Below are 65,853 nucleotides of genomic sequence, written 5' to 3' on the forward strand. Positions count from 1 at the left end.
TTCGCACTTCAGGCACTATAATTATGCATGCCTTATCGGCCTTTTTAATATGAGCTACCATGTTCACAAACAATATTGACAGTTATTTGAACTCATCTGTCTTTGCTGTGTGTGTGTATCTACAATCAAATCCTGACTTGCAGTGAAAGGTACAACTGGCAAAGCAGGTCTGAACTGTTTTCTCCAGTGCAAACATGACAGCAGCTCAGTAGCATTAGTATAACCTCAATATGGGTTTGATTGAAGAGGTCATGACCTCTGTGTTCTATCCAAAGGCAGGAAGTGAACGAGAGCCCAGAGGAAGTATTGCACACTTACTCACTACACGTCCCATAACATCCCCAGGAAGCATCCATGAAATGTAGCAGTGCCGACAGTACAATAGATAGCAAGCCAGTGGAAGAAAGTGCATAGATTATACTTCATATCACTAGTTTCCACCCCTGTGTGTTTTTACACTCTTCCACTATTATCATTCATGCTGGACAGCAACTGCATCTGTCTTTGTAGAGCATAAGAAAGTTAAACTTTTTGGAAGAGAGCTTATGACTGCTATGAACAGCACTGTCAACCAGAAGAGCATGTATGGCATATGCTGACTGAGGCAGAAAGACTGGTCGTCATTATTAGTGTGGTAGTTGTGTAATGGGTTTCTGGTCATTTGAGAGTTGTTGAAGTGCAGAAGTAACTTCTGCAACTGAGGGAATAAAGTGGGTGTCATCGTCTTTTTGACATGGTCGGGCAGCATAATAAAGGTACTGCTGGCTGCAAATAAAAGGTATAAATGTGATTTCATTTTTTACCATATGAATTAAATGCTAAATACCAATTATTAAATTAAAGCAATTATTAAAGAGTTTTACAGTTACTGGTAAATAGATTGGTTACCTCTGGACAACCAATGTTTTTTTTTTTTTTTTTTTGGTTTGTTTGTTTGTTGTTATGCTACGCTATGTTGTTATGCTATGTAAGCTGAACTAACAAATTGCTGACTGAAGAAACTATATAGAATAATAGCAGAGAAAGCCCTGTTGGTTGCAGAATAGTATGGAGGCCTGCAGTATCACACTGCAGCTAATCTATTTTGGAAGTGGGCCCTTGTCAGAGCCCTTCCCATGTCCTGTGAATTTTATGGTCATGTTGTCCTGGGATGGTAGCAGGACCTCCCAGATAACTAGTTTTACAGATTCTAATACATAATCAGTGGAAGTGTGAAAATGATTTCTGCTACATGCACTTCGGTGGTGCAGTGACGTATTCCCCTTTTTACCTTTCTCTAGGGTCCTAGCAGTACAACATAAACTCTGTCCTAATTCAGTACCTCCCAGAAAGTTGGTGCGAAGAGGAAGTATGACACATGCTGAGTATGAATCATAAATGATCCACCTAGAGAACTTGGTTGTGTTTCTTTTTTTATAACAAGACCCAATCCTCCACCGAATGAACTCACTATTCAAACTTTGGTAGATGGATTATTTGTTCAGATTTTTGCCACTCAACTTTACAGTGACAGCCAAAAAAAAAAAAAAAAAAGAAAAGAAAAGACCCCAGATGGCCAGCCCTAGAGAACAGAGCTGTATTGAGAATCTCAAAGTGTGTTGGTTATTTCTCTTCAGGCCAATGTCTCAGTTTGTGATTTTATTTAATTACAGGGTATTTACCTTTCGCATAATGTCAACACTGATGTAGAGCAGTGGCAGGTAGAAATGAACTCACCTGTTCCTGAGCACAAACATTATATTGTGTCCTACATGCACACAGAATTTAAGCAACACAGGAATACATAAGCCCACACACACATGCACACCCCGTGGCATGGGTTTGTTTATCCAGCTAGGTCAAGACCGAGCGTACGGTCCTCGTTGCCTTCCCCGTTTTGATGTGTGAAAAGTGGAAGGAAATCAAAGCCATTTCCTTCATTCTGGTCACTGTGGGTTTTGGTTCCCTGGGGCAGGAGGGGTGAGACTGGCAGTAAAGTGCCCGCAAAGTCTGGGAAGCGTATAGAGTGCGGCCATGCTGCCAAAAACAACAGAGGAAACTTTTGGTCAAAGGCACCAACCACAGGTAGGGGAAAGGGAACGTGGTCCAAGCACTGAACTGTAATCTCTGCTCTGAGGAGTCACATACTTAAATTCAGTGTAATCACAAAGCCTGAAATCCCCTTTTCCCTCCTTTCCCACCTAATTTGTTCATTTGCTTGTATAACTGACTAACTCACTCACACTCACGTCAGAAGATGAGAAAAGTTGGTTTTAAACACGTGAATTGTTGAACAAGTTTTCCCAGGATCTAGATATCATGCTTTTATTTTGTCATTTAAATGCAAATGACTTTGAGGACTTCATCGACAGGAAGCGCTGGAAGCTTTTCTCCTATCTGGTCGCAGCACAAGGTGAGTACCTGGCTGTTGAATTGGAAATAGTACTAAATCTGGTTGTAGGGGCAGCAGTGGAGATTTAGCTTTGTTTGAATGCTTGGTGCATGTGTACGTGCACACAGATAGAGTATTTCAGTGTGTTCGTGTGTGGGAAAGTGTGTGTGTTAGCTGCAGACGTACTGTAATAGAGGGATCGGTATTATGTTCAATTGCCTGGCAATGAGGTAATCATAGCCGATGCTAAACAAAGAGCCCATTGTGATTAAATTCCCTTTTTTTAGTGTAGGCCAAAGTCTGCCCTAGAAACAGAACTCAGGTGGTGATCAGATAAGTACTACTTAGTAACAAGTTAAAATGGGATTACTTTGTTTCAGCAGCAAATAGGGATTACAATTAAAAATTAAGTATCACAATACATTTAGTAATTCCAGCACTGAGACAAAAAGATTTGATCTCCTGTTTCTTGAAGACGCTCGCACAACTTGGATTGGATTGATGAGCACCTCTTACGTACCATACAGTCAAGTTACTCTGACAACATCACTTTTGTCTTGTTGGATGAAACTGGTTCGAGCCCACAATTGCCGATGCTCCAGATACTAAACAGTACAACCATTTTCAGCTGTGCTGACATAATTTAAAACGTGTTTTTTAATAATCACTTAGACGTTTAACTTGATAAACTTGCATTAGCAAACACAACGTGCCACCAGATTACAGCTACACTAGTCACTTACAACATTTACAATGCCTAAGCTCTATTTTTGGTCAACTTATTGTAATTTGAAAGGACAAAATATCTGCTTATTATTCAAAAAGAAGGGGATTTTTAAATGACCCGAAACTTTCTTAAGTAGTAATACGTATAAGTATGAAGAAGCCACCACCAGTTTCACCAGACAGTCATATTTATGTGAACAAACCTAGAAATAATGTACCCAGAATAAAAAGGTGACAGATTACTTCTTATAATCTTTTCACTTGAGAAATATTTTGGAGATTTTTGGAGTTACAGTCAAGCAGGGATTCTGATATGTTTAATCAAATAGAGCAATTTCTTTTAGAAATTGGCAATAATTAGTTTTGTTTAGATTACTTATTGGTGCAGTTTAGGCTTATATTGAGTACTTTTTATACCTTGAGAGCCCTAAGGGTTTACACAAGAACATGTGCAAACTGATCCACAAAGGTTGCACACTGAAAACTGCATCTTTCAAATGAGCCCTAGTGTGCAAAGTGAGGCCTTTTTTGGCTAAGTGCACAAAAATCAGGCAGGAGAAAGTGGGAAATACGTAAACTCAGCACATGCGCCGTGATTTATCAACCTGTCGCTGTGATTGCATCTGTATTTAATACATTTGAAAGGCAGCTGCAATCTGCTTGTGCACAGATGACTGCTGTTATTGGAGTGAGGAGAAGGCAAAGAATCTGTAAAGATGTTTACTACTCGTGTTAACATATTTGGAGTGACGAAAGAAAGAATTATAAAACCATTGTCTGTCCAGCTAACCCAAGTTTGAAGCTGTTGGGTGAGCTTCAGGCTCATATGGGGCCAGCCACTGAAAGGAGCCTCTAAGGTCTAAAAGGTCTCCCAGAGAAGGTTTTTGTGGGTGTTGTCCCAAGTCCTGAAATCCTTGATATAGAAAATGAGCCATTACATAATGTTTCTGTGCACTCAGGATGCACGGAATGAGGCCGAAAGTGGCTTTTATATGGTTACTGATTCCCCCGAGAGTTATAGGAGCAACTGCCTGTACACATATACAACTTATCCCCCCTACCAACACAAAGCATGTGTAGAGGAATCATAAATGCACACCCATGATAATTTTAACTTTCTATGTAACTTGCGAAATAGACACAGCAGCACAACAGCAACAGAGAAAATGTCAACACTATATTTCATATCTAGAAGAGACACAACCTGCGATCTTTCACTGTGCCACATCTCTCCACGTACGATGATCCCCTGAACATTTGTGTAAAAATCCTGATTTAACACCTGGCATCTGTTGGTGCCCTGCAGGCAGAGCCCCACAGAAAGCACCTCTCTCTCTCTCTCTGTCTCACTTCAGCTGGAATGCAGTTTCCTCAGCAGAACTTTAAAACAATGTCATATTCTGCTTAGACTGATGTCAATAGCAGCTTGGGATGATGTGCTGCCAAATATTACAGTTAATGCCCACTGAGGAGCAACAAGTTCGTTCGGGTAATGTACACAAGTGGACTATTAAACACACACATTGACTGAACGCAATCAGAGCGCACTGAAAAGCTGGCTGCTTTTCAGAAGTTTGGACAGGGTGAGGAATGTGTAGCTTTGGAGAACTGCTTCTCAGAAAATCTGCCATGACTTCAATGAATAGATAGCATGTCTACTTGGTCTACTCGGACACATGAGACTGATCCTCTTCTATTTCACCTCTGCCAAGTCACTTTAAAAAAGAACCTTTATGCTGGGTCAGACTGCAGAGTGAAGGCTGCAGAGCCATCATCGCGGCTTCATACGGAAGAAAAGTTGAGCAGGACAGCTTCTTTTGACCTCTTTGAGCAGACAGCTGAACACCTTACAAACTTTCTCTCGAACTCCCCAATGGGCTTAATGGCGAATCCACTGCTTGCAATTTAAAGCTTTGAATGAGGGGGGCAGATAATGCAGGTGTGAAAGGACACTGAATGGAATATGATTAAAAATGGGAAAAATGTTTAATTTTCTCAATGAGCTTTAGAAAATCTTCACAGGCAGCAACTCGGTGACTTTGAAGCGTCCAATCAGTGTTTGAATAGAGGAGCAAATTAAGCATTTTAATCGTCATTTTCCATGTACCATCAAATGAATTACATTTCTCCTTCTTTTTCAAATCAATGGCTACATAACCAAGATAAGACTCTTCATTTCTGATAAGTTGGAGCCAACAATCCTTCAACTGTGTGTGCTCTAAGTCACTAAAATTGACTTTGCAGGTCAAATATTCAATGGAGTGAAGTCAGTGTGACGCTGTAATAAACTTGTTTGGGTGAAACTTTTGCCAAGTGAATGGTAATTTAACATAAGTTATTTTATCTTGATTGTAGACTGCTCACCTGTTGACTAAGAGAAAAAAAAACTCACGTAGGTACAATTTAAGGCAAATCCTCGTTGAACGTGTCCCCTTCCACACCTCATGTGTGGGTGGCAAATGGTAGTTTGCTGGTTGTCCCAACGATGGAAGATGAATACGCAAAGGTAAAACAGACACAAATCAAGCAAACACCTCCCTCGTGAAAAAAGAAAATCAATCAACACCTTCTAATAATACTTATTAATTCACAATGTCAATAAATTTTAAGTGCTTATTTAACAGTTTCTTACTTTTAGATTTGCATTACTTGATGATACAAAGAAGGATAAGCAGAGTGAGAAATATTAACACAACACCAGCTTTATTTTAATAACAATATTTTGATTACTGTGTTGAACTTTATAAATCAGTAAAGGTTGATCCATCATCTGTGCATCAAAGCTCTGTGTGTGACAAATGAAGAACATCAGTGAGCACACAGCCTCAGTGTTAGATTCGGATGACTTGTGTCCATTCTGCGCTCCTGCCGGCTCCTCTGACAGCACACTGTGGTACAGCACGCTAGTAAATCATGTCTGCCCCCCCCCTCCCTCTACCCCCACCCACCCCAGCCAGGCTGATGGGCGGCTCGGCTCCGGCGCTGCCCGCCCTGTGGGTGTGTTTAAGGCAAATGGGCCCCTGCATCCACCTGCTAGCGCCCTGCCTCCCTCCAGTCAGGAGCGCCTAACTTTGGTGAGGAGCACACGCTGCGTGCTTGGACCTCGCAGCGCCACAGGGACTTTGTTTCCAATTGCTTTTTTTTTTTTTTTTTTCCCCCCCTCCAACGAGATGTTGATTGTGGTCGTGCGGCGACAGCATCTCCTCTCCCGAGAATTAAACTAGAGAAATATTTCCTCCTATTCAACTGTTACTGTGTTGTCGTGCGCTGACAACTCCGGGGCCAACAGCCGCGCAGTGCGCACAGGTACGGACCGCTCTCCTGAACAGGGACCGTCCAGAGGCAGCACCGGAATCTTTTTCATTGCTATTACTCATTTCCACCTTGGAGGCGAAAGTGACCGATCTGTTGGAATTGCATTTGTTCAATGACTTGCAAGGTTGGACCTGAAGTTTTCTTCTGGAAGCTGTAACAGTAAGGTAAGCCCTGACTGTAAGGTTTTATCTACCCAGCCTTCTTCTCCCTCCGGTGGCATGAAAGATTACCTGCCTCCGCCTTTTAAACTCTTTAATGTGGCGTCTAATAATAATAAAAAAACAAAACAAATGCTGATTTTAATTTCCCCTTGGATCGCAATCTTAATTCTTTCACGAATCATTATTACTATTTATTTAATTGTTGTTCATTTTACCGTGCGCTCTAATACCACACCAGACTGTTTACAGTTCTGTCGTCCATGTGTAGCCAAGGCTGCCAGTCTGTTACACACACATCAGATTGAATTCATTTTGCAGTCTTCATTGACTAAGCTACATAGTCATATATTTATAAAGTTTAATGCTGTATTTATTGTCATATTTTTAATCAGTCAGGCTTAGAAGTGGGTTTTTTAATTGTCTCTAATGTTATGAAATGCAAAAACAACAAATTAGTTTTTTTTATAATACATTAAATAAGATCCTTTATTGTTCAGTGAGTAAACCAACAGGATCCAGGAGGGATATGTTGCAACTTTAAGGCCTGACTAACTTGTGGTTATTGGCTGTGACTGTATGTATATGCTTTAATGGTTGCATTACATTTATCAAGCATGGACATTTAAAAATGTGCAGAGACAAACAATGCAGAAGGTATGAACATAAGTGGACATGCTGTGTCTTTACCTCAGTCTGACTGGACCAGTGTGATCCAACAGCTTTCACAAATGCCCCTTTGAACACGTGCATTCATTTTTATGACAAGTCACTCGGACTGGATGTATTTAGCTTTATGGTACGATGAGACTGTGTGTCTTTTACAATCCTCAGTGTCATTTGAGAGGAGTGCCTTGTTTGATTTCATCTGCTTGTGTGAAGGACTTGGCCTCTGTCTCAGAATAAACAGCTGGATGGGTTACAAATTGTCAGTAAACAGCCGAGGTTTAAACAGCTGCTTATGCTCATAAATCCGCTCCGGCCGCGCAGGGTCTGAGGACTCTCCGGCTCCTCTGACGTCTCCGAAGGTGCGTTTGAGGCGGTGACCCTGTCCAAAAGTCCACTCAAGTGGAAACATGGGGAGATGAGCTTTGGTGGAGTGATCCCACTATAAATGTCTAGTGAGTCAGGCGTGGATTCTGTTGTGGTGGGGAAAAAAGTTTGATTGGATGTTGCAGAGAGGGCACCAATGAAATGGTGCAAGGGTGGATTTCATGGAGGATGGTCAAGGGCAAGAGGTGTGCGGACCATTGTGGTCGTTCACTGGTGTCTGTCATTCATTAACTGGAGACTCGAAGTGACGGCTGCTGCTGCATTGTTTGGGAGACTTGTTAAACTGCTCCAGTTAGAGTTAGTCATCATTTACAAGCCCTTCAGCATGAAGTGCATATTTTATTTTAGATTGCACAAATCACATTTCTTCTTCTCTCTAGTAAGTGTAAGGATATGGTCTAACCTGGTATTAGGTGAAGCCTTAATTACAGAGCAGCTCACACATGCGGTGTCATGGATTAGGAATGTGTTTTGGGTGCCTGGAGAGCAGAAGAAGAAAAGCTCCTCTCACTGGAGTCAGCGTGATCTTTCCATCAGTTTGTCACACTCTGAAAAAAACAAACGTAATTTTTACCAAATGGAAGTGCGCACACATCTTTTAAAACTTGGCCCCCCTCCATCAGGACACATCAGTTTTGTGAAGCACCCAGAGATCTAGGCGTAATCTCCACACCTCGGTGCTGCGTCGCCAAAACTCGCAGCGGATGGGGCCCTCGGGAGCCATTTATTTGACGTGTCACATAAATTAACAAACAAAAACAGACTTGTTGTGGCTGAGTGTTTTTTTTTTTTTTTGGCAGTATAGAGTTGAGAAAGCATCTTCTCATGTGTTTCTTTTTGTCCCTGCAGAGATTTAAAAAAAAAAAAGAAATCACTGTGTGCTGCTGGAGGTTGGTCGACCATGCTGCTGGACGGTCTGTGGACGGTCCACGCCCTCCTGGCACTGTCCAGCTTCGCTCTCGGGAATCCAGTGAGCAACGACCCGCTGGCCGCGCCCCGCGTCTTTATCTCCTTCAAAGGTAGGAACTATCTTTTCGCCGCTCGCCTACTAATCTTGCTTTACCTTACTCTCCTTATTCCCTGGGGGTTACGTCACCTCTGCCGTGTGTGTGCTCGTTTCAATGGCTGATGACATGACAGTTTTGCAATTGGTGCAATTGTGGCTTTGATAAGTGCTGAAGGTTTTTGCAGAGGAGGAACTTACGGCATCACCAGATTCTCGTGTTACACCGCAGAGCAGACCACAAACAAATCATGCAGTGCTCATTTGCTGCCCCCTCCTCAGGCATTGCAACAATCACAAGATGCTTCCAGATGCTTATACTGAACAAACAATTAAAAACACAAACAAAGAGTGAGCAGGCCTACATGTCCACCATGTATTGTTCTTTTCCCATGTAATTTGAAACAATATACATGATTATTGTTTTAGTTGATCAAATGCAACATCTTCATTTTCACTCATCTTTATTATGGAATCCCTAAATTGAAGGCGCAAAGAGAAATGGGATCATAAGCAGCGTGTAATAACTCCATGGTCATTATGTGATTATTCCCTGGTGAGCCAGACGTGTACTTTAGGAGGCTGTGTTTGTGTGTTTCCATGGCCGTACAGATTAGGGGAGATGGGTTGCTGGGTTCTGAGGGGTGCACAGAGTGTGAGCGAGAGGGATGTGTGGGGGGGGGGGTATTATCAAGAGCAAATTGCCAGGGTCAGCCAAGCAGAGCGACGTCCGCGAGGCCTGTCCTGCTCGGAGATCAAGCCTTTGATTAGCATCCAGAGAAAAGCCGAAGGAGCGAGCGGCAGCAGCAGCAGCAGCAGCGCCCCATGTTTGCTTTGCTTTCCATTTCCCAGCGCTGCCTACTACAAGTTGACTTAATTAAGTGGACTGGCACAGTCCATTGTTGAAGGCGTTTTCCTGCTTTAATCAAGTAGGATTTAACACACCAGTGAGCGCACATCCAGAGCTCAGCAATTCCTTCATTTTCCAAATATCATTTCAGTTAGTCCTTTACACAGAGGCTGTTGTTTTTAGAGAACTTGTTTCTTTCTCGACTCTATCGGTTTTCTGTGAGCAGACAAGTTTTTGTATAGGTGCATCTTTGGATGGCTGAACCCCCCCCCCCCCCGAAATATATTTGAAGGCAGCAGACTACAGGCACTGTTCTTTGGCTGACAAGCAGGGTGGAAAAAGCTCAGCTCTCCTGCTTACCTGTGTGTGTTTGCCACTCCAGTCAATATGAATTTCACAGTCTACTGCTGCTGCCTCTCTCGGAGGAATGCACCCCCCTCTCTATTCAATATTATGACTCTCTCTCCCTTAATTGCTTTTTGAGAGGCCCATGTAGTCCTTACCTTGGCAGGCAGGCAGGCTGCACTTCCCCTGATGCATCGTGATGTTTTAAGTTTTTGCTTGAGCTGTTTGGGAAGGCAGTTTGCCTCCGAGCTGCAACTTTAATGGAGCACAGCACCACGACAAGTGTGGGGAATATGCAGGTTTTTAGTGCGAGTCTGAAGGAAAGAGGGTTTTAATTGTCAGTTCTGCGTTTATAATTATTGATCATTACGGCTGCGTGTCACACTGTGAAGGAAACTCAAATTGCAACTATAAAGCTGGGCGTCTCACTCGCTGCTGAACTGAACACATGTACCACACTGATTAACTCGGTAGCTGAGGAGCGAGGTTAAGAACCATGACCTCCATCTGGGAGGCCCTCACTTCTCTAATAAAGAAGGCAGAATAAATCATGGGACCTAATTGCTTTGGCCTCATGTAACGTGCACAGCTTTTATGGCAGAGGTAAAATGTAAAAAAAGCCAGCACCGTGTCAGGATGCTCAGAGGGTATGAGTTACATTGACTTACACACATTTTAGTAAGACTATAGTTTGTAAAGTCTGAGTGATAAACCTAGTGGGGAGGCTTTTAGTTATTCAGGCTCATCACGTCTTCTGCTCTGGTAAGCCGAGGAGAAAGGGCAGAGTTAGCAAGTGAGTTTAAACCACAAATAGTTGTAATCAAAGTCAGAGGAGCAACCTGAGTGTTTCGCAGATGCACAAGAAGGTGCGAAACAAATCTGCCATAGGTAATCAATTGACATTTTGAAGCTAGTAGAGACGAGAGCACTGTCGCCAGGAACCCCCCAGAGAGGAATCATATTCACCTGGAAGTGCTGGGAACCTGCTGGTTTGAGTTAACACACACTGAAATGCAAGAGCACTGTGGACTAGTAGTGAAGTCAAGACATTAGAGCGCTCACTGTTCGAGGACAGAATCATCTGTGCTTTTCTTGCGGCTATTTTGACATACATGAAGCTTGTGAGTTAAATGTCCAAAACAGTGGCGCACACACACACACACACACACACACACAAAAGAGGCTGTAACCTTCTTCAGATGCATGCATAAAGAAACAGTTTTTTTAGGTTTCTCTACTTTGTTTCGCATCACTTGACGTTCGACTGGGGCTCTTCACAGTGCGCCGTCTTCTTCTGTAGTTGTTTAAGAGCACTCAACTAGAGATTTAGCAGCACTCAATGCGGATGGGAGCTCACATTCACTATCTGACTTTTAGGAAGCTAAAAAGTAGTAGTGTAGTGAAGCAATCACCGTAAATTTATGTTGTATGTGTTTTTGGAGTCTATCGCTATTAAAGCTGCCAGGTTTCTAAAGCGGTCCGTCAGTGCGGTGAATTGCTGAATTACCATGTGAAAGGACTGCGTCAGAACATGTGAGACTCCGTAGTCATGCAAGTGCCTTTGTACTTTTATAGAGAGAGATTTATATGTGCTGTTTTTCAGACTGTGAGGTGCAGAAGACATCACAACACTTTCTGAATGGACAAATGACTTTTGAGGCGTTTAGTCCTCTGCCATGTTTTGTGAATGTTTCCCTTTTGACATATTTGAGTTCATGCATTAAGCAGATCCAAAATCCTAAATAAAGCTTTATGTAAAGCTTATGGCACTGCTTTTTCACGCTTTATGCCTCACATAAACCTCTGTCTTACGTGGGCTTTCATGACTTCGTGAACCAAACACAGCACATCATTTTACAACAGACACCATTGAATCAAGGCATTGTGTATGTTTTATATGCGGTTGTTTACATCGGAGGTGCCGACTAAAAGCCTTCAGCGATATTATAGAGATCTTTTAAGCGAGACAAGTTTAGATGGACAGAGAGAGGGTAAACAGAGGAACGGGGTCAGGAATCTCTGTGATTGTAAGTTTTCACTGAAAATACACGTGCATGTAATCTGCAGCTGAGGGTGGAGCCGCGTCTTGCGCCACAAAGTGCATATAAAAATGAATGCAGCGCACCTCTCACCTTTTCCCTGCTGGTGTTAATGAAATTTGAAACGACTAGTCCGACAACGACAGCAGTGGAATTACGTACAAAGGGACGCTCTTTTAAATGTCGTAACATCATAAGGATTACAGCACGCTGCCCCCCCCCCCCCTCCTCCTCCCTCTGAGTACACACAAGGCCACCAGAATGTGGGTCAACTTTGCCACAGTGCACACTGTCACCGCTGGCAGCGCAGGTGGCAGTAAAACGAGACAGCTGTGGCCCGACATTATTCCAAATATTTCTCATCTGCATTCCCCCGGTGTGAACGGCTAACAGCAGGCTCCTATTTATACTCCTCAGCAAAGTCTTTAGTCTATATTGGGTGTGAGTGAATGTGTGGGCGAGTGTGTTAATGTGAGTGGGTGGCAGTGCACCGGGTTAGAAACTCTCCTTTGGGGTTAAATGCCAGGCATTCTGGTATGTGTCGGCTGTTGTTGTGCAGTAGTTTGCAAGCTGTGCTTTTTTTTTTTAATGCCTAGGAATAACAGCAGATGAGGATTAAATCTGAAAACGTGAGCTAGAAAGCAGCTTAAGAGTGTATCTTTACAGTGAGGTAGTTGTTTTGATAAGTCAACGGTTCGCTATCAGTTCATCTCTGGGCTTGCCCTTTTACTGCCGCCTTGTCACTTGTGCTGGTAAATGTTCAAACTGTTGTTCACAAAATCCATTCCAGTGGTCACTTTCTTCTTTCGCGCTCCAGGTATATGCATTAGCGGTCAGAATTATCTTATGCTCTTATCACTGATCTGATTTCTGAGGCTGGAGCCAAGCGTTTACTCAATATTTGAGGGAGCGACTTTATTGCGGTTTCTCTGTTTTTCTTTTTTTTTTTTTGCGTCCGAGCTCCTTTTCCTGCACAGTGAATGAAAATGCAACATGACTTGAGTATTTGCTCAAGGTGATCGTCACTGATAACTTTCTGCTCGAGTGCCTGTTTTCTGTTTCTTGCAGGTCCAATTTGTAGGATACCCCAAGCATACTGGCACACATTCGCCCTAACTGTAACGTTGCAGCATTGTTAGACCGCATGTAGAACCCATGAAACCACTGACCCAGTAGTCTGGCACCGCTGTTGATGTTTGGCTGTGATCTTTAATTACTGTTTGTAAGGGCTCAGTCCATTGAAAACTAAACCACTGAAAACCACTATTACTTTGGCCATTCCCCAGACCTCAGCTTGTCGCCACAGCAGCTAAGCCAGGTTATATTTAGTGTAAAACTCTCCTCTGCCTCAGTAAGCACACAGCAGTCATTTGTAGCACCGTGGTTAACCATTGAACACGGTCACAGGGTGGTGACAGTGGTTGTCGCTGCTTGGCCTGGAATGACGTACACACTGCTGTGATGCAGCTGTCAAGAGCAATTGTTTGGTCCCAACTGTGGAAATAAAATACTTACATTTGCATTTGAAATTAAAATAAATAGGTATATAGATGACAGTACACATTATTTCTTGTGTGTGTGTGTATATATATATATATATATATATATATATATATATATATATATATATATATATATATATATATATATATAGTGCCTCAAATTAATCAATCAAGCTTGGATTGATTAGCTGCCTGTCTGTGAGCTGCAGTAACCTAAACTGTGCCCCCTATTTGGAGGATGACTGATAGGACAATGATTGCATTTTATTTCTGGACCAGTTGCTGTGTTGTTTTTATTGGAATACGGCGAAGATGATCGTGACAGCTGCAGCTGCAACGAAGGAACAGCACACTTTACGTCAGGGGTTGCTCATATTTTAAATACAAGTGGAATATAATAAGTCAGCGTGCATGGTATTTTGATGTGATTTTCATACAGACCCTATGTTTATTGATTTGAATGCAAGCCTGCTCTCATTGTGCATTAGTGCACAGGTCAGTCGACATAATAGAAGGAGTGCTTTGTGTGTTATTTTAGTGTGTTTTACCCCAGGGCTGCAACTTCTGTCAACTAACCAACTAATCTTTGAAGCCTTATTTTTTTTGTTTGTTTCTGTAATCTGTAAAATGTATATTGTGTAATTGCATTAAAATGTGGGACAAGCTACTTTGTTGGTCAGTTGACTGTGTGCGTTAGAAGACATTGCAGCTTCTCTGCTTGTCAGGTGTGTGTCTGTGAGGGACAGACGTGTGATAGTCCTCAGAAAAGACGAGTATGTTGGCACTTTTGATCATGCCAGTTTTCCTCTGCAAATAAAAACGCAGCCACGTTGTCACCTCTTAGCTGTGTCGGCCAACCGCCAGAGGTGTCTGCACCTCCCACCCAACACTAATGCTGCATCTCCTGGACTATCTGTTTTATTCTTTTCTTCCCATGGTTGTTAAACACACACAGGCCTGCCTTTGTGATGGCCCATGAATCGAGCCATTGTATTGTGAGTGTTATAGAATATGACCACTTGGCACCTTGCTATACTTGATTCTTACGCCATATGGCCGCAAGGTTGTAAAGTGTATCACAGGCTGCTTGGGTGGTCCAAATGTTTGATAAAAAGAGGAAATGGTATCAGTGCTTGGATTCTCTTTCTCCAACATCTGGCTGATGGTTGCTGGAGATGCTATATATAGATATAGTGTATGTGTGTGTGTGCAGGCGAAAAGGCTCTTCTGCATCTCCAGGGGATTATTGTGGGCAGGGGAAACTGAAGGTGACAGAGTGGTATCTAAATATAGTCTAACTCATCTATGAATGCTTGGTTTCCCGATGCAGTTCTTCTCTCTGTTCTCCATCTCCTACTCATTTCTCTTCTCCTGACATAGTAATGGTAGTAAATTCACAGGGACCAGGGTGTTTGGGATTCTTGCCATGGCAGCACTGTTCTCTTTTAGCATCTGCAGAAAGAGGGAGCGTAGTGTTCCCTCTGCGGTCAGGGTTTCACCTGTGGAACAGCCTCCTGAGTCAGGTTACGGTCTGTGTCAGTGCCTGGTCTCCAGGGATACCAAGATCATCTCTCAGAAAGACTGAGGACCCAGTGTTGTCTGTCCATCTTGTCTTACACGAGCATGTTGTTGCATCTGTTACCTCTACCCCTGAACCCCTTCTCACCAGACTGGAGCCCCCCACTACACACACACACTTTAAATGAAATAGCAGTAAAGAAGTAGAGCAACAATTACAGAGCAGAGCTAATGCAACTTTGTATTTTATGTCTATGCAGTATATAGCCAGAGTTGTTGGAAATGTAAATGGTTCCATATGTTAAAGCCAAGTCATAAGACAGTACTTGGTTATTTCCTGTAATCACTAAAGTAGCCCGGGAAAGGTTTTTCTCTCGTTATGGTAGCTGGAGACGATGGCAGTCACATTGTGCGAGCCCTGCCTTGTGTCATTAGCTTGTATGTAAATTTTCAGTGATGTGGAGAAAACTGTCAGTCAGCATCTTTTGTTATTGCACTACTCCTTTGTTCAGGAACCTGCTAACAGATAATGATGTAGTGTTCTCAGACTTGACATATTGGTCGAACCACACAGGCTGCCGGGTTCATCTGAGATCAAGCTTCAAGGTCATTCCTCTTTCTAGGTGGTATAATTAAGGCTTCCTGTGGGATTTGGTGTCTTTTCTCACCTGTGAAAACAGGGCATTAGTGGATACTGGATAAACAGGTTGAGGACTCAGACTGGCTTTGTCTTTGTGACACTGTGAGGGTTGAACACTGTATATTCTTAGCGCTAGTGTTTCTCTTGTTGCAGATTAAGGTGTCAGGTAGAATAATGGTCCAGATGGATTAGATGCATTCATAGGTCTAACTCGAAGCTGTGCCTAAGTTTTATGTAGTATAAGTAAGTATTTGTACTTCAGAGTGCGATAAAATGAAATCTTCTGCCTTAGGGGCAAAAAGGTACTAGTAAGTACAGATGGGGTAAGATTGTATCAGGAAAAATTAATTCAGTGCCCTATTTGTCATCGGTGTTTTTTGACATCCATCAACACTCAAAGACAATTTGTGTTATCTTAGATCCTTCCTGTAGTCAGACACGGCATTGTTCTTCATATCTAGTGCATAAAAATGTGGATGATATTCAAGTTTTTGTCATCTACTGTCTGGGTTTCAGCCAGCCTGTCAAAGTACTCCCTTCAGCCTCTGTACAACTGGTCCAGAAAACTGCAAACCTCCCATATTCTCCCCTTTTGCCTGTCTCCCATATTGCCTCCCATATCGTCCTGTCTGGATGTCTATAGTGGCTTCTATATAACTCACTGCCCAGTGCTGACATAGCCTTTGGGATCTGCACCCATGGTACCTCCAGTACAGTGAGTCCAGCCCTGCATGCCACGCTGCCACCTCATTGCTCTGCGTTACAGTGCAAGTTCTTTATTACTAAAAGCCATCACCACTTGTTCAATCTTGTTCCTTCCTTATGGCTTGGATATGGTTACCTCGTTGAGTCACTCCCTGTTTGTGGTTGGTGGTTTTAAAGAAATGTTCACCAACAAAACTCTGAATCACATCCACTCTAAACTCTTTTGCTCACATGACAACCTTGTGGTAAAAGGCGAAGAGGGAACATCAGAGGTTCATAGTCATTTGTGTCATTTTGTTGATTTTGGAGTAAAAGTTATTACACTGTTGCACAGACTGTATGTCCCTCTGGTTAAGAATGTTGGCTTTAAATGCCAATACAGATAATCTGATATAATAACTGCTGAATTACATTTTGTGCAAGATCAGTGACCACAAGTACTTGCGTTTGATGCTGTGTCATTGAAGGGATGTTGCTAATGGGTGGTGTAGTTCCTGGCCAATAAAAATGCCAGTGAAGGTTTGCTTGAAGCTTGCATGTGTAGATTCCTGATGACGTTAAGTATCTGGGAGTTTCTTATTAAGGGCAAGTGGGAGGGTGTAACATTGACTGGGGAGGGAGTAGTCTGTAGTCTTCTCCCACCTCTGACTGATTGAAGAACGTGTTGTTGAGGATTCTCTGGGTGAATCTTATCTGAAACTTGAGTCATGGCAACTCCATCCACTTACATCCTTCTTGTAAGCAAGGAGAATGAAGTCCAGTTGCCATTTTGAGGGAACCAAAGGTGTGTGCTGGAAAATAAAGCTTGTAAATAAACTTCTTATAGTTCACTGGCATTTAATCTTTGTTTCATCATAATCTTGCACCACTGCTGATTGCTAAATTATATAAACATTATGTCATGCCAGTGATGATGAAGTAATTTGCTGACATGTGGATTTACCATGTTCAAAACACAGAGCTATGAATGCCTAGTTTGCAAGAATAGAAGCCATACATCAGCTAAATGAACAACTGCAGCTTGTTCGTATAAGATGTGTCTGGTTGCTGTTAGTCTGTAAAGCTGGCTGCATTGATTAGGTTGAGTTAGGTATCAGATCAAAATGTGAAACAGAGGTTGATTGGAGCCAGACATGTTGCAATTTGGCTGCATGTTACAGTTTCAGCTACATGATAAAATACAGACTCCGGACACAGGATTAGACCGTTTCCACTCAATAAAGCTCTGAAGCTACTGTGTTTTATAACAGCTTGCAATATCAAGCCACACTCATTAGGTTTTGTTAGCAGGTCAGAGTAAGTAGTAGAAAGTAGTTTGCAGAATCTTGATTATTTATTGATTGCCGTGTCGAGTTCACTCGAGCGTGTTAAGACTTAATTGTAGTCAGCATTTCATCCAAATTTCCCATCTAATCTTCCCACCTCCTCATCAGATCAGTGATGAGGTCCGACGCTGTTTCACTTTGGTGAAGGGGAAATGTGGCTGTTTGGGAGACACGCTGAAGTGTTTAGCCTTTGAGAGCACTCAGGGACAATACAATGCTTGCACTTTGATGCTTTTGTAGTGGGTTGGTTTTGAAATGCTGATTTGGAGATTTCCCTATTGCTGTGTCCTGAATTTTGGTGGAGTAGGTGTTAATTGCAATGTGTGGGGATGGACCCTCGTTCACATCCATTGAGGCTGGGGCCAGTGGTGACCTCCCCCCCTCTCGATGGGCCGTTTTTGTCAACGACCCATCCTTTCAGGCCCCCTCCTGTGGCGGTGCCTCCTCTTGATTGGTGAAGGAGTATAAAAAAAGGAACCCTGGCATGCAGTTCCCCGCAATTCCCCTTGTTGTTGTTGTTTGGTGTCGCCCACACACTCTTCCCTCTGTGAACGTCCTGTGGCAGCAGGGGTGTTTGTGTAGGTGTGCCTCTTTATTCACAGAAGTTCATTCACATTCTGGGAGACCTGGGGGTGGGTGTCAAACTGGCATCAAGCCTTTTTTATCAATGAATGCGGCGCACAGCATCCCGCAGGCCTTTCTCTGTGCTGCCTATAGATTCCTCAGTCCAGGTCTGAGGAGCACCACTGTGTAGCTGCAAAGGGAGGACAGCAGTTTAGAATGGAGGTGAAAAATGAGGTCCTCGTACTGGAGGGAAAATTAAAGTCAAGAAGAGTAAAGGGGATTGTTTACATCTTCCTCTCCAACCTGGCACTTTGCCAAACCCATAGTGGGCGATGTGTGGCAATATAAAGCATAGGGGATTATGGGTATCAGATGAAATGCTTGCGAAACTATATGAAAACCGAAATGCTAACCTTTTTCAGTCACTTGCTTGATTCCCTGATCTCCCTGCTTGTTTGAGCGACTTGTACATGCTCTTGAGCTCTGTTAGTCCTGTCATTGTTTTGTAAATCTTCAGATGAGAGGGGGTGGTGTTACTGTGTGCAAGTCCCTGTTTGACTTCTTAACTCAGCTGCTTGTTTTCCTTCTTAGCCCCTCAATGGAGGGTTAATGAATACTTTATTGCCACTTTACTGTGTGGATCTTAGTGGCCGTATTTAATTTCCCCCCTAGGGAAGTCCTGTGGCGTTTCCCAGAGTTTCGGTGCAGCCTACTTTGCATTTCCTTTCTGTGAGAAGACAAACGGGCCTGGAGTCCACGACGAAACGTTTGGATGGAGGGAGGGTGAGGTCGAGAAAGGAGGACGGAGAGGAGAAAGGAAGGCAGAGCGAAGTCTAGGATTTCACTCCTACTTCTTTCCCTCCAAGCTCTGAATCAGTCCAAAGTATCTCTCATGGGCTACAGTGTGGATCGGGTTTTACTCCCACTTGCCTTCTCCCACCATCCCAGTTTTGACATGTTTTTGTTTTATCTTCCAGGGTGGAAATAAAAGACAGACAGCCAGAGTGCTCAGTCAGGAACAGAATTGCAGAAAGTGTAGAAGGAGCTTGTTGGATGAGCTTTCCAGATCTAGAAAGTTGCACACACACAGAAAACCATTAACTGTAGACAGTTGGACACATCCATATTCTGAACTCCAATTCAGTGACATTGTCTTATTTTTCTGCTGCCTTCGCAGCTAGAACAAACTTTCCTAACTCCACTTCAGGTGGGTAATGACTGATGTCATTACCCACGTTCACTGCGTTTCTCCTTTCCTGTTCATAACTCTGTCAGACAGAGCTCAGTAATGCAACTCAACTGTGACGAGTGTTTGCTTTTTTAAAGCCTGTAATTAAGTCAGTTAACTTACTCTTTTTCCATCACAGTGCACAAGATGGGTTCCAGGGGGTGTCGTGCCCACCTCTGTCACACTAGACCCCACGGTGAGCGATAGTTTTTTAATAGAGACTTCCTAGCAGAAAAAAAATTGAGTAGAACCAACCTAAGGGAATATTTGAAAGACCGGGAAAAAGAGCAGTGGTGAATAAGAAGCCCTTCCTGTTTTCAGAGGGGAGGTAATTGATCTCAACTAATTAGCGGTGGAGAGATATGCTGAGGTGAGATGTGGCGCGTTTAATGACACACTGAGGGGTTGAAATGCACCGTGGAATTAACTCTTCGGTGGCTGTGTTGAGACTGAGAGCCCACTGTAAAGCTTGGTCATGTGTTTGTGTTTGTGGGTTAATCTCCAAGGCACCTCAGGACGCACTAGCTGAAATGAGGCGTATATGGAAATTGTCTGACATAACTTGTTTTAGAGCTGTTCAAGTTTCCAAGTGTTTTTTTTTTCCATGGTTGGTGTACTTCATTGGGAATAAAGTTGCCAATTGGTGGGGTGTGTGTTTTGTTTGGGCTTATTCATGGGCCTGAAAGATGCTTTCAGTTTTAAATCATACATTTGTTGCATGTGAGAGCATGATCTGGCTGGTGTGCAGCTGTGGACACAGGGACAGTGTAGTGCTACTGCAAATTGCAAATTGTCCCTTATGTGTCCACGGTCTCTCACTGGCGAGAGCACACGTGTCGTCTCGCTTCAAGACTGGGAGGAATCCTGTGTCAAAACTACAAGGAAAAAATCTACAGTTGGTTTCATAATATTGTCTTGCCAAAGCATCTCTCACCTAGCAACATGCTCGGGCTGCTTAGCAATGGCTGCCTCTTGAGATGTCAAGAAACTTCACTTTCATGCGTTAATCAGAGGGGAAGTGTGAAGCAGCTCTGAAAAGAACTGTCATGACCACGGACAATCACTGACACACCTGATACTTTACCTGTCAGAGAGTTTCCTCTCCTTTTAATTCTCCATTATAATTAGTAAGTGTCTTTTTTGTGACGGATACTTTCAAGTGATATTAAATGGGTGCTGATATGCCTGCATGACTCACACAACGTCTGCTGTGAACAATATAAAGTGATCCAGTTTAATTAAATGCTATTTTCACAGGAGATGTATGATACAAGACTGTACCGGTGTACCTTTATTTGCTTACTCTCTTTAACGTGACACCCAGTTGATTCAATCAAAATGTAGCAGTGGCGGGAGATAAATATTGTGAAGGTAAGTGCTATGTCAAATGCTCCATTTCGTTGGAAGTTGAAGCTGCTCCCTCCAGCCTTCACATGCTTGTTAGGAAATAAAAAACGCCTTGAGATTGATTGTGATATATAATGTCTGAAAATGAGTCCTTGCCAGCAATACACCACTGTTAACCTTATCTGTTCTTCACATCAGACAAGAAAATACTGCTGCTGCATTACTTTATCTGGGGAAAATGGGGTAAAGTGAATATACCGTTTAATAATTTGCACATGTAGAAGTGTTAGCATCCAAATGATACAATAATAATATTCCCAGATCTTTTATTTTTCCTTGTACATACTGTAACACCCACATCATATTGCTGCCAATTGTGGTTTATGCACATGGAGAAATTGATAATATGCTGCGTATCTTTAAAGGATTGATTTATTATGCACTTTTCTGCTGGCTTTATTTCAAATATAGTTTTTCAGAAGTTTGTCATGATGTACCTGTCAGATTTTAATATACTGTATATATTGATGTAATTTTTGTCAAAATTAGTGTTGCATGTAGAAATAGTTGCAAATTGATTGACCTGAATGACTGAACAAACAACCTTTTTACTGCAAGTAGCTACATAAGAATAGAGTTTAGAGCATTAGCATCAAGTGTATTTCAGATTGCATATGAAAATTAATGAAAATTAGAAGAATACAAATAGCATGTGGTTTGGAAAAGAGTTGGCAATTATCTAACACATACAGTATGCACATAATTACCAGTAAATGGGCTAAAACATGCAAAAGCTTTGGCATGACCCTTTAATAGTGATCCACACCAGTTATTCTTCCACCGTTCCCACCATGGTGATACACTGCAATTAATCATATCGCATTCCCAAATATTTTCTTTGCAGTGAACCCTCCCTGGCTGAGATATAAGCCATACATCTCCGATGACTAGTCCACAATCTCAATATAAACTTGCCTGGGGACACAGACTACTCTCTCCTCGCACACAGGTTTCAGGAGAGCTCTGTTTTGACTTGTCTCGCATAATTGTTGTGTCAATTAAAATGTTTTTCAGAAACACCATGCAGGCAGGGCAGGATCCAAGAGACTCGTGTGAGGCTCCGTCTTGTTCACAGCTGTGCAGCACCTGCAGTTTTAGTCAAGTTAGGGAGCAAAAGGAGCTGAACACTGGTGTGTGTTCCTCTCCAGATCATATTAAAATTATTAAACTACTTTAACATATCAATAACTTTGAGGCTCTTTTATCAAGAAGCAAATAATTCGAGTGTTGCTGAGAAAGGAAAATGCTAGAGATGGAGCATTCTCAATCAAATTGAAAGTCATTTAATTATAAGGAAAGTACTTGGTCGTCACCTTTGTAATCTAACTGTATACCATCGTATTGAACATTAAGTGAAACGTGAATTGTAAAGTCATGGCTCTCTGTGTATCTACTGTGCATCTGTGGGGCCAATGATAACATGCCATATTAAGTGCTAACACATTGGAGCTGACTTTGTTCTGCTTGGCAAAGTAACTAATTTATTATTGTGGTCTTTTAAGACTCAAAGGACTTGACCCATGTGAATTTCATACCAAATTGATGGCTAATTGTTGGATGCTACAGGGCCATGAAGGACTGTGAGAATGAGACGTTGTGTCCACACTGGAGTTTGCTGGGTGTTTTTGTACCTAATAGAGATTAGATCCAGATTTAAATTTGCCTCAAAAAGGTTATAGTAGCTGTGATATACAGAATATTCAATAGTAAATAAAGAGCCTTGCATTGTCACCTGTATTAGACAGTAAATGTAACACTGTTAAGGAATACAATTAGTCATACAGGAGAGGTATGAGTAAAAGAATGCAGGATTGTCCACCAAAGTCTTTAACCTGACTTAACTCTTGCTGCATCTTCCTTCAACATACTGTATTGGCCAGTTAAATTTGTGCAAGTGCACATTCCCGGCATATGCTACTATCATGATAGGTGAGATGGAGGATGCAATAGATAAATACATTTCCAGAGCATTTTGGTGACTGATCCTTCAAATCCTGCGTCTCAGCCCACTGCGTCTCTGGGCTGAGACACAGTGACTAAATATCACAAACTCCGTTGGTTCGGCCAGTCGAGGTCTCAGAAACACATGCTGTTATCCAGCTTAACTGGAGGAAGACTCTAGTGTGTGGGCTTAAAAAGTGTTGGAGCAGGAGGAAGCCTGCAGAAATATGGAAATCACTTTTACAGGATATGCACCAACTGCTCAGCTTTCTTACCTCCACGGTTTAACCTACACTTCCAGGAATATATTTAATCCGCTCTCTACCTGTAGCTACACGCCCTACCAACACAGACCCTCACCCGTGCTAGGGCTCAGGGTTTAGCTCTAAAGACGAGCCCTCGAGGTCCATCAAAGTAGTACCTTGCTTCAAACTGGGATAAAGTTAAGCTAACAGGAATTATCTCTCTTAAAGAGGGCCACCAAAATGCTCTCCCTTTACTGTCCTCTTTTTCAATTTCCTCTTCTGGCCCTAGTTTGCCATTTGTAGTTAAATTGAAAATGGAAAATGCTGCCATAAAACAATGAGAAACCTTCACAGTGAAAAGACGATGCCTCTTTCCCACTGGTTTATTGTCTTTACTATCTAGGAATTCACTCTGAACAAAAGCTGTATTTTAGCCACTTTGCAATCCATACTTCCGACCTCCTCCATAGCTCATTACCTACTGCCAGAACTCCTCAAGCAGAGGGCTGAAGGGTCACAGAGTATGATATACCACCTGTCAGTCAAACTCAGGGCTGTCAGGTTTGTCTTGTTGTGGTGAATTTAAACCCAAGTGGGGAAAGACTGACTGGTCATTAAAATCTCACAGGAAGGCAGAGTTTTGATTTTTGCCAAAGCTCAGTATATTTCCACAGCTGTCAAGCTGTCTGTATGTCTGCTGCAATGTGCCAATGTCACCTCAGGCTCGACTGAGTGGAGAGAGACAGGTTTCCTGTGGGTTAATGAGGAAGAGGGATTATGATGGGAGGACAGATGAGGAGATGTGGGCAAAGTGTGATCAGCTCTTCTTTCCTGAAAGTGTTTTCTTTTAGTTGACTCCCTCAGGCTGGACTTCCAAGCTGACCCCGCAGGTCATATGGAATTAACACTAGGACCAGTGGATGGCTGCAGAGGAATTTGATTAAATATGTAGTTTGCTCAAAGTGAGTGCACCACATGATTTAGAAGGGTTTGAGGGAAATGCATGCTGGGCCTACATTGCTTGTCCTTTCAGCCAATAATAAGTTCAGTGAAGGGATATGAATAGAACGTTGAATAAAGGGGACAGTGATTTGGGTGGCAATTAACAAGATGAAAAATCTTAATAACATTCATTCCAGTTGGCTTATTTTGGTGAAAACACACACAACATAGTATACAGTTTTGTACTTACCTTCTGCTTGTAACCTCAATGGTACCTGCCACTTGGGAATGTAGTCTGAGTGAGCCTGCTGAGGGACATGTATTGTAGTACAGTGCACTTGTTTGCTCCATTTAGACTTTTCATGTATTTTTTTCTTTTCCCTCACAACACAACACTCTCTTCCCCCTCCCACTTTCTCCCTGCTGTGTTCTGATGTCATGCCAGTCTCTAAAGTTATAAATGACTGTGGATTTGAGAGCCTTTCATGGGTATGTGTAGGGGAGTCCCTTTGTGAGCTTGAAATGTTTGGGGTCAAAGCAAGGCTATCATGCACCCAGAAGAATTATGGATGTGTGAAGTGTGAGTTTGTTATTGAAATGATAAAAGGAAGTCCTAGTGGGATAGTATATCACACCACTCCAAAAAACAGAATGGTTCTTAAAGAGAGTTTGGACATGTCAAACGAAAAGGGAGAGTGTTCAGAAAGATACATAAAACTTTTTTTCACACCTGGTTTTAGTGTAATAACACTGGAGAACAGTGCTGAACTCTAAGTGCACTCAGTCAGAGAGATTTCAGGCTGTGACAGACCATGATGCCGCCCCATTAACGGAGATAAGACGAGCAGAGATTGAGAAGCTCAGATCAATGAGTCATTATGGGGAGTGCAGATCTCTGGACGCAAACACTGCCAGAGTGGGATACGTAAAGTCATGGCTTAACTGCAGCGCAGCCCAGCAATCTCTCAGTAGCTTCCCACCAAACTGTAGTGAGGCCATGCTGGTCAAAAACCCCAGCAGGATTTTCTCTGGATTAACAGTTAATTCCATGTCAAATGTGCTATCTAAGAATAATGTGGCAGGGCATCGATCTTTTCTCACATGACACTTTTCAAATTGGTCACCAGGTTAAACCAGTTAGTAGGTTTTATACACTATTGTGGTTCACTTAATTTCCATTTATGGAATCGGCTTTTCTATGATATGGAGTGGTAACACACACAAGGATCGACTCTCAACTTTTACTACTCTCTCAGGTCCTTCTTTATGTTAAAGGAGGATTTAGTGGTGAAAACAGGCTGGTAAAAGACAAAACTTAACAGGGGTTTTCACCTTGCTGAGATCATCACTAAAGCTTTCATAGGATAATTCAGATTTATTGCAACTTAGTTGTAAATTTCATAGTTGATTGCTATAAATCATGATACATTTTGCGAAAGCACTCACCATACACAGACTAAAACCAACAATGAATCGCTTCTGCTCATGGTTAAAATCTAACGGTTTGGATTTGCCATTGACCTCTTATCAAATCACAAAGACAAACTGCTCCACTCTGTGATGTTTCATCATTACGAATGATGTGACCTATATATTTTTTTAAAATGTTGCACCGTAGCATCCAACGGCCATTTTACAACAACAAGTAGGCGAGCTGCATTGTATATGTGCAAGATCTCTGAGTGAGATCTCTGCTTTGTTTGGCTTGCAGGCTGCGAACAAAGCAGAGTTTTTTGCAATTCATTTTTTGGTTTTAGTCTCTGTATGATTATGGAGGAAAATACACTGGTCCACGTCACCAAGTGGGCAAACAATGGGCACATTTGTTGTCATCACACATTACCATCAACATCCTGACACGCTGGTCTGTTTTGACCCTGCGTTGGCACATGACAGCAAGATAGATGCAGGAAGCACTCAACAATGTGTTAGCATTAGTTAGTGCATTTTGGCATGTTTTGTACAGAGATGGAACCTCCCTCTTCTGTCCTATTCTCTTGCCCTGAGGCTCGGTGCTTCCCTTAATAGTCACTCCTCTGTGTTACTCTGACTACATTTTGGCTGATATTGATCATACTTGAAAGGGGAGCCCTTAAGTGAATGTGTAAAAAGTTGTGGTAATCAATGATTGACAGTCGGTATTTCCCTCATCAAGGTCACTTTGCCAATTTCAGAGTATAGATGAGCCTGCAGGCCAGTCAAGCGATGAGTGAGAAGAATGGTTTGTGTTGGATTTTGCTGTACCACAGGGAGGTCAAGCTGAGAGAACAACTATCAATCACAGTAGGGCTTCAGCTCCAGTAGCACGACAGAACTGAAAGGAGAAACGGCAAAAATCGTCTTGCACTCGTTATCTGCACTCAGCTAGACATAGTGCTGTTGGGACGAGCTGTCATTACAGCTAACACAGTTCAACTGGGACACAAACATAGTGCTTGTTAAAGTCAGTCAGAATGAGTAAATGTTAATGAAAGGAACTTGTATATCCGTACAGTTATATAGTTGACACCACCGTTACTACATGTCACTGTTTAATATGGTTGCACCTGAGGTCATGTAATATATTTTGACCAGCACATTTCCTTGTAACGTGTTCAAATAAAAGCTGGACACTAAATGAGGCCCTGCTGGGCTGACAGGAAAAGGTAAGACCCATCAAGTTCACCACTTACAAGCAGCTTACTTAATGATTACACTGCTAGTCTGTATTGCTTCTGACACGGTCATGAGAGCTTTGTCCCACCTCTTTGGATTCATTTCGTTTTGATGGGGAATGTGAGTAAAAAAGAATCAAAGTCTCCTTTGATTTAAAAAGCACATTGTCTGGATTGAGGAGGAACTAAAGTGTTATGATGGTGCAAAAAGAGGTCATACCGAGGGGCTCTGAAGGAAGCCAATGACAATGCTTTGGCTGTGTACGTCTCTTTTTCTCTCTTAGAGCTGAGGTTTTTGTCAGCATTGCCAAAGCAAACACCTCCGTGTTCCACCTCTGAGGAACCGATATGAACCTTTCACACGAGTCTTGCTTTCTCTCGTTCTGCACCTTCCTGGAATTGCCTCATTTCTTCTTATCTGCCTGCTGGTTCCGCTCATGTACAGGAACTTCTGTAATGGAAAGTCAGTTTGTGTCCTTTACAGTATTATTGCAGTTCATGATTAGAGTTGTGTTTAAATTTCCCTCGCTGCTGCATGTCTAAACCATCACAGGTCGCAGTTATTGTTTGCACTTGCATTTTAACTGTGCATGGTATGCCTACTATCTGAATGACGAAGAGGTGATGTCCAAAGAGGCATGCACACATTCACACCGGTCTCTCTCTCACCCACTCTGTCTGCTTTACTCTCTATCCATCTCCTGCAGTTATCAGACTGATTTTATCACCCTGTTAGCTGCAGAGAGATTACTAGTGACAAACTGGGATGCTAAATCCGCTTGGTAAACTCGATGACCCCGCAAACCGCCACCCACCCGAGCCACTATCTCCTTAACACCACCTTACATGGATGTAGAGCATGGTCTGCCAAAATAACAATCTTAACATAGATAAACCTCTGAAGAAGAATCTAGGTGAAGAGTGATATGAAGAAATAAACACCCCAAAAAATTGAATCATAAAGCGAATTATAGAATTATAAAGCGAAAATTAATTTGACGAGTAGAGGAATGAAATTGACTTTATTAATGGGCACATGTGCAAGGGTTATGGTTAGGGTCAGGATTAGAAGTAGAGTCGTAGGCACGTCTGAATGAATACACACTGGTCATGTTTCGACTTTAACAAAAATAGAATACCTGAGAAGACCCAGAAACCTAAATTGGTCAGTTAAGGACATCTCTCACCAGATTGAGTCTTAAGGGAACCTATTATCTCGTTCTAACTTAGAAAGAGGATAAGAATGCAGAGCCTTGGAAGGCCCTTTAAAACTACCATGGTTTAGGCCCAGCAGGCTTATAGCATCAGAGAGCATAGTGGAACCAGTGGCTTTCACTTTTTACTCTTTCACTTATGCATGGTTCCAGTTAGTGACTGCAAAAATATGCTGCTTTAGAAGAGGCTTGGGTTGAGTTATGCTTAAACAAAGAACTGATACTAGTACTGATTTGTACAAAAATCTAATAACATTGACAATAGCTGTTTAAGAATGTGATATCATTTAAATATGGACAGTGCATATTTTGAGGTAGTCACATATATAGTGGTTCACTGAAAACACATCAAAACTGACACAAATAATTGTGTCATGAATGGAAAGAAAAGTGGCTCCTGGCTAAACTCTGCACATCTGGCTAGTCATGGCATGAAGCTGGTTTGAAAGTTAAATTGTTGGTTTTGGAAAGAAGGTGTGGCAAAGTAAGTCTCCAAAGTTATTCAGCCATTAGAAGCGCAAGCTTCAGCACTGTGACGCTCCTTTTAAGCCCATTTTTGGCTTACCCTGGCTGATTTGTCCAGTGAGACAGCAGCAGCCAAAAGAACAAAGGTGTTTGGAAAAGCCTAAGCGCTTTCATTTCAGATGAGCGCTTTTTGAAAAGAGAAAGTAAGTGATGAGGCAAAATGTAATGATGCTGCTGACATACACGTGGAAAATGGGATTTGTCCTGTAATCCCACTTCCTGTCCGTAAGGCCTGGGAATCAGGGGTGTTGCCGGAACTCAGTTGATCGTCGGCCTCTCGTTCAAAGAGGATATGAGTGAGAGGGATGTTCGTCAGACTCCTGCATTCATACGCATCAGGTCCCTCGCATCAAGTACGCATCAGTGAGTGATGATAGGCCAGAGAAGAGCTCCACATGGCAAATAAACTCATAAAGGCTTTCCTGCACCAACCCACGACTTCTCCTTCCTCCTGCTCCCCAATGAACAGGAAGATAAGCTGAGGTGGCACTATGTGCATTTACCCAGTGTGAAGGACCAGCAGGAGTCTGGTGGGAGGAAGAGACCTGGAGCAGAGCCACAATGGCTGCTGTCACAATCTGTCCTGCCTTCCTGTCATTCTCAGGAAGAGGCTGGAACAACTGGCCTCCCACACTGTGACCCCACACTGGCTTAACAAATAAGGCATTCATAATCACAAGACATGATGCTTGGTCACTGGTGTCACATAGATTAGGTTGCTGTATCCTGTGTCTGTTCAATTGTAAATCTTTCACTGGCCTATCAGGATGCACCTGAAAGACGCTGAGGCGTATTGTCACATTGAGACATTTTTCAGTGCTGCTTCACATAGTTTTCTCAGTTGTGGTTTGTGGTTAAATTCACAGGTCACAAGGAGAATATGTTGCTCCGTTGATAGAAAAAAAACTTTTGGGTTTGGATAGAATCTGCTGGGATTGCAGACGATGCCGACTCACTTTACCAAGGCACAGCATGAGACACAGTTGACATTAAATTAATAACAAAAAAAGAAAATGAAAAAACTCAGCAGGAAATCAGCCAGAGGTGGTTTAAACCTGCGTTTTTGATGTCTTTTGATGCATTTGTTTTGTGTGTCATATTAGAAATGTCATTCTTGATGAAAGTAAATATTTTTTAAAGAAGGCCCCTGAGCAGATTCTCATAGAAGTGATAGATCCATTGTAATACAACTGTTTAAAATCACTTTATAGCTAAAGTTTGACATTTTTCAGTAACTCTGAACACTCTGCACAGCAGAGTTTATGCATTTTTCTTTTAATTTTACCATAGGGCCTCAGACTTCACTACAAAACAACAAGGCTATTCTGGTTTCATTGCTGACTGTTTCTCCCAGGTGAGCACACCCTCTGGAGGCAAACTGCCTTTCCAGCGAGAGTAGAATCTGAGTCTCCACCTTTGAGTCTGTCCAGTACGTGGGGATTAGGGTCTGACATGAAGCTGAGGCATACCAGGTTAAGATAAGGGAGTCTGAAGGTAAAAGGCCTCTTCGTGTTTAGTCTTTGTGTCTGTTCTTTTGCACTGTTGTGCCTTTAATTTTTTATATCCAAATGCTTGAACCCATGCTTGCCTGCTACCTCTTCTGGCTTCTATACTAAATCAGCATCAAAAATGCATTTACCATAGTAAATGTACACAGGAAGCCAGAAGGTATGCACATAACTGTGTCTAGACAGCTACCATATACTCATGATTTATTGGTTAACTGGGTGTAGTAATTCATAGTTGTAGTGCATGTGGATCTCTGCTGAGCAGGAACTCTGGGCTTGGAAGTGTTAGAGTGATGGCATAGGTTACAACTGTGAGCATTTGAGTCGGTCATACTCGACATACACTCTCCCTCCCTCTTTAGCTCCTGTTCAACACAGACTTGTTTCCATTCTGGACAGGCCATTCAGTAATGCCACTTCACCTCAGGCAATCCCTGTTTCCTGATTCCACTTAGGATGAGGAGAGATAACCCTGACCCTGAGCTAATCCCAGATTAAACCAGAACATAAAGCGCTGCTGCTGCCCAGCGACCTCTGGCCTCTTCCGTCTCGTGGCTCAGGCTGCAGGAGCCCTGCTTAGCAGCACTTGCAAAGGTAGGTTTTGTCCAAGCACAGACCAGGGCAGGTTAGCTTTGTGCCATTTAAAATAATCAGAGCTCAGACTGCTTAAGATCGAAGTAACATCAGTAAATGTTCTGGCTCCTCTGAAAAGAACAGAATTACACGGAATGCAGGAGTTGACGTGTGAGATGGAAATGGAGCAAGGTGGGTCACTATTGAGCTGAAGATTGTTAATAAAACACATGTCCGTCAATGTTTGCGCAGATGTGTGTGATTAGATCAGGGCTCTCCTGGGAGGATCTCTTTCCCTACTAGTAGTCCTCCACATTTCACATCCTCCGTAGATGGACTTCCTCTTTCATATGTTTCTACTGGACTGAGAGAAAAAAGTGTTTATATGAGAGACAGAATGGAGTACAGATCCAACAGCATATATTAATACTAAAATTAATGTGTTCAAGTTTAAAGTCTAAACATAGAAGAGATTAAAAGAAGAGAAACAGATTATATGCGAGTGTTTTATTCATTGCCTCTTGCAGGTGTTCGTTTAACAGATTCTGTGCCAGTGCACATCTGTATGCTGTTACCACAGTTTACATGAAAATGGAGACAAATGTGTACCTCCATTACCCACCCCCACTCCGTCTCTGTCTGTCCATCAGCACACTGGGCTTGGAAGCCAACAGGAGAAGGGCTTAGGTGATGGGAGCCAGAGGGCCTGTGATAAGGCCATTTCTCCGCATGAGGGCTCATCAGAACTGACAGTGAATACAAATTGGTGCCATTAGCAACAGGGGTGGGTGGGTGGATGAGGGGTGGGGCACTACAGTGGTTCCTAATTATAGAGCGGGTGAGCACCCCGGGTCGGAAGGGGAGTGGCAGGGTGTGTATGTGTGTGGTGGGGTGTGCAGTGGTAACAAGGTGGCGATGGTGGTAAACAGAAAGGTGTCATGTCTCACACTGACAATTATTGTCATCGTACATCTTGTAAATACTATGAGGTCAGGATTGTTGGTTAATGATGTGTGATAAAGGAGTGCTTTTAGTGTGTATCCATTATAAGGGATCACGTTTAACACGTGCCGAGACAAGAGGTGGTCACACTTTTTCTCTAGTGAGAAAAGCAACAGTGTACAAACAACGAGCCATGATTGAGCCAAGTCGCAAGTAGCTACTGTGGTTCAACATTTGGTGAACATGAGTAAATGCGGTCAAACTGTATCCCTATAAACAGAACACTTTTTATGTTTTTTATTGCATAGTCTTGGCCAGGTATGTAAGAAAGCAAAAGATGCATCTCTCAAAAAAGTATGCAAGATTAGGCTCAGACCGTCTTACTTAAGCTCTGCAGCTTTCCACTTTTTAAAGCAACACTATGAAACCTTTTCAAGAAAGACTATATGTGATTTTTTTACCATTATTGACGAGTATCACATCTTGCCCCTCTCCGTGACTTTTTGCAAATGCTCTGAACGCTGTAGCTTTGAGGTACTCGACATATACAACATATCATAAAAACGAGTTTGTTTCCAGAAGCTTATTGATGAAGTGTGAAATATTGTGTATTTCTTATCGTGTATGATGCAGGTGCTTGTAATAGACATGTCGCTATGTCTGTTTTTTTTTCTCCTAGCAGCAAACTGCAGAGCTTAGACCTCCAATAAGAGGCACACATACACATAGACACGCACACGCAGTGAAGCTTGACCACATCACTGAGAGCGCATCACAAAAGATTACCCTTCCTCTGTGGCCCTGGCTCTGTGGCATTACCAGTGGGTCAGATCATATCTCTTGATCCTGTGCCATTGCATATATGTTATCTGCCGAATGAAATGTCCCATCTGATGTGACATAGTGGCCAAGCCTGTGGCCACTTTTATCATCCTGCGTCCCACGGAGTTACTAATCGAGGCAAGCAGCTGCTGCATTCACACGCTGTTATCATTCCTTTTCATTTAGCAGCACAACTAACCTCATAGCCACTCTCCAGTAATCACAAGGCATTCTTTAACAACTGTGTCACTTCTCTACAGGCTCTGAAGCGTGCAGCTTGCACAAACCCAAATAACTCATGTAAATGTTTGACATGGAGACAAGTTGTGTTGAAAGAGGCTGCTGAAGGAAGAGAGAAGGAAAGCGCTCAGTGGGCCCTGAGAGTCGCTGATTACAAGTGACTCTGCGAGCAAGATAGCAGCGCAGGTGCCAGTTCGGTCCAGTGGCCACGCACTCCAATGTGTGTCCAAATGCAGGAGAGGGCTTTAATCTTTGTCGTCATGTTTCTGAGCTCAGTGATTGCCCCTATATTAGGCTCTTCCTTATCCTGGAGATACAGGAAATCAGTGTGAGAAAGTCGTGCTAGATTAAGATAAGAGAGAATCACAGCCATACTTAAACACAGGCATCCGGAAAATAAGCCAACTCCACTTCTACGTCATAAGAATCGTACATAAAATAAACTCAGATGTAGTGTCACATTTTGGGAAATGGAGACTGTAAAAGCCGGTGTACAAGAAGATACTTGTACTCTATGTGCTTTTTACAGCTGTGTCAGGACACATTGGAGGAGGCTGTGAATTAATTTACACTCAACAGTTAAATACCACACAGCAAGTCAGTAGTTAAACATTTTAGTTTAACTATTGACTGAAATAGCTGTAATTAGGCAGTGAATTTCCCAACTTATTGCAATAAAACCGAAGTGTCTCCCAGGGAAAAGCCAAGAATATTCTCTGTCTGCCAGAGATCGGCATGATTGCAATAGATAAGCAAACAGAAATCTGCTGAAGCAACATTACAGCAGGTTGAAGACAGATTGACACATTTCTCCCGGGTCACGCAGCAGATAGCGGATGCCCATGTGTTCAGTCTCAGCCGGATTCTCCCTCCACTTACTTGGCAAACACAACCAACAACAGCTGTGCCCAAGAGAACCAGCGCACCTTTAAACAGGTACACTGGCAGCACACACTTACATATTTCAGTGACTAAGACGCATGCAAATTAAGAACGTCTGAGCTTCCATAATGTAGTGTGTGCCATGTTGAGCACGTCTCTGTCGCCCGTGGCGTCTCAACTCATTACTGCACCTTGTTAACATTTGACCCAACTGCCAGGTAGGCAATGCGGCCCAAAAAAAACATCTAATGCTATTTTGTGCTGAGCTCCATCATTGCAGTTGAAATGAAGCATGCCATGTGAAGAGTAATAATACTGTCTTAACAGGAGTTTTCTTCCTCTGCATTGACAGCATTCAAAATATTTGGTCAGGATTCCTGACAAGTGCTGCCTTTGATGTGTGAGAGCATGCCACCTCTCCCGCCCCCTCTTAAACACCCTAATTATCACTCCTGCCACTCTGGTGTGTGTGAACTCACACACCTCTTTCTGACGAGTTGGAAACTGCCTCAAGGCACTGCTCAGGTAGTGCAACTTGTTTGTGATGTGCCAGGGGCTAACAGGGTATTTCTGTCGCTTTATTACACTACCTTAGCAGAGTGAATTAAACTCAGTTTAACGCTGCATTTTGATTTGGTGTCAAGTCGATCATAGCCTGTGTGTTCCAGCTCCTCTGCTTCGTTCTGATCTCGCTGTGATCTTGGACAGAAAGACGTGCTGGTGCAGTGGCTGCAGGTTTTATTTATCAGCTACATGTACCACGAGGGGGGAACACCACAGACCTGTGAACCAAGCAGGAGATTGCTGCACATTTTGCTTCACATTGCTCCCTTCTTGTTCACTCTCAAAGCTGGAAACTTTTGTCCTGGCCTCCTCTTTACCTACACAAGTGTTCTACAGGGAGCAGTGCTGACTTCAAGCAGTAACATGCTCTGCGCTGTCACTGGCAGCAGCCTGCACTTTTAATTTACCCAATTGAAACCTGAGAAATATGCAGTTGGGTGGAACACCCATATCGGTGTCATGAAGCAAGTGTGCACTACACTGTTGAGTGCCAAAGTGTGCATTTACTCCTCTGAATTCTCACTTTATCTTCGATGTCTTGTTTAAAAAAGATATTCAGGGGTTTTCCATGATCCAATCACTTGCACGATGCATCTTTTGTATTGGAAAGTTATGAGTGGGGCGGGCTGTGCGCTGTTAAGTCCGACTGGATGCCTTAATCATTTCTTAATGAGAGGAAGTTCTCATGTTACTGAAGCACACAGCGGTGTAGGATGCATTAACAACTGAATATGATACATGAAATCCAGTTTCCTCTCCCTCTTGTGTAACAGCATGGTGGGAAATCATTTCATATAAAACAGAATTAACCAGTGAGCTTTCTTATTTCTGGAGAAGGGATCTTGAGAGTATGCAGCATGTCAGTGAACTTTTCCTGCCCAAACGTATTTCCAAAGTAAACTCGGCCCATTGGCTATTAATTTAAGATGGAGAGATATGCTATAACATGCAGGCCTGCTGCCCTGGAGATCACTGTCAGCAGCCAAGTATTCTCTCGGGAGGAGGAGGAAGTCTGGCTCAGGCTGACAATGAGGCATGTCTCTCCTCAATGTGTCTATATCTCATTTAACTAGGCAAGCTTACAAGACCAGGTTCTTATTCATTATGATCTGAGGAAAGGGCTGCAGGAGGACGGTGGACGACATACAGCAATTCCCTGTACAGCTGTACTACAGATCGGCTCCACTGCAGAATCCGAGGGTTTTAGCACGAAACATTCTCACACAAATTTGCAAACACATACTAATGTCAACTCATGCGTACTAATAGGTGCACTTCAATAAAGAACTCAGGTCGCATCAACCTGGTTTCCATCTCTGTCAATTTTGAAGCAATGCAATAAAAAGAAATGAACTTTCTGTGTACTTTTTTGCTGTTTGACTCTTTGTTCTAGGTTCAAGGGTTAGCGTCAGCGCTACTGGATAGACTTAACTTTTCCAACAATCAGCATTCTTTTCAAGTTAAGGCAATATTTGTAGTTGAGACTTGTATACCTCATCATCCTAGACTGCTAGTGTTTGAAGTGGTGCAGGTTAAAGGCACCGTGTGTGAGTCATTAATGGCTTTTTAAAGGTTTAAGTTTGTACAGAGTCTTGTGTATCCCATAGAAACACATGTACTGTACATGTATGCACACCAAAGACCAAGAGAAGACCCCTGACCTGTTTGCATCACAATGGCACTTACATAATGATGTAAGTGTGGGCCAGTACATTTGTCCTTAACACTGGAATAAGTAGAGATTAACTCCAGCCGCCCATGACTCTGCAAAGAATACACGGCATATGATTAATCACTAATAAAAAACATGTCAATAAGACAAATGTACCCCCTGTTATTGCTTGTGGCTACATTTGACTTTGCAAAATTGTATTGATTTAAGGTGTTGTCAGCAAATGGCTCAGCACACTAATCAGCTTTTATTATGGATATCTTATTTTCTACAGGGAAGATCCTGCTGCCTATTCAGTGTGGAAAAAAAACAGAAAAAAGAAGTAATACAATTACTGACTACTAGTAGATGTACTATACAATTATTAGCTAGTAATATTTGTATGTATACATACATGTATCAAGGCATAAAATAAGAAGGTAGCCTCTGTGACCTATATATTATTATAAATTATATTAATGATTGTGATTGTGCATGTCGTATTATTATAATTATAGGGCCTAACTTTGCATCTTTTAGTAGTTATAGACAAATGAAAAAGACATTTAGAGGTGCATAGGACTGCTGTTTTGATTGGGATTATGTTCAATCCAAAACTTCTTGTTCAAGTTCAACCTTAAACTGTAGTAGACCTATGGAAACCCTACTCATACCTAACTTGCAGAAATCAATTTTTGGTAAAAAAAAAAAAAAAAGAGAGACCTGAGAACAGCCAGACCCAACAAGAAATGGACTATTATAGAATATTTGACCAAGCCCAAAACACCAGTAGCAGTATGATAAGCAATCAATTAATTAGAATTACTAACCTCCTTGTAATTATCCTCAGAACACATTAACACTAATTGAAATTAAAAGGATATCTCTGAATGAAAACAGAAATTCAATAACGTTAATCCTGTTGGCTACTGATTTGTTTTAAATAACCTTGGCTAAGTACAAGTATAATGAATGGGTGAAAAAATGGAAATATTCAGGTAAAGAATCAAGATCTCTGTAATCAGAACAACTGAATGCATCTTTTAATTTGATTTCCACCACTGATGTAACTTGCCAGCACATTATGTGAGAGGCTATACTAGGTATCTCTCACAACCTGTGCGACCTTTAGTGCTGGACAACATTTAGCAGTTGGCACGAATGCTAATCTTAAGATGGGTGCTCAGTGCTCACTTACTAAGCTCCCCGTTCTCAAACATCAGTAAAACACTTCCTTACAACCAGAGCGGAGTGTTAAGTTGTGGGAACCGGCAGCAGGCTGTCTCAGAGGACAGCGCCTTGGGATTCTGAAAGAGAGGAGAGGATTGTCTGTGTTCATTAGACTGAGGAAAGTGGACCTGGTCACTACTGGACTGCGGGGTTCGAGCTCCCACTCCTGTATAATCACTTAACTTTCTGTGCAACACCCCGCATGCACTGCTAGTCTTCACTAACGAGGAAGTCGGAAAATGGGTGAAAAAGTGCACTCTAATAAACTGCCCAGTTGTTTGAGTGCAAGTGTAGGAATGCCAGTATAAAAACAATAAGTGACAGTGAGTTCTAGGATCAGGTTCCCTCACCGGCTTACTTTCACCTCTAATAGAGACATTGCCATTCCACAGGGGGGAAGCAGTGCGGTCCCAAAACAAAGCCCCTGCTGTGTGTGCGCAGACCCCCCAGAGTGAACCTAAACCGTACATGCGGTAATGGGCTACTTTAAGAGTTTATCTGGCTCTAATAGTCACACTTGTGCGCTGTTCCCAGCCTCTAAAACTCCAGGATAAGTCTGAGTGTGCGGAAAATGCTGTCATGCCCTAATGTGCCCGACAAAGAGCACATTAGGGTTCAGCTTCTCTGAGCCTTTTTCTGTTTGAAACCATAATCTCCTACTAGTCGTTTGAACCTGGATTGCAATTGAATATATCTAAGCTAAATAAAATGGGACTTTTTGAATAGATCAGGGATCTTTTCCAAATTGAATTAACCTTGCCTGAAGCTTGATTTAGTGCTTAGTTCAACTTTACACCAATGGAGCAAAACACTTCTGCTGTCCTCGAAATACTTCTTTATCTTTTCAATACAGTCACCACAAGAGCCTCCCCCTCAGCATCATTCTGCTTCAGTCTGTCTGTATGTCTTTCCAAGCTGACTGTGACTATTCCCAGTCCAAGGACCTGCTGAGCTTGTTTCCACAGGTGGCCCGACCTCTGGAGCAGTGCAGCAGACAGGCTCAGTCTGCTGCCATAGTACATCCTCGAACAACATCTCATATGAGCACGCCTTGTGCCCCTGCCTGAGGCAAAAGTTGACTTTGGGCCTGAGTTTAAGAAAGGCTGACAGAATAGGAAATGATGTCTAGTAGCTGGAATGACTTCATGCGTTTATATCCCAGAGTTCATACCCTTATTTTGGTGAGAGGTTTGAACTGTTTATTCGCGTGGTATCAGAAGGCCCGGGGTCATAACAGTTATAGTGTTAGCTCCTTGTATAATGCTGTGGGATATATATATGGTACAACAGTCTGGATGCTTAAGCGCTGATTTAATTAGTCATAATACAATGTCTGCAAGGTTTGATTTCTTCGACATCACTATCTAATAGGTGTAACACTGCTCACTCTGTAGTACATGTTGCAATTAGATATGGAGAATAAGATATGAGGCAAATGATTCCATTAGAGTTCATTACAGTGGGCCATGTTTTTGCTGTGACGTAGAATTTGGACATTCAGACTAGACTATCTGCGTATTATCAGGTGATTAGATTACACGTGTTTGTTTCTTTGCATGCAGCACTCTGTACGACATGTTGCTATGCACTATTCACATTCCCTCTTCAGCTGACAGATGGTCCCATCCAGCTACTCTCTGACAACAAACACACACTGAGGAGTTGCTGACAACCTGCTTCAGGAAGGGCTTCGACGGGCCTTCGGAATGCGCGCGCGTACAATGCGTTCTTATCCGGTGTGTTCCATCCTATCCACACATACAGAGCACGGGGACTCATCATTCAACTTAAGTCTCCAACATAAATAATCAGTCCGGCCACATGTCGCAGCTCCTCCTTTCAGAGCTCTGACAGCTGTCAGTCACTTTGCTGACCTGCAAACATCATTTGGGGGGGCACAGTTATTAAATCAAACTGTACAAATATAGCAAATCTAATGCTATTAATCTCTGCTTATTGACGTAACCTCGTGTTAAATTTAGATCTGGCTGGAAAGGCTGGTAATATCAGATTCCATAGGGAGTCTGTTTAAAAAGGTCTCTAGATGGTGTTTATTTTAAGGCCTAGTGGTGGACATGTTGATGGCTTTGCGTGCTTTGGTGTCCAGACGTCTTCCCCAGAACTACCAGACAACCTCCCAGGAATGTTTCTCAGTAACTTCAAACACACAGAACATGACCGCACATATAGAGCATGCAAAAAAAAATAAATGTCTATTTATTAGGCTGTCTGAAATATTTTCAAACATTGTAATTATTTTTATTTTTAAAAGTCTGAGGGGGTTCCTTTTAAAATCTGTCGGCGCACACAGACTAGATTTCACACTTCCTCCACCTCTTTTCTGATATACCATATGTAAACAGTCAAACAAAGCCAACAGTATTTGACGGTTTATCCTCTGGTTTCCCTCTACGACATCTCAGCTGCTTAACCAGCACCAGAGTTGTTCAGCTTAAAGTGTGGTTCTCTGTTTGAGCTTTCTGTGGTCTGTTCCTTGTAGAATAAAGCTAAACAGTGAAATGGGACTTTCCTGCTGTTTGAGTGAAACCTCTGTGTTTGTCTAGCAATATGCAAATGCCACCCTCTAATGCCTTTCCCCTATAGATTGTGAGGGAGTGTGTTTGCCTTTGGTGTGGCATGGGGCCTTTGCTGTCTTAGCAGTGGCCTCTCTGCCCTGCCTTTGCATGGTTGCCGAACCAAGAAGGCCGTATCAAACAAGCACTCCAACACAGAGCTCAAGGAATATTGGGTTTCTCTCGACATGAGGGGACGTGTCCACCGCATTGTGTTACCAAAGGCGCACACTCCAGAAAGTAGTGTCCAAGTAGGGATGGAGAAATTTAAAACTAAATTAAACTCAATATAGCCACCTTACATATGGTGTAAATTTGTAGTAAACATATCCTTGTGTCAGTCTACTATGTCTGTCTTTTCTGACTGCTGACTGAAAGTCACACACGGCCAACGATGAGAGATTGTCTAAATCTTCTGATCTACTCAGGAGGTATTAAGCCATCAACACAGTGTGACAGACACTCAGTAGCACTTGTGTCTAATGTGCGGTGTTAAGTTACAACAGTGTTAGTGGAAAACCATCAGATAACTCTGCATGGGTATGCAGTAGTGGCATGAGGAATGTACCAGTTGCGTTTGTACGCGCGCGTGAAACTGTGCACAGGCCCCACACCTGTCATTAATGGATTTGCATTTCTGTCCCCGAACAGAACTCAGATCCACCGGTACCGCTCATCACTTCGCCTACCTCCTCAACACATCTGACTACAGGATCCTGCGTATGGATGAGGACCATGACCGCATGTACGTCGGCAGCAAGGACCACATCCTGTCCTTAGACCTCCATGACATCAACAAGGACCCACATATTGTAAGATTACTCTCAGTCTCAACCTTTCCTCAGGTCTGTCTGTAGCACCTCGAATGGGCATTAACTCAAGGATGAAGCAAGTGATTTTACCTGAGTGCTCAGAGCAGCAAACCCATGGGAAATATGTTCTCTTCTAGTGCCCCAGCAGCCACCCTTTTGGTGTGCTCACGTCTTGTTTTTGTTGGAGTGCACTTTTTCTGGTGTTGGGTCATTAAAACTCTTTAATTGGGTTATGACAGTCCCAGCAGGACTAATATTAGCCTGGGTGGATATCCCTTTTGCAGTTTTAGCCCCAAAAACTCATAAATACCATTGATGTATAACAGGTTGGACTGTAACTATAAAATGTCCCCCCCCCCCCGCCTGCAGATCCACTGGCCAGTGTCCGAACGAAGAAGGATGGAGTGCCTTGTGAGTGGGAAGGACGCCAATGTAAGTACGCATGTTGACAGCATAGAAAATCTCAGCAGGGCTGTTGAGTGATTGCCATCAATCGTGTGACAAAATAAAATAGTTTTTCAATAGCACGGCAGTAAAAGCATACAGCCTCCATTACGGAGCACACTTGTTTTAATTTGAGCAACATGTTAAAAAGGGGCTCACCTGTGGAGTTTGGACTTGGCCCAGTAAAAACCCCTGGTTCCCCTCTGACTGGCCAAGGAGGGAGGAATAGTTGGAGCAGAGAAGCCCAGTCAATCTCACCATCCTCCTCTCTGCTAGGCCAAGGAGTCATTGGCTGATAGTTTGATATATTATCCAAATATATAGAAGCACATTATTACTGGTATATTTTTAAGCAGGAGTCACTCGGGCTTAGCACACTGTAGATCTGCAGGAGGCAGACTAGTGAAATATGGCTATAAAGTGCTTTTAATTGAATATTTATTCCCCTTACATTGTGTTTTCAGGATGAGTGTGCAAACTTCATTCGTCTGATCGAGCCGTGGAACCGGACCCAGCTGTATGTCTGTGGAACAGGAGCTTACAATCCAGTCTGTACCTTTGTCAACCGCGGACGCAAACCTCAGGTTAGGATTAAAAACTTTGACGAGTGATGAGGTGCTCTTTATATATATCAACTTAGCAAACATGCACAGCTTGATCCATATGCATAATGAATGGCATAGCTCAACCTCCTTTTTCTTCATATGCACACGTTTCAAGCTCCATCCACCTTACTCTGGGTTCACTTTATGAGGATTTTCCTCCATCGTTAAGCCAAGGTACCATGTCTCAGCGTCTGGCAAGGCAGGCAGCACAGCTTCACCAGCAAACAGCTGTCGTCCCCAGTGAGCTGTTAGAGCTACTCTGTTTAGTCTCAGTCACTAATGGGACCTCTTGAATTTCCTAAACCAAGCCAGGCATCGCTACCTCGCCATACATCCCTTTAACACCTCACTCTTCTTTAAATATCACACTTGTTCTCTAATAATGACCACGGGGCTTTTAAAACCTTGATAAATAAAAAGTAAATTTCCCACCGGACTCTCCCCCGAGATCACAAAACAGCGCGGAGAACTTGCAAAAGCGAGCGCGACTTGCACGAGTCCCTCATTACCTGTGGTCCGTACATGACCCCTTACTAACGAAGGACTTCTATCCATTCACTCACCTATACATCCACCCCTTCATGCATCCATCCAGGCCACCTGCCAGCCACTACCATGTGAGACATTGGGTAATTGGAAGTGGGAGCTCCCATTATGGGGTGCCAGTGGAATGTTCCAGTTCTAGTCCATTAATGAGAGGGCTGTTATTTTCCCCATCACAGTGAGCAGGCAGGTCTGGGTTGTCCCCCCTGTGAGCACCTTCCTCAGCTGATCTGGGGAGTTGACCGTAACTGCAAAAGCAGGAAATGATACACTCCACGCACAGATGCATGCACACACGTATCCACATTTGCTTGTCATTATTAATTAAAAAAATAAACAGTCAGCCATTTAAATCACTGCAGGTCGTGTACGTATGTTCTCCTTGGCCTAAAGTACACGCCGTGTAGCTTTTGTAAACTGTAATAGGAAAATGTTTTGCTTTGGCAGGAGCTTTTAGGAGAATGTATGTAGCATACTGAGAGCCTTTATTGACTCAACCACAGGATATAGAACTATTACTGTTGCCTTTTCCACCATCTGGTAAAATAAAGCTACACACAATCCCTGCACAATCTTGCACACACATATACAGTAACCATATATACTGTACTTTTCATCATGCACTCGCATCATTTTCATTTCGACATTGGTTTGGGGGAGTTTCTCATTGTTTCTGAACGGCAGTGCAGATTGATGCAACCTGCAAGGAGGTCAGGGAGGTCCTTACTCCTTGCCCATCAGTGGTGTAACATCCAGACTGTGTTGCTGTCTCCTGTTTTAGACGTCCATGTATCTGCAGATGGCCCAGGCCAGAGGAAGGGCTAGCCGCGCAGCTGAACCCAGCGCGGTGCATGAGACACTCGGACTGAAGGTGCGATGTGGGCCCTGTCTGCACCGCAGCCCTGCATACTGCCTGGGCTCGTGGTCACCAGCAGCATGCTCCCTCTCTTTGTCTCTGAGCACATTTTGTCAACACCATCTTTAATTTGGCCATCGTCTGTTTATCTCCTTAACATTTGGCATGCATCCTCATTACACCGTCCCCGATCTTTAAGATTTGTGTTATGTGGAAATGCATTTAATTTCGTGTCATTGTGTTTCTCCTGTGGTTCACTCATATTTTCTTTGTGTAAGCGTCACTGTCTAAATACCCTTTCTTATCCATCGTTGTCCTTTTTTGTGCTTTGCATTTGCGCTAAATGCCATATTTTGCATGAGATCTGGGTTATCAAATGGAAATGGCTGCTACAAAATTCTGTTGACTTTTGCTCGGCTCAAATTTAATTAAACAGGCTTTTCATGGTGTTCAGTGCATGACATATTCATTTTTTGTGGGGCATACATTTAGCAGCGCCCACGAACAATAGATATCCAAATCATTCATCCCGCTTATCTGAGACAATGCAGAATGTGCCACCCATCAGTCGTTCACCCCACCGAGCCCTCCACCTTCTGTAGGAATGTGGTGCAGTCTCTCCCACAGAGGCAGCAGGACTAGTCAGCATCTGTCCCACTCCCACAGCAGGTTCTGTTAGCCTAGAGCAAACACCAGCCATCTGTAGCCAACTGGCAGCAAAGGAAATAAAAGATCCACATACTTGAACATGTCTCCACTGTTTGAGCTCTCCAAGCACTTTGAAACACAGAAATTAACTTTTGAAGGACATAAGAGCTTGAGGTGAAGTGCGACACTTTCTTTTTTTTTTCTTTTTTTCATATGGTGCAACTTTTCTGAAGGGTCACATTTTACAGCAGGGTTGTAAAAACATGTCCAGGACACAGTTTCCCTCTGGTACACATAAATGTTTGTGACCCTTTTTTTTTTTTTTTACATGTCAACATCTGGCATGGCTAGGAGTGAGCTGCCAGCACCTTTTTATTTACACGAGTGGTGATTTTAATCAGAGATGAGTAGGGAATTGCACGGGGGGTGTGTGTATGATCCAATGAAGGGAGTTTGGCGCAGTGCCATATTCTCCCCCTTGCTTTGGTGCTGATGGACAATGACAGAGATGTCTCCATCTCTGTCCCCTTTGGGAGTGGAAAATGGGGATTGAATATGCCGTGGTCTGTAAGGGCTACAGGACATGTCACTGCATGCCGCTTATTCATTTCCCCTCGAACTCTCATACGCAAATTCCTGCCAATCACCTTTCAGTGCGTGTGCAGGGATGCCATGAGCTGTGAGCATTAGTCATCCAGCCTCCATCCCAGGCTTGTTTTCAGTGGATTACAGGTGTCAGCAGTAGGCCTGCACGTCTATAGGCACCAAGAAGCTGAGAGATATTTGGCATGCAGCTTATTATGTCAAGCGAAGCAGCCCATGACACATTGTTTTCTGCAGTAGAGTGGCATGGAGATGGATTAGAAATTCCTCGCTTTCCCCACATGTATTTTTCTGTATGAACGCATGCTCATTATTCTAACACTTCATCTCCCATCAGGCCGTACAGGTCCCGCAGGAGTTAGAGGGAGCACATCCGCTGCCTCATTTTCCCTGCACATGGGATTAACAGTGACAACATAAAGAGTGTTGAATTTATTGCAATCTCCATATGATTTTTCCATTCCAGGAAGAAATCTTCCATTTGGAGCCAGGCAAAGTGGAATCTGGGAAAGGAAAGTGCTCCTATGACCCGAAACTCAACAGCGTGTCAGCTTTGATCAGTGAGTATCATCTGGGTTTGGTCATGAGGATGTAGGCACGGGTAGCCTCATCCCTAAGGATGCTTCAGATTTTATCTCCTTCTTCTAAATCCAGCAAGTCCTTCTTGCTGCTCACAGTTTATATTTTTGGCAAACACTTTAAAAAATATTTAAGATCTGCCATGAAGGTCAAGCCAAGTGTCCGTTTTGATTCTGTGCCTATTTCCCACAGTAAACTGCTTAGTGTAATCAGCCCAATCATTAAATCCTAAGGAATGTCTCCTTGTTAGGATGCAGATGGGCACAATAATATGTGACTATTAATACTGCATGTGAATCTCTCACCGGGGAAATAATAATTTCTTGGAATTATTATTTTAGGAAAACTTTTCAGTGCTTTTATGAACCCGTCATCATCCAGATATGTTCTTGATTCCCATGTTTACCAAGGTTCAAACAGTGTCACTTCCCTGGTGTATTTACACTTGTTTTTAACAATTTATTAATCACATCATCACACATCACAACATCCAACTAAAACATCAAATAGCCAAATATCTTGTCAGTGCTGCTTGGACACAGTGTTGTAATGTGGTATTAACACAGTCAGTAGAACAAAATAAAAACAATAAATATGGTTATCTGCTAGTGGGAACGCCTTTATTCAGAATCTAAATTTGCAACAAGGTTCAGTAGGGATACTGTAACGTATCATCTGTTATGGCACTCATGAAGGCAGTGTCCTCTGTCCCTTTGCCCAAGGTCACTCAATCAGGTCCACGCCACACAGTTGCCACCAGTGAAAGGCGATCTTCACTCTGCAGGGTGAGACAGCGGGTGTAAATCACTGGCACCGCTTTTCCACATTAGCGCGCTGCCAGCTGACCAGTATGGAACCAGCGCTGTCATCCAAGATGGATTTACCTCCTATGTCCACCAGTTAGCGTCATACAAGGGATGCTGTTGTTAGTGTTGATAAGAATTAAGAACCCTGTAGCACAACACTAGATTTACTATTGACCATTAACTGCTCAACTCTCCACCACATTAGACATCCTATCATCCATGGACATTTTAATGATATACCATCAATCTGCATAGAGCACTGCCAAGGAGCACAACATTGAATGTAATGGTGCCTGGACAGTGTTTTTTTCTCTCTGTTCTACCTCCTGCTGTCCCTTTACCCCATAAGTAAGAGCACTGACAGTCACACCTGCTCTCCAGTGGGGCCCCTACAACAGCTGGAAGACACACACCTTGCTGTGGCTTAACAAGGCTGTTGTGTAGCCTACATTAGTTAGTCTGCACACATGGATATAGTCATATTTTATGTGTTTATGCGATGTGTGTGTGTGTGTGTGAGAGAGAGAGAGAGCTATTTAAGGAGGTTTGGTTGTTGATTGCTGCTGTAATGCTATATTTTCCTGTAATTTCTTCATTATTTTCTCACATCACTCCTGGAAGGAACAACATAAACAAAAACAGAAATCATAAATATAGTACATGCCCACTCATTTTATTTATGTTTCAAAGAAAAGAACCAGACCAAGAACCTGAAATGATATTTTGATTCAGGAGTGCATCCTTACAGTACAAACAAGATTTAAAAAGAAAACTCTGAATGAAAATGAAATGATGCATTTTTAACTCATTTAAATATTCATTTATCATTGGAAACCTTATGGCTAAATAATAGTCTTGTTTGCAGTAGAAACAAGCTTCATACACTTGCAGGAAACATACAGGTAGAATTAATAACATTAAGAGCAGATTAGTTAAAATAAGTGTGCCAATAAACCGTTTCCAGTGAGGCAGCATACGCAATACTAGGACCAACCCTAAATGGAATGTGGTCGTCATTAATGTTATTAGTGAAACCTGATTTTCCTGCCGTGCCATTTCGCACTGCATCACACTACTACTGAAAGATGCAGGCTATTTTTTGTTTTGTTTACTACACTTGAGCTTTTGGAAGAAAAGTGGATGCTACTCTGCCATATCACTTCCTAATTCTTTATCTTTTCTCTTAGTGGCAGTAAATCTATATTATATATTATTATTATAATAACAGCATATTTTTTCTCCGTTCCTTCAACATTAAACAAGCATAATTATGTGTAAAATTACTAGAATGCAAAGCTGACGGCCGGACAAGGCTTAGTGAACAGTTAGTACTGTAATTTTGCAATTTTCTATGTAATTAGTAACAAATTACATCAGTACTCTTTTCAATTACATTGTGAAACACAATAAAGTATAATCTTGTATTAAAGCTAATTGAAATTTTGAATTTGTGCCTAAATGTGCAGTTGATTATTATTTTAAGTCCAGAGATACTAGATCTAAATATACTTTCTGAAATAGAAAAGATTTGGTGCTTTGTGCTGTGGGTGGTGCAGGAAAAATGTCAGTCATGGAATTTCACTCAATTGAACTGTTTTCTCTCCTCTCTCTTTCTCAGATGGTGAACTATATGCTGGCGTCTATGTTGACTTTATGGGAACAGACTCCGCCATTTTCCGTACTTTGGGGACAAAGACTGCCATGCGAACAGATCAGTATAACTCCAGATGGTTGAATGGTAAATGTCCTTTATATATGCAGGGATTTTATTCTATGCCGCTTGTATAGCTTTCACGCACCACTTTTCAATATGCAATCCAAACACTGTTCCAAATGCTGAAATGTAAAGATTGTGGTGTTTATATTCATTCATCAAGTGATAAACAGGAATAGTGAGCGTTTATAAAAGATTTCAGCAACGAGTTTTCCCAAATCTTCATCCCACCTCAACATCTCACCATCTCTCCTCTCCACAGACCCCACTTTCATCCATGTACAGCTCATCCCAGACAGTGCTGAGAGAAATGATGACAAGCTGTATTTCTTCTTCCGGGAGAAGTCCTCTGAGATGGGCCAGAGTCCTGTGACCCAGTCCCGTATAGGACGCATCTGCTTGGTGTGTACACAGCGGGGAGCGTGTTTATTTAGAGATGTAAACATAATGAAATGAAAACCATCCATATGAAGAACTACACTCTCCCAAGGCGAGTCACCCAGTGAGTCTGAATGTTTACGGGCACAGGACTAGTATTTAGTCAACACTGACATGCTGGAATCCACATGTGTCTTTAACCTCCCTGTCTACAATGCATCCCTCTGTCTGTGAGATTGACCTCTGACCTCTGACCCCCGTGATCCCCTGACCTCTTTTCCCTGGTAGTCCTCAAACACTTAGTGTACATAGCTGCGAATAATTCACCGCCCTTACAAAAACTCAGTCTTACACAAAAGCCTGTGTGCCTTAGAAAGCAAAGCGAGCTGAGCTATGAAAACAAATACCAAATGTCTCGTTGGACCTACAGTATTTATGTGATGTGTGAGTATTACAGCAGGTATATTAGTATGAGTATAAGTGAGAAAATGTGGGGTACGGGTGCTCGTTGCCTCAGCTGTGCACCGCTGTATTTATTTGAGGGGGGTCAGGCGCTGACCCGGCACACAAACACTCATCCCACTCTCAGTGGGCTCCGCCGTGGCCTCCAGAGACCCAAACGCGTCACACATCTGGATACTCTTAATGCTATCCTCTGCATCTTGCACGCTACCAAGAATACACTCAGCCACGTACTGTAATTACGCTGGAAATTATGAAAACATTTTAACTCCCAAATGGGATTCATCACACGTGCATAGCCATACTTTAAAATGAAATATTAGAATAAACATGGCTTCTCATCAACATACTGGTTTCATCGCTTTCTTACTGGGATGGATTCTGGCCTCGCTCCACCACAGATGGAGGTGTCTAAATAGGAGGAGACACTGTTTACCATCTCAGTCCCCACTCCCTCCTCTTAGCTTCCTGGCGTTGCAAACCGTCATGTACCGTGTGTGCGTGTGTGGGTGGCTCCAAATGGGTTCGTATTCAGTAGGAGGACGGAGGAGGATGTCAGGGCGAACGAGTGATGGAGGAACTATTCTGTGTGTGCTCCACCCTCTCTAATGCAGAACGATGACGGAGGCCACTGCTGTCTGGTGAACAAGTGGAGCACCTTCCTGAAGGCCAGGCTCATCTGCTCGGTGCCGGGGGCCGACGGCATGGAGACGCACTTCGATGAGCTCCGTGAGTACAAAAACATTTACACCTACGAAGAGAGGTCTTTCTGAGGTTCTTCTCACTGTGTTCAGCTGAAATGGTAATCTGTATGTTACTTGGTGTGGGTGTGGGGTGTTGTATAGATGTCTTTGTCAATCAAACTTGCTGCCAACCTTGTCAAGTCGTTTCCTTTGATTTTCCTGTAGGTGGTGCATTTTTTTTTTTTTTTTTTTGTCCGTTCAGCCAAGGTGGCCATCACTGTTTTTCAGTACACCCTGTACATTTTGTACATCATAATGATTATTTTCTTTATTAATTTATTATTAAATTATTTATTTATCATTTGGTCTATAAGGTGTGATAAAAGAGATAAAAACACTCCCACAAAAGGCAAAGCAAGGAACAAAATTATAACTAGAAATTAGAACCATGTAATGGTTGTTTGGCTACTAGACCAAATTTTAAGTTATGAAAATAGTTTAATAGCTAATTTTTTTATGATCAGCTAATCCATCGGTCAACGTCATATACATACAATTTCCTTTGCATCAGGAGAGGACTTTCACAGTGACCCACTCTTTTAACTTTTTTTTTTTTGAAAGAAACCAAATCTCTTCTTTGTGCAGTTAATCATTTTGACAGTACGTATCGAATAGCAAAGAAAGAGGACAAAAATGACACAACTAGATTTATTTCAGACCTACTCATTTTCAGGATCCTGCCATGTATGATCACATCTTAAATAGTAAGTATAGTACAGGGCCTATACTGCAGGCTCTGTTTCCACTGCAGCACCTGGCAAGTGTGTACTCGTGCGAACACGCACTTGCACCAGAACGCAGTCCTTGGCCCACATGGCACATGGCCCGCTCCCACTATATGACCCATACAGAATCATGTAATGTAAGGAGGCAAACAATCCCATCGCTGTAGTTGTCGTTTTCTTTCAAGATGTTTTAAACAATCGTGTCTGTTTTTGTGTGTGTGTTAGGGACGTGGGTGCTGATGGTGAGCAGATCAGGTCACCGGGCAGGAATGTCTGTGACTGTGAGACTATTATTTTCTCCAGGAGGAAGCTGTCTCTCTCTCTGTCTCACTGGTTTAAAATAGAGCCACAGAGTGATAGGGGGCTGATGCATGAGGCTACTCCTGCTATTGAACTAATTGCCATGTCCAGTAATACTTTTATGTCAGTGAGTTTTGATTTTACACGTGACATTTATTCTATTTGTCTCACAAAAGCGAGACACACTTGAAAACTGTGACCTTTTTGCGTGTGCTGCATCTTTACCTAAACTGGACGAAAGTAGTTCTGAGCGGGAATGGCTTCTTATTTATTTATTTTTTTATTTAGCCTTTACAAATGAGGTTTCCGTCTTTACTGGTGAGTTCAGTTTTGGCAGAGGCATGCTGTTCAAAGTGGCTCGTTGGGAGGGTTGGAGAGTTGTCACTGTTGATAATGATGATGATGTACAGAAGACTGCTTGAATAAGGATCAGGATGGTGAATGAACAAGGGCATGGAATAACAGCGCAGACATGCCCGTCGAGACATAAAGACATGGGTTTGTGAGAGCAGCTATCTCTGCCAAGGACTTCTAGAGGGCACAGTAAATTGGCTGCGATCGATTTCCCTGCTAATGAATTCCCATTTACAGTCCTGTTTAAGTGTTTATAACGCTCTGATTATGGAGAGGAAAGTGGAGATTTTAAGATTTCACAGAGGCAAATGGCTGTCCAAATACTGCAGACTAGGTCTTTAAGCATAGTTTGACACTCTGAAAAACATGCTTATTTGCTTTTTTTAGCTTAGCTTCGGATAAAGACAATGAGAAACCCACTCCGAAGGTAACAGAATCGGCATCAACACCTCTAATTTGTCTTAGTTGGTGCTGCATTTCTTGTTTGTTTAATTTCGACATACATCAAAACGGTTTGTGCTATGTATATAGTGCTACACGGTGGCATATGGCTTTATATTTAACACCAGTATCAGGATAGTTGATCTACTCATCTAGCAATAAAGCAAATATTAATAATCTAAATTATGAATATAATAATTCCATTCCTAAAATGTCTATTTTAAACACACCACATACATATTCTGACATGCACTAAATTTTGACATGCACTAAATAGTTAGTGTACTGTAGATTCAGTGCACTGCATAGCTGAAGTATGTTTCAAACCATGTTGTTAGAGTTCACCTGGCCATGCTTGAATGAAGAGTTTCTTAAACTGTCTCCTTTTCTTTAATAAAACGTCTCTAAAAGCCATCGCTGAGAGGTTTGTTGAAATGTCCAGAGCAGCTGTATTCCTGCTGTGGTTTTCTGTGGAACAACATTATGGTAAAGCACGTCTGAGACCTGGGGAGTTTTTACAGTTTGTACTCCATAGAATAAAAGAGTAGGAGAAACTCTTTGTGTATTTAGATAATGAGTTATATAAAACAAGTCTCTGATCAGTAGCATCTGTCAGGGTGAAAAAGTGGAGAAGAAGGAGGCAGGAGAGTTAAATAGAGAAAGAGCAAGAGACATAAAGAAAAAGAAACAGCATTAAAAAAAAACCTAAGGGCTGCTCAGGCAGATCTTTCTTGAAAAAATTCAATGTGTGGCATCTGAGACCTTGACACCATACAAACATCACATCTCCATTAATTACATAATAGCTCCCTTGGAGCTGAGCTTTTATTGATCTTATTATTATCATATCGTATCATTTTGCTTCATATTTTCCTGAAGCCGTAATCTGTTTTTAGTGACTGTATAGGGATGATCACAATAGCTGCATCATGGCCACAGCAGTATCTCTTCTGCGTGTGTTCTCACTGGCGTTGCTCATCCTCTGCAGTACAACAGCTGTATGTCATGACAAGGATCATTTGTTGTGTGACGCCCATGACAGGCTGCCGTGCTGCGTTCACGCTAACCCATGACCGTTCCACTGCTCTGGCTGTGGCAGCTGTGGAAGATGGCATGGTGTGGTGTGGGTGTGACTGTGGGAAACTCCGGTAGCTACTGAGAAATACGAACGACCTGCCTGCGATCCCTCAGTGTTATCCTTTTCTTCAGGAATGAGCTCATCGTTGTAAACAGTCCATACAGGAAGGTTGGACTGATTCTCTGTCGACAGGATGGAGCTCTCAATGAGAGTATCTGTAGTTTGCAGTCATCTTCCTATGCACAACTAGGTTGGGAGCACATTCTCTGTTTAGTGCCAATGTAGGTAGCGAACATGCCTCCCGGGACAAGTATTTAGGTCAGATACTGAACAGGAGAGAGACTTATCACCCATCGCGTGTTTAGCTCTTGGTTCTTTATTTGTTTCGCCAGACCTTTCTTCAGTATGAACAGCAGGGCGATCTAAATCAGGCACTGTCTAATGTCAAGTAGGATAGAGTATGTGAACATTCATGATTTACAGACCCCCAGAGTTGGCATTAGACCAGATGATTCAGTTCTCCTTTGGGAGGGAAGAGATATTTCCTTTCCCTCAGAGCAGAAGACATGAACTATGGATGCAAGAAGATGAGAATCCCTGCACATCATGTTTGAATTTTCTGCGTCCTCAGAAGTCTCAGTGGTGGTTCAGCAATCATTGTTGGTCCAGTCCAGACCGCCGGTTAAATATCACTGTTCTATGCTTGGTGCTAATTAGTAAATATTAAAATTCTAACGCTTGATTTCATAATATCTACTAATCATGTTGGTATTGTTATGTGAGCATCAACGCACTAATGCAGATACACAGAAGGGCTAGCATATCTGTAGGTTTAGTAGGCACGGCAGGAGCCAAACACATTCCCACGTGCACTCACATGAAGCCCATTCTGGTGTAGCTGGTGGATTTCCGGGACTCTCGCAGTCATAAAACCACAACCCCCAGATCCATAATTGAAATCCAGTCGTGGATGTTATTTGTGTACAACAAAGATGAAGCTTCTTAGTTAGTGCATTACTCCTTCTGGGGAGGTGTAGCCCGAAGGTCTTTCTGGCTAAGAGCGGCAGGATTGTCTGAAAGCTGTGTAAATATTAGTAAAGAGGAGTGCTCCTGCTGTGGAGCTTGATGTTTCGTTCACCCTTTTATGCTGACGTGATTTTTTTTACTCCTCTCTCTTACAGGAGATGTTTACATACAGCCAACACAGGACACAAAAAATCCTGTGATATATGGAGTCTTCTCTGTCTCTGGGTTAGTGTACTGTGCAGATGTGTTTTAAAAGCTACCGTTTCTGTTACCTTGTGAGATAAATTACTATAAATCTGTTTACGAACTCTTGTTCCACTTCACAGCTCTGTCTTCAAAGGCTCAGCAGTTTGTGTCTACTCCATGGCCGACATCCGCATGGTTTTCAACGGACCCTTTGCACACAAGGAGGGTCCCAATTACCAGTGGGTGGCCTACACGGGGAAGATTCCCTACCCCCGCCCTGGCACGGTGAGTCCCACCTCATCTGACACCACACATGCTGGCCTAACTGTGACTGTTACCTCAAATATTATCCATCTAAACAAAATGCAGGCATCAGCACCTAAACTTCAAATCTTACCACATGCTCCCGTTTCTCTTTCCCAGTGCCCTGGAGGCACATTCACCCCGAACATGAAGTCTACTAAGGACTATGCAGATGAAGTGATTAACTTCATGAGGAATCACCCTGCCATGTACAATGCAGTGTACCCAGTACACAAGCGCCCCCTGGTGGTCCGGACAAACGTGGACTATGAGTTCACCACCATCACAGTGGACCAGGTGACGGCAGCGGATGGCAACTATGAAGTGCTCTTCTTGGGAACTGGTGAGTGTTATGTACCCTTTCAATTTGATAGAAAAGAGTTTTTATCAGCCTATAACCTCATCACAGTTTTATGACTAAGTGAATTTAGGAAGTCAATATGAACTCCTTTGATCAGAGTCAGGATGGTGAATGACATTGTCAGTGGGAAGTTGAACAATGGAGGAAAAGAAAATCCCCCCTGGAAATAAATCCCACGTAAGTGGAGGGCTTGTCACCTCTGGAACAATTTATATTTGCGTGAAAAGGATACTTGCCTTTTGTGTTCAAGTGGAGATTTAACCAATGAAAGGATTTGTACCTCGCTCTATTCACATCAAGTAAACAACAGGAGATTTGTACCTGGAGGGCAAGGGTGGATCCACAGCAGGAGGGAGGTAAAAGAAACAGGGGGTAAGAAGAAGAAGAGGAAGAGGGGGGGTAGAGTCAGTAGATCCATCACCTTAATCTTGCCCGCTGGTGTAAGAGAGATTACACATTTGCCTTCATGCCCTGAACCTTTAATAAGGTCCCAGTGTGACAGAGGCAGCCCCACACAGTATGCAGCCCGCACATGTTGGATATGACGCCACTTAACAGGCTCCTTTGTTCATCTGTGCATTACGGAGAGCAGACTGATGGGTTTGTTTGCAATGGCAGCCCACTGTGGAGGAATGTATGTCCTTTCAGCCGCTGTCAGAGGCAAACTATTCAGCCCTACACCATAAGTTTAATGCAGAAGTCATAATAAATCTCAGGTATCGGACTCACGGGAAAGCCCTGCTCTTTACAGAAATCAAACTTGCTAGAGAAGGCCAAGGAATGTCTTATGGCGTCCACATGAATAGGTGAAGGTAAGAATGACGCTGGGGATGACAGAAGAGGTTTGTCACGGTAGTGGCAGTGAGTACACTAAGCGAAACAGAGGCTCGCATCACCGAGGAAAGATTACACCGGGGAGAACCCTGTGACAGAGGTGAAGAGCACAGTGGAGTCTGTTGATTTAAGGATTGGCCCCTGTTGGACGTGGCTGAGCGAGAAAAATGGGATTCTAAGGGGCTGTTGACAGGAGGATGCGTGTGAGGTTGCAGATGTGTAGCTAATAGAAGTGTACTGTGGTCCACAGACAAGGGGACAGTTCAGAAAGTCATTGTGCTGCCCAGCGATGACCTGCAGACTGAGGAGCTGGTCCTAGAGGAGGTAGAGGTGTTCAAGGTAGGTCTTTGTCTCCGGTACATTTTTTGCTTCTTCCTCTTCGCACTGCCATTTATATCCCTGTTTTATAAATGTTTTTCTCTGTTAAGGTCCCTACTCCAATCACAACAATGAAGATTTCGTCCAAAAGGGTAAGCACGTGTGCGCTGCAGCATCACCTTTACCTTTCGAGTTCAACGGATTAACCTTTGCTCGCACAAAGAGAAAACAAAATCACTTTGCAAAGAAAGGATATGAATGAAAGTTCACAAGTTACATGTATGCAGCTGTGTTTTTTTTCTTCATAATTCTTATAATACAGGCATGTCTAGGGGAGACAATGGAGACAGAGACATGGAAAAGACATTAAGGCTTAATGTTGTCTTTCAAAGTGATTAAATACTTGGCCTCCTCTACATGTTATATCATTGCACAGACAGAGAGTTAGTATTACACCCAACCTGCCAGACTGATGAATTTCAAACAGCTGATCATAAAATTATGATGGAAACCTGATAAAGATGAGCTCAGTATTCTCCCAGATGATCCAGCGCCTGCTGCTGTTTCAGCACAGTGCAGCGCTTTTTATTTTACGCTTGTATCATTACATCCATCTGGGTTTGTGGAGTCTCTGTATGGAAGCAAATAGCCATAACAAATTTAATTTTGATTAGGTTTGAGGTTTTTAATACTGGAGGTAGTCGTCCACTGGAGAACTTTGCCAAAGGGAGATTTTCTTCTCGACCTTGTTTAGGGGGAATTTGTTGGTTTCTGTAATGTTTACTGTGTAAGGTTACTATATAAAGTGCTTTGGGATGAATTGTGTGTTGCTGAATGTGTTTTGCTGAATGAATTGTGCATTAATTAAAAAGAAAATCACGTTTTTCTATATTTTCAGTATGAACCTCTGTTTAACACCATTCCCCAACCTCTTCTCTCTCAACAGCAACAGCTGTATGTATCATCTGGGGTTGGATTGACCCAGTTGGCTCTTCACCGGTGTGATGTGTACGGCGAAGCCTGCGCTGACTGCTGCCTGGCCAGAGACCCGTACTGTGCCTGGGATGGCAAGTCCTGCTCCCGTTACTCTGCCTCACAGAAGAGGTAAGCACCAACGACAGCACTAGCATGAAATTCACTAACTGGAGAACTAACTGACTGACTGAACTGGTGTGTTAAATGATGCTTGAATGATGCTGCCCGGATGGCTGAATGGCTGTTTAAATGGCACTCTAATCTTTAATGTGTTCATCGTGGCGTTTGGGTAATTGTGGTTACTGCTAACTAATAATTATAGAGTTGTGGTTTTGTGAATATATAAATACTATTAAAAGGTACATTTACATGTTGCAGTGATACACAGTAATAGCATAATAGCGTAATCGGGTGGTGGTCTGTATTTGAATTTAATACTTTGTGTATTGTTGAATGGCTTTGAATGGCTTGCGGTTGCTTTATGATTTTTTTCTCTCCTTATTCGGCAATACTGGTCTGACCCCTTTAGACGGAGCCGGAGGCAGGATGTTAAGTACGGGAACCCCATCCGCCAGTGCCGAGGCTTCAACTCTAATGGTAAGACCTCAAACCCAGTGAGTTTTTTAGCTAATGTAAGGTTGGAAACAGCCTTTCATTGTGCCAGGCTGTAATGAGTGTATTCTGTGATAATCAGAACCAAGCCTATTGCTTAAAGGAGTTTGGTTTGGCCACAACTGAAATTTTGGAGCTCATGGTAATGAGTGTTTTGGTTGCCATGGAAATCCCCCCTCTCTTTGTGCCCTGCAGCCAATAAGAACACTCTGGAGATGGTGCAATATGGGGTGGAGGGAAGCAGTACGTTCCTAGAGTGTCAGGCCCGCTCTCCACATGCTGTCATCAAATGGCATTTGCAGAGAGATAACAGCGACCGCAGGAAAGAGGTGAGCTGCCACATCGTGTATTTCTCTTGTTTAAGCACACTGTATCACAGTGGTGGGCCTCTCAAATGCATTGTTATCCCTCATAAAGTGTAAAGTTCCTACAGATATGAATAAGCTTGAACTTTACTGACATGGTTTGGTGACAGATCAGCATTTTCACAGCCGAACGTGAAGAACGTCTTTTGGACAGATCATCCACAGTATTTCATTTGATTTAGTTGCTTATTGGCAATCTAAATGCAGTATGACACATTTGAAAAATGACTCCCAGTGTTGTTCTTTCCCGATTATCTGTTAACATGATTAAAAGATTCAGCCTTAGTCATGCCTGATTTCTCATAGTTTTCGGGCCCAGGGGAAGGACACATAAAATGAGGCTGTGAAAAAGCCCTCTCCTATGATATACAGTTGTGAAGCTACAGTGAGCAGTGTTACTGTCCATCTTTTATTGACTGTTCTGTTGGATGCTCTCTAATCCCATAAAAAGAGTTTTTTAATAATATTTTTGGATTCAATCTGAACATCTAGTCTTTTTTTTTGTTTTGTTTTGTTTCAGCCTTTTTTTTGTTAAGGGATTTCTTGCTTACAAGCACTTAAGACCAAATTTAATATACAGTATAATATTTTGCATATACAGCCTTCTGTTTTTAAAGAAAAATGATCTTAAATGGATTTCTGATTTTTGTATTTTGATTCCTGCTCCATTTCCATCATTCCACCAAGATAAGATTATTAGTGGTCTTGAGCATACAAGTTAATATTAATTGCAGATATGTGGTATGGCACGGACGCCAGGATACAATTGCTAATTAATGATCTGTTACAGAGGAGACGATCTGATGTGATCTGATCTGATGTGATCAGTCTGATCTTGATCTTGCTGTATAAATATGAATATTGTCATGGTAAAGCAACTTTTTTAACAGCATACACATTCCTTTGGTCATGCAGACTGTGTCAAAGGTTCATAAGGTTTATAAATGGCTATAGAAAACAATTTACCACAGACAATGACACAGTCTCTCCCTCTGTGTCTGCAGATGCGTTCTGATGGCCGGGCTTTGAAGACAGAGCAAGGTCTTCTTCTGCGGTCTCTGCAGCCCTCCGACTCCGGCATGTACCAGTGCACGGCCACAGAGAAGAACTTCAAGCACACACTGGTGAAGCTGCAGTTGGTGGTGCTTTCGAGCCGGGCTGTCAACAACCTGCTAGTAGAGGGTGTGGGAGGACTGGTGCCCTCTTCCCTCCACTCCAGCACTACCCAGTGGACCCCCAGCACAGGCCAGTACAAGGACCTGTTGACCATCCTGAGCCAGCCAGAGATGAGCCTGATTAATCAATACTGCCAGGACTACTGGCAGTTCGGAGACCCACTTCTGGGCGCCCTTAAGGCCAAAGACCTGAAGGAGCTCAAGGAGCAAAAGAAACCCCGCAACCGCCGGCATCATGGGGAAGGGGAGGAGGAAGAGGAGCAGTATGGAATAGAGACATGAGGAGTCTAGATTTGTGTCTGAAACACCCTTATCCACCCTTCCCCCCTATCCTGTGAAAACTGGGAGAGACTCATTGAGAGTAGCGACATGAAAAAAAAAATCCACAAACCTGAAAAAAAAGAAAACAAACTGAGAAAAAAGAGGCTTACAAACAACACCCCACATAAATCCTCTCAAACAGTAAGATATATGATAGACAGTATTTATTGTAGGTTGTATATAGTATCATTCTGTGGATTTCTTTGTACTTATAGAAAAAAAAACATGCTCTTTGTGTATAGGTACCTTTGGGGCAAAATATTATTGTTATTATTGATGTTAATTTTATTGTTGCTGTTACTGTCATTACAGAACTCATCTGTCAGCATCAAATGACTTGGCGACTGTTTGGAATGTGTTATCAGGCATGTAAGCTGTTAGGACCGCGGTGAAATGAGCTGTTGATAAGGGGTGACGGGATCTCTGTTGTTTCTTGCTTGCTTTGACTCAGTGCCAGGACTCTTTTATTTCTGGACACTCTTCCTCACGGCTGCAGGCGGAATAAGACTTTCTATTGCAAGGGGACCATCAACATGTGGTCTCAGTTATTGTGAAACCGTTGATTCTCCATGAGAACCTAGAGGCACAGGTGACTCTAATTGGGCTTTTTCTTTTCTCATTTCCTTCTTGATTGGGAGATTGATTATGAAATAACTTTTTTTTTTATATATAATTGTTCAGGCAAGACACTAATATTGATTAAGGAGCTTAGCATTAGCTTAGCAAAATGTACTCAACTCTGCATAACCTGCAGTTCTTTTGGGCATGAATCAAAATTTAAAAGTGAGAAATAAATGAAAGAAGCAGGCGTCAGAACAGTTTTTTCAAAATAAAATCTTTAAAAAATAAAATGGTTGGCTTCTATTTAAATGCAAACATCTTTACAGCTGGCAGTGAGGCGCAATAAAGGGTCGTGGTTTTGCACAAAGGGCATTATTCGTTTACTTTCAAGGGACATTGGCAGGGGCCAAATGCAACAAGCACACTCGGGCAATGTATAGTTTTAAGATGAAAGAGGTGCCGGGATCAGGCAGCAGTTGTTAGCTCAGAGCACACGAGATATCTTTTGTTCTTCCTTCCTTTGACATTCACATGTGGAAAAAAAAATAATTGCCCATATACACAACAGAGCATTGTAACAATGTTGTGACACTAACCAAAATACTGGGAAGCTGGCTTTCATTGTGTGCATGAACCTGTGTTTGTACTGTAATTCTGATAAAATACTGTGTGGTTTTATTTTAGTTGTTTGTTTTTTGTTTTATTTTTTTTTTGTCTTGTTTTGTTTTTCATCTCTACGAGTGTACAGTATGTTCTGAGCTACATTCTCAGTACGGCAGAATGAGGTAAACAAACACCTTCCTATCAGATACACCTCTATTAAATGCTGTATTATGCTTTTCACTGACAGAAATTTAGATTTTGTCAAACTATAAAATGAAATTCTCTTGCTTATGTGTTTGAATAGCATGTAATGTGGGGGAAAGTACCATTTACAAAATGTTAAAGAGTGGCATTTTAATTACATAGAGAAGTGTAGCTTGACTTTAATGATGGGGTGTTATTAAAAAGGAGTGAAGGTTCTATTGATTAGAATTTTTTATGCTCACCCTCGAGTACACCGTTTCTATTAAAACATGATAATAGCAGTTCTCCAAGAGGTAAATTGATAGAGATTTCATGTGTAAGAATATATGACATGAAAAATGTGGAAATATTGAAAATGTAGTTTCCGACATTCAGAGGTTTTTATTAAACCTCATCTAGCTTGTATCCAGGCAGTACAAAAGTCCGCATAAATACCCCTGGGAAGATGCATGCATAATTCATACAGGGGGTATCTGTATCTGCTCCCCAATTTGGAATTTGTCTGCATTCCCGGAATTCATCTCAGCTCCCAGTCGTCTCCTCCAAATGATAGCAGGGACTCTACAGGCAAAAAAAAAGAGAACAAAGAAAGGTTGTACAATTTGTTGGTATTTTTTTATGTGTTTTTGAGTTTCTGAGTGTTTGTTTTGTATTTTTTGCATCGTCAGACTTTATGACAAAAGAAAAAACACTAAATGCACAGAGGTGATGTTATTGACTTGTGTAAATTACTCTTCCCTTTCCATTGTTGTTGCTAACTAATAAATTAAAGCTCTATATTTTATAAGAATGGAATGCTCCCCCCCTTCATTGTGATTGGCTTAATGCTGGATGTTTTCCATGTTCTGCCCAGAACCCCCTGGATCCTTGGAATAAAGTTGTACCTGTTAAAGAGATATGTATGCAAATTTGTATAAAATATACACACTGCTTTTGTGTTTGTAATGAAACTATTTGAAAGTAACGAGGATGCAAGAGAACAAGTTTTCTTTGTCTATATGAGTGTCTTTCCCTATGGGCCTAATTTGTATCGATTATGCAAGTTTCTTATCTCCACTAGTCAGTGTGGTCAGATAAAGCTTGATCACCGCTTAAAGGTTCATTAACTTGAATATTTGATGTTCAGTAGTGCTAGATAATTAGAATATATCTGCAGGACACTTATGGGGTTGTTACTCTGCAATACTCTCTTACCAAGGTTTACAAAACCCACATACTTAGTATATAATTAGTAAGAAGCATTCTGGAGAATATATGACTACATATTACTACTATACTACATATCAACAGACTGCTCTGGCATAAAAAGATATTTAATATAATTTAAAATAATTATATTTATATATTTATTAAAGGGTTAAACAACATGATCCACTCAGCCCAAACCAATGGAAACGGTTCGTAAAGTGAGCCTCACCCAAATACATTTAGACATTTAGAAGTTAACATCTGCAGGCAGTGGTGTCTGATGAGTCTGGGTCACAAGAGGCTTTAACAGAACCTCTCTACAGGAAAATAAGGTTTGGAGCAAATTTCTAGTTAAAAATACTCGAAAAACTTTATGCTTTATGTGAATAAGTGTATAAACCTGAAATGCCTTTATAGTTTTTTAGAACTTCACATTATAGCAGTAATGGTTCAGTTCCAAACATACCAAATGATGCTATTCACCTCTCACTTGCTCCCAGACCTGGAGTCCTCAGACATGAGGTCTGCAGTTGGACCACGTCTCACTTCAGGCACTCGATCATCCAAAAGAAGTGGCACAGCGTTGCATAGCTTCGGCGAACATGTTGATGATGTAAGTGTCTGTTCACCAGTTGAGGTCAATAATAGTCAGAAATCACTTGCTGCCTCTTGAAATGTCTGACACATGCAGGAACTGATGAGCGCACTTGGACGCTTGTGCATAACAGATGAGCTATGGACTGCCATTGTTCATTTCTAGTTACAATATTTTATGACTCTCCACAGTCTCGAGATCCTTTAGTCAGCATTAGCAGTTTCCAGCATATAAATGCTGACATGTAATGGGTAATCGGAGTTCATAAAGTTAAGTCTGGCTCACGGCACCCCAGGGGAACAGGCTGTTGTCAGGCCAGGCTAGTGTCATTTAAGCTCATCAGAGTTTCTGCATCTCATAAAAGCTTCGATGGCAGAGCCGACTCCCAATCAGCCCAAGAGTGACTTACACATTCTCCCACAACAATCTAGGTCAGGAGCAAAGTAACAAAGAAAAAGAGATGAGGGGGGAATGCACTCAGAATCTAAGAAGATAATCTCATCTAAGAGCTGTATCCTGTGATCAGGTTCAAGACAAAAAGAATCCTGTCACTGTTAATATGTTTTCATAAAGTAAATATTATCTCCTATATTTAACAGGAGCTCCCATTCAGCTAGCATTAGTCATAATAGTTTATTAACCACAAAATGCAACACCTGGCATCTGTAAACATACATATTTTTAGGATAGATTGTCACAACAGACTGGCATGTGAATAAGTAAAGAGAAATAAATGTTGCTGAACTCTCACACCACCTCTGACGGTTCATTATTCATGCAAGTTTAAAACATAATGAGAATACTAAAAGCAGCAGGGATGCGAAACATGTTGCATTCTTGTTTAAACTGGCATAAATTATAAACACAAACGGATCAGAGTGCGGAGAATATTTGTTTCCTTTGTTGGATGTTTTATTTCTTGTATTGACTGTGTGACTTCAAGATAAATGCACGGCGTCCTCCCGTTAGATGTGAATGTGAATGTCACGAAGGACATCTGAGCTATTGTACAAAGAGAACTTTATGTGTTAGAGGACACGCAGGAGGTCAGATGGTTTGGAAAACCATCACAGGGCATTCCAGACATCAGATGACATCTGGGCTTCAGAGAACTCTGTTGTCCCCTTCTTCATTCCTCCTCATAGACAGGGCTCTGTTCCTTCTGCTTATCTTATGTCTTTCGGGGAGCAGCAGACCAGACAAGGGGAGTCGGGGTGGGAGTTTAACAGTCTTGAAGAGAGCACATCAATATTCAGGCATCTCTCGTGATGACTAATAAATGATAGCGGTATAATCACAGCATCCCTTCAAATCCAGCCACCTCTATGTCTGAATTAGGAATGAGCTTAAAAGCAAGAAGCTGATTCACAGTTTGGAAATTCTGAAGCTACCCTCAACAAAGGTGGAGCCTACAGAACCCAATCAGACATTTCTGTGCCCCATTCTTCACAACAAAACCGAAGTATTGCCGTGGGGCGTTATCTCACCAGCGGCCTATCACATGACATAATGCCAAGCAGTGGCATCTTTGACATCACTCAGCTGACTTCTCAGACGTGGAATCCAGCTGTGTCTTATCGCCGAGGCCGATCTGGTGGCTCGGAGGCAGTGGTGGCATTCTGTGGGTATCTGCTCCATCTCTCTCACAGTCAGAGCTGTCGGACACTTAGGGCATTGTTAGAGGGGAGAGGCTCACAAGTCAGAGTGTGAGAGGCAGGGGCTTGGCATGCCACGAAAGTGGCAGCCTACTGTGTTCACAGGCATCCTTTTGAAGAGCTACAGACTTGGCCACTGTTAAAAAACTAACCCACTGAAGAGATGAGCAGATATTAATGTAAAAGTAAGATCGGTTACAAACTGGGTTAAACGTTTTACCTGCTAGTGTGGTCACATCCTATTCTGGCCTTAATGATTTCCCACTTCTGCTATTGTCTGACTTTCTCATGCAGTAACCACATACAGACGAGACACTGGGGAAAGTGTAGTAACAACCATTGTCAGCCATCTGTACCTTTTTAAGATAAAGGGGAGCAACACTGCTCTCTGCTGCTCCTGTTCACTCACAGCATGTGACCTGCGTACAGCTGCATTACATGTTGCCGTCCAGCAGATGGCAGGATGCAACAGTGTCTTCTGTGCAGATCACACACTAATACCCACTGAGAGCAACAAAAGCTCAGTTAGGAAATGTGCACAAACTGAGCCCTGAATATTAAATTGTGACAGAGGTATTCTGTTGCTTCCAATATGTTTGCTGAATGAAACTTGCTAGTGGTGGAAGGAGAATAAAAATCGCTTTTACTCCAAATAGTACCATTACAGCAACAGAAATGTGAATGAATTGTTTCTCAGTGGTTTAAATGAAACACTGTGGGAAGCTCAGAGGAGAAATCTGGCTTTGATGCCAACACTAGCACATGTGAATAGAAATATTCTCTATTACATTTCTGTTAAGGGTCACAGAGAAGGTGGACCCAGTCACAGCTGTCATTTCACCCTGGACAGGTCACCAGTCTGACATACAGAGAGAGATAACCATTCACACCCCATTCATAACAATAGGCTATTTAGAGTGACCAATTAACCTAACATGCATGTCTTTGTACCCAGAGGCAACACACACACAGGGAGCATATGCAAAGTCCACACAGAAAGGTACCTGGCTGATCCATGAATATGACCCCAGGTCCTTCTGTAAATATACATTACAGCTGCTAAATACTGTAGTTGTAGCAGAGTAAGAAGAGGAACATGTCGCTTTTAGGTAAATGTACAAAGTGGCAACAACTCTAACATATAACACAACACTACAACTGCACAACATAATGCATTCCAGCATTCTAATGCATGTACACAATGTGTCGTCTACGGCTGTATTGGATCTTACACCTGACCTAAAATCTCATTTAATCAGCCATAATGCAACACTTCATTACTTTCAGTTGAGGTTGCAACTGATGCAGCTATTTTTATCATTTTCAATAAAAGTGAAGTTCCTCTCTACCCAGCTGCTGACACTGGCTTCAATTAATTACTGGAGAAAGTGCAAACAGCGGAGACGTGCGTTATCTGCGGGGTCTGAGAAGTGGCATGACTCAGTAAACTGATAAGCCGAGTTAGTGTGATTGATTGCCTTTTTACCTCAGCATAAATAAATCCGCGCTACTGTACGCACCGCATCCATTCATCACTATTGTCATGCTTGGCTTTAATTATTGTCAGCATCGGAATCGGATGCCTGGCAACTGAAGGAAACACTCTAAAGCAGAGCTGGGTGCAGCTCAATGAGTTGTGTAAGTAGACTGATTCTTGATTGTTGCTATTTTAGTGCTTCTTTATGGATTGCACTGTCATTGATTGAACTCAGCTTTCTTAGTTTAGTTAATACACTCCCCACCAAAAGTATTGGAACAGTGAGGCCAGTTTCTTTATTTTTGCTGCAGATTAAAAAACATTTGGGTTTGACACCAAAGGGTGAATATGAGGCAAAAGATCAACTTATTAGCTTTTCAGGGGAGTGTATGTAAGTATGGTTTTGCCCACAGGATGTAGGATTTTGTTGTTAAGACAGACAGATCTGCGTTCTTCTAAGTCTACCTTGCTGTATGAGAGAAACATGAATCTTATGTGACATTTCTTTCCCCCCTCCACTCTTAATGAAGTCATCCAGTGACACAGAGACAGAGTTAGGATCCCCCTGAGCCCAGATGACTCTACGGATGGCTGGATACGATTGTACTATAGGCATGAAAAGGAGAAAGACTCCTGAGAGGAAGCCTATTTAAACCCCAGAGGGCCTAGACATAAAGCAAGCTCTCTGCATTATTATTTCAATGTGATGCAATTGAAGTATCCTGGAAAGTGTCACCAAATGGCACTGATGGGATTTTTCGAACACGAGTTCACACCCCGCCAGGATGGGTGCTAAGCTTGTGTTAATTGAGAGTGTGTAACACAGATGCTCTCCTCCGGGTTAGGGGCAAAGCAGAGTGCGATGACGCAGGCTGCTTCTCACATTTTCTCTAAATAATCCCGACAGAACCAGCGTTGCTTTGAAAGAGGCTATGCAGCCTCTGGCCGAGAAATGAGAGATGATCACACGTGCATAAACAGATGAATTAAATTTTATTACCATCAAAGTCATCAACTCAGTCAGGGAGTATGGTACAGAGGTCACAAATGCAAGACAGGACCTACAGATGACCACTGGCCCTGGCAAACATCACATCTACGAACACACTTGTTAAGTGCATGGCAAAATGAACAGACTAAGTACAGTGAGAGATGTATTGGAAAAAAGCATTGCTTTAAACTGTGTAACAGTATTTAAAGAGTATTTATTTGCCATCAAAACAAAGAGAACAAACTACATGAAATAATCTATTCACAAGAAATCTCATTTTATTAAGCCTACTGTTAAAATCAAAATCTTTATCTTAAACAATGTTAAAAAATAATAAAGTGGCATCTGAATTATTGGCACATCTAACCGTCACCCTTAGCTTAAAGGACAGTTGTGTATCTGCGACAATAAAGTCAAGCCTCTACATGTGATTGGTTTGCTCCTCATTCTATCTGCAATGCACATTTTAATTTGAAGTCACAGGTGCTGAGTAAATACTTTGACAACGGACTGGTTTAAGTCAAAGCGGCCGTGCACGAGCCACAGTGTTTTGTACTTTAATAAATCATGATCTAATCATATTGTGAATGTGGCTGCTGTCCTTACGTAATTAGGGCACAGAAATCCATGGTTCACGGCACAAGAAATCACATGGGGGCTCACAGGCCAGAAAAGCAAATGCTGTCTTAGTGCCCCCTACACTTGGTTTATCTGATAGCAGCCATGTGTTAGTTAAGTGACCCTGATGGGACTGACA

The 65,853-nt window shown here is 42.3% G+C and overlaps 1 protein-coding gene across 4 annotated transcripts; it reads left to right on the plus strand.

The window, feature by feature from the left end:
• The first annotated feature begins 6,168 nt into the window (after positions 1-6,168).
• On the plus strand, positions 6,169-57,883 carry sema3fb (sema domain, immunoglobulin domain (Ig), short basic domain, secreted, (semaphorin) 3Fb). Of its 4 annotated transcripts, none has more exons than XM_026349389.1 (19): positions 6,169-6,576; positions 8,473-8,642; positions 39,907-40,067; positions 40,437-40,499; positions 40,976-41,095; positions 42,441-42,530; positions 44,233-44,326; positions 46,770-46,889; positions 47,128-47,267; positions 48,320-48,434; positions 52,528-52,597; positions 52,699-52,843; positions 52,982-53,204; positions 54,307-54,395; positions 54,485-54,526; positions 55,321-55,478; positions 55,864-55,946; positions 56,157-56,290; positions 57,331-57,883. In XM_026349389.1, the coding sequence occupies exons 2-19, from the start codon at positions 8,525-8,527 to the stop codon at positions 57,781-57,783; spliced, it is 2,418 nt and encodes an 805-aa protein (XP_026205174.1). In that variant the 5' UTR covers positions 6,169-6,576; positions 8,473-8,524; the 3' UTR covers positions 57,784-57,883. The 4 variants fall into 4 exon arrangements, with proteins under 4 accessions (XP_026205174.1, XP_026205175.1, XP_026205176.1 ...); XM_026349390.1 differs by having other exon boundaries at positions 55,879-55,946; XM_026349391.1 differs by lacking the exon at positions 42,441-42,530.
• Positions 57,884-65,853: the final 7,970 nt, after the last annotated feature.

Source organism: Anabas testudineus, chromosome 5 (genome assembly GCF_900324465.2).
Source record: "Anabas testudineus chromosome 5, fAnaTes1.2, whole genome shotgun sequence".
Lineage (NCBI taxonomy): Eukaryota > Metazoa > Chordata > Actinopteri > Anabantiformes > Anabantidae > Anabas > Anabas testudineus.

Coding starts and splice junctions, on each gene's coding strand:
- sema3fb (XM_026349389.1), top strand. CDS start 8,525: ATGCTGCTGGACGGTCTGTGGACGGTCCACGCCCTCCTGGCACTGTCC. Junction 52,844..52,981: donor CCTACCCCCGCCCTGGCACG/GTGAGTCCCACC, acceptor TCTCTTTCCCAG/TGCCCTGGAGGCACATTCAC. Junction 55,479..55,863: donor TACTCTGCCTCACAGAAGAG/GTAAGCACCAAC, acceptor TCGGCAATACTG/GTCTGACCCCTTTAGACGGA.